We start from the raw sequence: 71,686 nt of genomic DNA on the forward strand, positions 1-71,686 counted from the left end.
CGTGAAAAGCAACCTTGGCAGGTGGCTAGAGCCGCCGGCGGGTGGCTGCACCCCCAGAACTCAGTGCCTAAGGACATGGGGCGGGGGTGGGCAGCGCAGGTCTGGAGCACGCGTGGAATGTCAAAGGCACCCATGCCCCGCGCCCCAGCTGCCCCGCTCCTGCACCCCCTGGCGGACGCGGGCGGCGGCGAGGGGGCAGGTGCTGGGTGGAGCCGAATGCGCGGGGCGGGACCAGGCGGGCGGAGGGAGGTGGCGCCCGCGGGGCCACAGAGGCCGCGCGCCCAGCCGGCCCGCACCGCGCCATGGCCCCGCGCGCCCGGCGGCGCCGCCCGCTGTCCGCGCTGCTGCTGGCGCTCTGCGTGCTGCTCGTCCCGCTGCAGGTAAGGACCGGCACCGCCATCGCCTGCGGTCCCCCAAGGTCCAGTCCTCCTGGAGCCGCCGCCCCACAGGCACCCGGAGGGTCGTGGGGGTGGGGTGGACAGGCGAGGAGACCTCCAGCTGGAGCGTGGGGTGAGGGAAAGACAACTGGAGGGAAGGAGGTGGCTTGCGGAACCCCGACACACGGACAGGGCATCTGCGGAACGCTTAGCCTTGGCGCACGTAGTAGGCACCTCCTGCCTGTAGCTAACGCTAGCCTCTGTGACACTCTTCGAAATAATATCCACAGACCTTGCTAGTGATCCCCTTTTAAAGACTGCTCCCCTGGGCGTCTGCTTTCAATCCGTGTAGGTCCCTGGGAGCTCGGAGTCCCTGACTTGGCCTTCACATCTTCCCCTCTCTTAGTTTCCCCTCCACCTCCCCTGGGAGGGTGGAGGGGTGCAGGAGGAGTACCCTGAGTGCGCAGAAAGGTGGAATTGGGAAGTTTCTTTGGCCAAGGTGACAAGCTTTTCTTTTCGTGGCTCCCTTTTCCTCCCTCCTCCTTACAAACAACTTGTGGACCAGCAGGAATTGCTTGTGCTTAAAACCCTTTGACCATGTTAGGATGAAATATGTCTTTGCAATGATTGAAACGAGGGTAGTGGTATTGATGCCAGGAACAAGCCTTGAAATCCTTGCCTCCTCCTGGGATGGGGTCTGGGGCCCGGTGGTGATGGAAATAAGAGGCCACAGGAGTATATAGTGTTCAGGGGGCTAGGATCTTTCTGGGGCTCTTCAGGCGCCGTCAGCAGCCTAGAGGAAGAGGGGAAAGTCAGTTGTGGAGAATACCCTCAGGCAGGCAAATCTCCATGCAGGAAGAGCTCCTAATTCCCTGAGCCCCCTCAGGGTCCATCCTCTTCCCCACACTTAAGGAGCCTCTGAGCTGGTGTGTGATAAAGAGCCTGGGCTGCTGGGTTCTACTGGGGAGTTCTACTGGGGTTCCCAGGAGTGATTTCTTTACCAGATCATTCAGTGCGGCAGCCATCCAAAGCGTGAAGCCCAATGTTCATTTCTGTCTTGGTGGACCAGCTGTGCAGTGCAGCGAAGCCTCTCTATGTAACGCTTCACTCGAAACAACGTCTTGTGCTCTTGGGAGTTCCTCCGAGGGAAGGGAAAATGTCAGCGAGGTTTCTTGGCTTAACAGTTTTAGATTCTCTTTCTTCTGTTATAACAGTATTAGGCTTCTGCCCTGGGAGACCTAGCTGTGTTTGGGGTGAGGAGAGAGGAGAAAGTCAGCTTAGCTGAAATCAGAACAGAAACGTGTTCCAGGTTGGAGAAGAACTTGATTCTAGTAAAGGTTCATTCTACTTTATTCCCAGCAGAATGCATCTCTTAGAGTGGCAGAGGGAAGGGAAGGCACAAGGATCTAATGGAATTGATTACTTTAAGCACTTCAAATGTTGCTTAATGAGGTGTTCAACAGGTCAGACAGGGACCTACCTTATTTGAACTAAAAAAACTGGGTCTCCACTGAAGAGCTAGCTGCCTAGAAAAAAATCCACCTGACCACACAGCGAAAAGGAAAACAGAAAAAAAAAAGTACACACGTTTGATTCCAGCAACAAAATAGCAGAGCATTTGAAGCTAGCCATCGCCTCTCATATTTTGCATGTATGTTTGTGTGAATGCATGTGGTGGATGTGTTCTTGACCATGCTAGGGATGGAACCCAGAGCCCACCACTGATCTGTATCCCAAACATCATACGCTTTTCTCATCTCCGGATGACAGTTGTGTATACTACCTGGGTCGCTTGCTATGCTGTCTTAGTTACTGAACAATAACTCAAAAGTTGCTACATAGTCAGCACAGTCACAGGTTTAAAATTGTGTCTTTGATCAGCAGTTGCTTGAGTTGTGTGCAGAATTTGTGAGCACAGTGAACTGAGCATATACGGTATAAGTTGATCTCCTTGATCATCCTGTCCCTAACTTCTATTTCCCTTCTGCTTTTCTTTAAGCCATGTTAGTTATACACAATTTTTATTTGTAACAAAAAATTTAAAAAACCCTCTATTTGTGAGAGGTGGGCTAGAGGTCAGACTTTCAGTGAGCAGTTCTCAACTTATGGGCCTCAACCCCTTTGGGGGTCAAATGACCCTTTCACGGGGTTGCATATCAGATGTCTTGCATATTAGATATCCTTCGTGCCAGATATTTACATTATGATTCATAAAAGTAGCAGAAGTATAGTTATGAAGTAGCAATGAAAATAACACTATAGTTGGAGGTCACCACAGCATGAGGAATTGTACAAAAGGATTGCAGAATTACGAAGGTTGACAACTGCTGGGCAGAGGAGAAACCATCTGGGAATCAGATCTGTCCTTCCACCTTGTGGGTCTGAGGAGGGAACTCAAATCAGATGCTTAGTGGCAGGTATGTTTGCCTGATGAGCTGTTTCACTGCCCCAAAGGATATTGTATTGTTTCCTAAAAAGTCTGTTGGCAATATGTACTACTAAAACGCAAGTCAAATGATACTACAACAATGAAGTTTCACACTGAGCTTTAATTGTATGCATTTGAATAATACACAGACTTCTGCATCAACCATTTATTTCCACTCAGGTGACCCTGGGTGCTCTCGGCGCCTCGTTTGTGTCCAGCCTCCCCAGTGGAGGTCCCTGCTGTCTTATGTCCGTCTGCCTTTATTTGCTGCTGAATTTGTTTTCAGAGCTAATGGCAATATGCCTTTAGAAAGTTTTACGTTCCTATGTTGGTAGCTTGGCTATTTATCTAGTTGCACAGTTGTCAGTGAGATAACTATGCATACATACACCGGGTTTCCTAAGGCTTCGGGACTGATGCCGTCAGTGGACATTTACAGAGTGTAAAGCATGCTGTTAAGAAACAGGACGGATGCATAACTGGATCTGTCCAGGTTAGAGCCTAACAGCCAAGACGAGGGGAGAAACTGTGAGGGCAATAAAGAAGTATGTGATAAGAAAAGCAAGGGGTAAGGGAGGCAGAGGAGGAGGGAGAAGGTGTGCTTTGGGAAGAAGAGTTTTCTCAGTAGTCCTGGAAGGAGGGAGAAATCAAGCTTCAGAGAAGAAATGATCCCAGAGGTGGGTCAGGAAGACAGCTTTCTAGGTCAAGGCGATGGTGCCTGTGGTTTAGACATAAAGGGATTCTGCCAATGAAAAACCACCAGTGTTTATGGCCTTATACATTAGCATAGGGCCCTGAATTCAGGAAATGTGCCAAACAGATGAGCTATTAAACCTTTATAATTCTGAGGTAAGTCAGACTTGGCCCCTATTGAGGTGGTAACGCAGACAGACCAATAAGTAAATAGGCCCTGGAAAAGCCTATGGAGGACCCCTCCAAGGAAATCCCCTAAGGTGTGGTTACGTTTGTGCTCTGTGCCACACCTTCCGAGTTCAGCCAGGAGACCCGGGTAAGGATTAGCTTTTTGTTTGAGAACATGGGCACACAGTTGTAAGCTTTCAGATCTCGGGTTGATAGGATTTAAGGTGCCTCTCCTCTCACTTCCTTTTGGTCTCCTAGACTGTAATAGGCCCATTCTCTGCTTCCATGGGGCCATGAGCTTGTCTTTTCGTTATCTACGGCAGTTGTTCCTATAGCAGGAAAAAAAAAACGATAACAATAAAGTCCTGTCTCTGTGGATCAATAAATCACTGTTTTATGAGGCCCTGGAAAGGGGAGTTCCAGACTCAGCTCTTGTAGAGACTGCTGTTTGAGAAGATGTTGAGCGAGCTTTATGTGCAGTGGAAGTATCAGAAAATAAGTCCCTTGTTGAATTTTCTTATTTTTGGAATGCACAAAGGGACAGTGAACAATTTTCCCACCTTAGATGTCTGTCTGATGGATTCTAGGGATGTCTATGGTTTTTGTGTTTGTTTGTTTGTTTTGGTTTTTGGCTTTTCGAGACAGGGTTTCTCTGTATTGTTTTGGAGGCTGTCCTGGAACTTGCTCTGTAGACCAGGCTGGCCTCGAACTCACAGAGATCCGCCTGCCTCTGCCTCCCGAGTGCTGCGATTAAAGGGGTGTGGTGCGCCACCAGCGCCCTGCCATGTCTGCGCTTTTTGTCCCCTGATGTGTGTCTGTGCCCTACCCTGATAGCCCTTGGCTGTCCAGCTATTTCATACTCTGGGCTTCTCCCCCTTCCCCCAAGAGTTGGTGGCCTCTCTCCTGCCTTCTGCAGCTTCCTGCCTTCACCTGCAAATGGCATCTGGCCACCTTTGAGCCACAGATCTGTAGCTCTACCACTGTGTATCCCTGACTGGGGGACAGGCTTCTGTTCAGGGCAGTTATTTTCTTCCTGTAGTCATATCCTTGCCCAAGTTTGCTGTAGGATTCCCTCTGGGCGCTTGGGTCTCTATCACTAGAAAGTTAAAAGACAGTTTAAGTTCTGCTCATATTGTCTGCCCACAAACACTGAGACCAGAGAAACCAGGAAGGAGCTGTGGGCTTCTGCCAGCAGGTTTGGTCCCTCCGAAGTTGGTCAGAGGCTTTGAAGCTGGAGGTCCCGTGGGTGTTTTTTGTCCTGATTCTGAGAGATGAAAGAAGTGTGTTTCCTGCCAGCGCTCCCTTCCAGGCCCTATCCTCACACCCCTACTCCTTCTCACCTCCACCCCTCCCCACTTCCCACTCCCAAAGATCCCAGCCTGCCTCTTGTCATCAGAGGGCTGGCTGACATTGCTGTTCCCACAGCAGCGTGTTCCCATTGTCTCCAACCAGCAGCCCAAAGACACAGCGGTCAGCAGGTGGAAACACATTCCTTTCGGCTGCATGATGATAACTTTATATCTGCTTGTGTTTTCTTGGCTGCCATCAACCTTCAGCACAGGGCATTCATCTGTGCATGGTGAGGGGTAAAAAAGTGTTAAATGCAAGTACTTATTATAGCAAGATCAACACCCCCTACCATTTTGACACTGTAGCAGACAAAAAGGAGACCGAACAAGGGCCAAAATCCCTAGCCTTTAGGAGACCCGAATTCCAGTCATGTGAAAACAGTGGAGCATTTTCAGCGTGGAGTGTCGCAACCCTAAGTGTCCAGGGGGGTCTCTTGTGGTGCCAGGGAAGTTGAGCCCGTCTTCTGGGGTGGCCAGGAACTGCAGGAGGACCATTGGCAGAGTGTTTTCTGAACTGTAGAAGACAGAATTCCTGGATTCAGGGGTGTGGGTAGGGAGAGAAGGCATGAGCCAGCACTCAAGGCTTTAAGTGCAAGCAGAAGAGTTCACACATAATCCTGCTGCACGTGATCTGGAGAGAGATGTGATCAGATTTGGGTGTCAAGGGGCGGAGTAGCTAGGGCTGGTGTGGGTCAGCAAAGAGGCCTGCCTCTGCCTTGGTTCAAGGAAGAGCTAGAAAAGGCTCAAATCAGGTCAGGGCCGTAGTGAGAGAGAAGCTGAGTGCAGGGCAATGTCAGGGCTGCTGGCCAGGCCTGTGGTGCAGATGGCAAAGGATGCATTAAAACAGCAAACCAGCAGCACCGAGGCCAGGGCAGCAGCTCGCCACTTAGATTGTATGCTTCACAATTTATTAAGGAAAGTGCTTGGTTCAAATCAAAGTCTTTTTCAAGGTCATGTGAAAACAGACCTGTCCTTTAAAAATGGTGGTGTGGGGGGTGAAGTTTAAAGTGTTGAATTATACTTTACTCAAAGTAGAACCAAGTTTCCCCAGTGTGGAGATAAAGGTCCAAGGGCTAGCCTGGGGCACGTGTATGTTCTGGAATTGACAGAGCCATTTCCTGCCCTAGAGGTGTTTTGTGATGAGGCAACCAGGAAGAAAGCTCTGCTCTGAAGCCCTGATGAGACAGAGATAGGCAGCCCATGATCTCAAGGGCACAGCATCCCAGCAGGTGTGACCTGACCCAGAGTCCCCCACACCGGCCTCAGAGGGATCGACTGCCTCCTAAAGAAGCGTGTTTATATTGGACCCGGACTTCTCGCTTGTGTAATCATTTTCCTGGCAGGTTGCTGTCGCTTTCCTCTCTGCCTAGCCCTTCCTACATTCCACCAAGAAAAAAAAAAAACATTCCCGAGCAGGCAGGTGACATGGAAGCCCTTGGCAAATACTGAGCCATCAGGTTTCCAAGCTTTAGGAAGAGCTGGCTACAAGACTTTGGGCTTACCAGAGGAGTGAAGCTTATCACATTTCCTGCTGAGAGTGGTGGGAGCCCAAGGGCCACTTCCTTGCACCAGCAGAAATCTGACGGCTTTCCATCAAAAATGAGGAAGAAAAACTAGCTTTTGGTGAATGCGCAGCCTAGACTGGGCAAGTGGGGAAATGGGGTGTGGCATTGCCTACACTCTGCAAGCCTGGCCGGCTTGGCTAGGCCAGGGTTTTCGTCCTGTGTTCCAAATGGGAACGGGAGCACTTTCCTATAGCTTTTAAAGTTTCCTTTCTTGTTTTACTTTATTTAGTTTTTCTTTTTTGTGTGAGTGTGATGTATATGTGTGTAGTGTACATACACACATATGTGCACATGAGAGAAGGGTGCTGGATGTCTCCGCCTTATTCCTTTGAAACAAGAGTTTCCCAGTTGATCTGGAGCAGGCCTGGCAGCCAGAAAGCCCAGGCAATCCTTCATCGCTTCAGCTTACACAGTGCTGAGAGCACGGGCAAATGAGGCCCCGCCTGGCTTTATTACCTGGTGATGCGCTCTGAACCCTGGTCCTCCTGTCGGTGCAGCAAGCACTGACCCACCGAGCCACCTTCTAGACCCTCCTTTACTCCTGTAATGCAGTCCGTACCCAACGTGAAAGGTCTGGCTTACAACGCATTCCCGGGACACTTGGGCAAGTTGTTTAAAGCTTGCTGAAGTTATTCACATCCGCCCTCACCAACCCGTGCCATTGTTTAAACATTCCCAATGCTGGGAACTTCCCTAAAGTGCATCTAGCTCTAACATGTCTCCATTTGACCCCATTTCCTTCCATTTGTTCTCTAGTGGATGCAAAGGCTGGGGGGGGTCAATGTCTTCTTTATTTTATTATTTTTTATTGTTCAGTGTTCATCCACAACTTTCCGACCCCCAGGTTGGCCATGCTGGTTATTTGAACCTTCTAGTAAGCTTTTTTTCCCCTTTCAAGGCAGTTGACACTCATTTTATATTTACTGGCTGGACAAAAGCTCCCCAGGGTATTGCAGAAAGGATGTGCAGAAAGGATTTGCAGAAAGGATGGGAGCAGCTATTTCTGACCTCCCAGAGCTCAGGACTACCCTCCCTACTCTTCTTCCCAATCTGAGAAACCCCAGGAGCACAGAGAAGGATGGCTTGAAGTGGAGACTTGGGATTTGGTGTTGTTCTCTCCTAATTTGACTTCTCTTGCTGTGATAAAATAGTTTGACCAAAAGCTTTTGGAGAAGAAAGGGTTTATTTGACTCATTCAACCCAGCTACCGTCATTGAGGGAAGAAGTCAAGGCAGGAACCATGGAGGATGCTGCTTACTGACTTACTAGCTGTGGCTTGCTCCACCTGCTTTCATATATAACCTAGGACCACCTACCCAGGGGCGGAACCATCCACAGAGAGCTGGGCCCTCCTGCATTCATCATTAATCAAGAAAACATCCCCACAGACATGCCCACAGACCAGTCTGATGAAGGCATGTCCTCACTGAGGTTTCTGCTTCCAGGGTGAATCTACTTTTGTCAAGTTGACAAAAACTAACCAGCCAGCACATTGAGTCAACCCAGCATTCAGGCATAGATTCTGAGGGGGAGAGGGAGAAAGGGTGGAAAGGATGGGGGTGGGACCCCTGGAGCATACATGAGAAACAGCTTGTCTAGTCTGGTATCTGACTGCCCGGCCAGAGAGAGGACTACATTTGGTAGGAGCTAGCCAGTGGAGGAAGGACTACAGGTCTGAGTTCTAGCATACTGTGCGCACCAGGCAATGGGATTTGGCCTGTACAAAAGGAATTCTCCGACCGTGGTCTTTGGGGCCAGTGCCATCCCCACTTGGAACCTCACACCTGACTCAGAAGCTGTAGGGTGGCTTCATCACCTTCTTCCAGCAGTTCTGATCAAAGTAGAGGCTGCTGTGCTAATGCATGGCTTTCATGGAAAGGTCTGTGCCAAGTGGCATCTTCAAAACATGGCTACTGAACTAACTGGAAGCACTTGCCACTTGCTGACCCTCTCCTATTTGCCACTCATGTGCTGGCTTTCTCTGTCTGCCACTCACTTGCCAGGAAGACAAGGAACCTGAGGTGTACACAGGTTAAGAAACTTGCCTGCGATTAAACAGCCGGTAAGGGGGCAAAGGCAGAGCTCCTTTCAGACAAGTGCTCTCTCTGGTGGCCATGAGCTTAAACCCCCAGGTGAGCACTCTGCACTGTCCTCTGCTACAGAGAGGCCTCCCGAGTGGTGCGAGCTCGCAGAGGATCTGAGTTCTAAACCCCGTGCCCAGATACAAGCAGGCTGCTGTGGTATGTGCCTGTAATCCAACTTCTGGGGAGGCATCGAGGGTCCCCGGGACCGAGCTTCAGGACTGTTGAGAGACTCTGCCTCTGACACTTAAGGTGGGGACTGAAATGATGACTTTATGGTTGACATCCTTTCTGAGCAATCCTGAGGACTGGCTTCCTCATAACAAGCCAGGCATCTCATGCACACTTCTGACCTCAACCACAGTGTGTCTGGCCTCGGATTGCTGGGACTTGCTGCCTTTAGTGTGGCTCAGAAAATGTGAGTCCCAAGTTCAGGGAAGGGCCTACCTCAAAGGAATAGGTGGAGAGTGAAGGAAGAGGACTTCGTGCACACAGTATGCCCACCTACATGCATACTCACACACATGTGTGATAACACATGGACATAAATAAATCTTTAATCAAAATTAAATACAAATGGAAAGTGATCAAGGAGGACATCCAATGTTGACCCCTAGCTTCCATGTGCACCTGCATATGTACACACACACACACACCTCTCTCCCGGAATGGCCAGACAGAATGGAGCTGTTCGTGTTCTGGAAGACACTGTAATCATTTGTAGGATCTGTGTTGTCTAGTAGAGAATGTGTTTATTGAAGGTTTTGTGGATGTGCTGATAAGCAGAAATGAAAATGCCCTCTTTTATGGCTACAAGAGACGGAAGGGCCACCGCGCGCCCTTAGCCCAGGCTCCATGTGCCAGTCGATCCCTGACTCAGAAGGAAAAGAAGTGTGACTCACCGAGTCCTCCCTGCTACTTCCTCAGGCACAGGGACCCCTGATTCCTCTCTGCCCCCAACACCAGAGGCAAACTGTGTTGAACTATGATGACTTGGCCCTGCTGCCACCACCAGCACAGGCCACATTCCCTGCACACCCACAGACCATGACACCTGTGGCGACACTGTATCAGCCCTGTCCCCCCCACAAGGCCCCCATCCCGCTCCATACACACACTTGCATTTACCCACTGCCTGCTAGGCCTGGGGTTGGATCTGGGAGCTCAACGCAGCCTTCTGTCAGAGGGTAAATGTTTGGGCTCCTGCGCTTTTGGAGGAAGTTAAATTACATTTTCCAAGGTCTTATAATTGCAATGAATTTGGGTACACCTCCTGGGATCATTGCTCTTCATTGACAGCCTGACTGGATTTAGAGTTTCTAGGCCTGTAGCTAGGCCAGAGAGAGAAGCAGAGGATAGCAGAGGAAGGGCACTCCCTGAATGTGACGGCACGTTCTACATTGGAGGCCACAGACCCTGGCTCTGCTTCCTGTCCTGCCACGAGATGACTGACAGCTGTGTTGCACAAAGCCTTCCCAGCCTCAAATGACCTCTGAACTCTGAGGGAAAGTGAATCTTTCCACACTTGAGTTGCTCTGTCCGGTGTTTTGTTCAAAACAAAGATTTAAAAAAATAACTGATGCATCTCCCTTGACCCAAACCTCTAGGCTCCTTGATGTCTGTACCGTGGGCACTGTCTTCCATCACTGACATTTTGTTTTAGTTCCTTGAAAGGCATTCTACAGGTAGTAGGAGTGTTTGTGTGTGTGTGTGTGTGTGTGTGTGTGTGTGTGTGTGTGAGAGAGAGAGAGAGAGAGAGAGAGAGAGAGAGAGAGAGAGAGAGAGAGAGAGAGAGAGAGAGACTAGACTGCAAAAACAGCCAGATTTTATCCGTGAATATCCTGATGACCAAGATATTGGGGCCAATCTATGTGTGAAAATTACCAGTGGCCAAAGTCCCAGAACACATAATCAGTGAGCTTAACTGTACAGAACTGTCCTTTTGGTGGTGTTGGGGGCAGAATTAGAGACCCTGCTACTCTGTGTTAAGGGTAAGTGTGTGGTACAGGTCATAGGCTGAGCCAGGTGCTGGATGTCTGTTCCTGGACCTTATAACAAGCTCAAAAGGGCCCAGAAGCTGTGCAGAGTGTTACACAGCTCTGTGTGCTATCCCATTACAGAACAGGCTGTAAACACCATTCTATGCCTTGAGTGTCTACCTTGGCTTCTTTTGATGATGAACTATGGCTTTGGAAATTATGAGCTGACATACACTCCCTTTTGGTCATGGTGTTTATCACAGCAACAGAAAGCAAACCAGAACAATGCATTTGGCTATTATAAAACGAAGCAGAAAAGAACAAATCATTGAAAATACGGGGAAACCGGAACTCTTGTGCCTTGCTGGTGTGACTTAAAGTGGGATAGTCCCTGTGGAAGCTCTTCAGAAATCTAGAATTACCACATGATTTCCAACTACACTCTCAAAAGATCTAAAACACACTGAACTGTACCTGTGTGCTATTGTTCTTCAAAGCTGACTGTAGCCAAGATGTAGAAACAGCCCAAATATCTACCAGCAGATGGGTGGCTAAACAGAATGGGGCATATCCATTTGATAGACTATTATTCACTCATGAAAATGAAGTAACACACATGATACAATGTAGACAAGCCTTGCAAATATCCTGGGTGGAACAAGCCAGACACAAAAGGACAAACATTGTGTTTCCACGTATATGGAAGTCAGCCAGATGTTTCAAGGCAGGTTGAAAAGGAATGAGGAAGTGTTATTACTTAATATAGTGGTTCTGTTTGGGAAGATGAAAATGTTCTGGGAAAACTCAAAAGTAATAGTTGGACACTGTTGGGATTATAATTAGTGACAATGACTGTGCACTTCAAATGGTAAAAAAATGACAATTTAAAAAATTTATTTCATCATAATAAACCTTTAAAAAACCCTTTGTTTGCATTAACTTTATGTTGACTTTATTCCCACGCAGTAGGTTTTTATTTTCCCCCTCAGTTTCTCAGTAATATATTTTTCTTCTGTGCAACTTCATCTCATGGCTTAGGAACATTTGTCCCTTTTCAGTAGGATCATATCATTGTGGCAGGGAGAGCGCATGTATGGGTCCATCCTGTCATGAGCCTGGAAGTTCTTCCGTGCATCGTAGGTGCATTGTTCATCTACATGATGACTTTGGACTCCACAGCTCACCCTTTCAGTGCACCATAATCCTCTGCATCCTTAAGCATGTGAAGCAAAAATTCAGCATGCTTTTTAGGCCAGCAGCCCTATGTCCAGCCCCTCTGTTTGGCATGGTCACATCTCCCACTCCACATGAAATGACACACATTACTTTTTTTTGTCAAGACAAGGTTTCTCTGTGTAACAGCCCTAGGTATCCTGAAACTAGCTCTGTTGATCAAGGTAGCCTTGAACTCAGAGAGCCACCTGCCTCTGGAGTGCTGGGATTAAAGACAATGTGCTACCATGATAGGCTACACAGCTTTTTTAAGGTCACATCTTACAGATTCTTGGTGGCTTTTCATATACCCATGCCCTCTGATCTGGGCAGTTTCGTGGGTGTTCTTAAAGTGAACATGAAGATTTGAACCTCTTGGCTTGCATGATTTTGTAGGGCTTTTGGTTAAGAGAGTAGTGAACCATCTTTACATGGCAGCTCAGGCCACTTTATCATATACACTTTACTGTAAATTACCCACAAGGTGTTTAGAATGCCCATGGATGGACAAACATAGAAGAGTCATTGCATGTCATAATGGGACACAACCATGACTGTTGGAATGTCTGCTCTGTCCAGCCTTTGCTTCCCAGTCCTCTCTGTTGGAGGTCAGGATCCTAGCTCCTCACTTCTCCAGGACTGGCCACCTTCTTACTGCCTGTTGGCTCTTAGCAGCCTTTATAATGTGATTCATGGAGTCGCTCAAGAGAAAAGACCCTCCTTCCCATATTGCCTTTGCTGCCACTCCCTGGAAGGCCAAATATGCTGTGTATTCTCCTCCCCGGGTGAGAGCTTTCTAGGTCCAGGCTAAGCTCTCCATCGGTCTCCACGAGCTGTCTTTTCTTCTGCTTCTCCACTCTGCCCCAGCCCGCCCTCCAGGGTGTAGGTGGCCTCCTCTGTGAGTCCTTCCCCATATCAGGTGCCTGGGCCATGCTCTCCCTCCTTCCCCTTGAACCCTTAGGAGGAACTGAACTTAGGGACCTTTCCAGTGCCTGGCTGCTGTGGGGCTCTACACTTGTTTTCTTTCCTGCCCTTGTGCTTGTGTCTGCCTGGTACTAAAAAGTTTGTGAGTGCAGAGGCAGGCCTGTCATTTAATCACAATTCTGGCCAACACTGGGAGCTCAGCACAGATGCCTTTGATGGTACGATGACACCAGATTTTAAAAGGGAGGTTAGACCCAGACTAGACCAATCTCAGACATAAAAAACAAAACTAAATTTAAAAAGCAACAATAGCAAAACGTGGCCTTTTCCTGTTACTTTAGGAAAAATTACCCGAACAGTGTCCCAAGCCCTCAACAGAATAGTGTGTATGGGGGGGGGGCTGCTTCATCTTTATAAGTGTCGGTGCCAACCACAGGAGCTGTCCAGCTTAGGTGGAACTCCTTCAAGCTGAAGCCTTGAAGGTCAGCCCTGGACACACATTCATCAAGGGCATTTCCAAGTGCCTGAGTCTTTTAGGATCAGGGTAATTACAGGGTTTGTGAGGGTCATGATCCTCTTCACAACCATCTCAAAGCAACTAAACGTATCTTTTCATGCTGTGCTTAAGACAAACACGTGAGTCACACTTGGGTAGGAGATTTTCGTCCAAGAGCTGTGTGGAGAAATGTATTTATTTGAAATGGATTGTATTTGCACACTCTGGGAGTGGTCTAATCGTGTATTGTTTTGATGCCTGTGGTCCTGTGGACAGAAGTCAGAGGTGTGCCGGGATAGGCTAGAGCACTGCCATCCCTGTGATCCCTGTGCCCACCTTTCTCAATCGTCTCCTGGGGTTTCTCCCCTGTACCAGCTGGTATAACTCAGGGCCCTGTGACTCAGTGGTCTCTCGGGTGGGGTGAACACTCACAGAGTGGTACATTGGGGGTACACTGTAATCTCCACATGCTTCTTAGTCCTCATTGCGTCTTGGGTTGATGTCTCTTCAGTGCCCTTTGGAAATGTGACATGCACTTCTGTTTGTACAAAAGAAAAGCGAGTCTTCTATTTTCTCCACATCTGTAAGACTGAAATGGACTTAAACGGCTTATTTAAAGTGAGAACATCTAGACGGGCATCTGGTCATCACTCAGTCCATGTCCTATTTAACAAGAGCAGAGGGCAGATAGGACCTAGCGGCAGCTTTATCAACAGATGTACTGGGTAAACTATCACCCACACTCAAGTACTCTCACACAACTCCCTGAACCCCAGGCACAAAGCTACAGAAGTGACTGAGGTCACTTGTGAGGACCTCAGGGAGGCACGTCACAGCCCAATGGTGCACCTGAAATCCTCTGTTCTGCAGCCCCTGTCTGCTGGGACCCTGCTAAAGGGACCAAGTGCACCTGGGGACAGGACTGTCAGGCCTTCGGTATTCTTTCCTATGCTTCCTCCTCCCGGGAGGGAGGAGTGGGTAGAGGTAATCTATACCTCCTAGTTCTGCTCAGGTGAGCACAGAAACACCCCTCTGTGGCCATGGGGCCCAACATGACAGCTGTGAAGCAGTCCTGTTCCCACCATGTGCTGTAGAGGATTTCAGTTTCTGGACTGTCGCCACTAGCTTGCTGGAGTCACTGTCATGGGTTATTAGATCTGACTCTCAGGGCAGCACGATGGGCAGAATCATCTAGACTCTTTTTAATTTGGGACTTTTTGATCCTCAAATTATAGAAATGTGACACTGGGTGTTGTTCTGTCCAGACCAAACTGAAAGCCCCATTCCAAGAGCCACCACACCTGTCCTTGGAGACCCTCTGACCAAGCCTCAGTCGCCGTGCCCCCTGCTCCACTGGGAGTTCTCCAGCCACAGTCTCTCCATTTCATCTGGTCAGATATGACGCCACTGGTATTTCATTTCCTTCCCCAGAAAAACTGATCCTATCTGACTTCTGGGCCACAGAGATCCCAGTGCCGTTTCCATTTCCTTTTAAGAACATTTAACCAGGAAACATGATGGTGGGATGCGATCCTTCCACCCACAGGCTTGTGATTCCTGATGGAGAACAAGAAGCCAGGGCCAACGTCGCCCACTGACGAGCACTTGCCTGGCCTTTCACAGGTGGGCTCCATCCTCAGCACTGAAAGGAACACAAACCATCTAGCACACACAACAACAAACCAGAAAGCTATGTAATATAGAGGAGGGCAGGGGAAGCTTCCGGAGGAAGCAGCTAAGGAGAAGGCAACCCTTAAACCCGAAAGGTCACCCCGAGCATCTTGTTTGGAGGGTCTGTGTTGGTTCATCAGTAGAACTGCTTATGAGGGAAAACACTTGGCCTTCCTGACTGTCTCGTCAGCTGGTGGAGGAAAAACAAAGAAATGAAATGAGAACAGCTTTTTTGTCCTTCATCCCAATACTTAGGGAGCAGAGGCAGGCAGAGCTCCATGGTTTCCAGGCCAGCCTGGTCTACATAGTGAGTTCCAGACCAGTCAGGGTGAAAAGGACCCTATCTCAAACACAGAGACAGCAACAGAGGAGAAAGAAGAAATGAAACATTTGTTGGTAGGTTGCTGGGATCTTCAGAGGCTGACTTGCATTGGTTTGTTTACTTCTAGGGACAGGTGGCTCAGGGAGAAGTGCTTTCTCAGAGGAAGCCATTCACAGTAGAGAAATTCTCATAGCATCTGGGGTGCAGCCAAGGATGCTGTGCTTGTATTCTATTCTCCGTAGGATCAGTCCCAAAGAAGATTTCTTAAACTTTCATTCATTAATTTTGTGTGGAGGGTGCATTGCTCGGGCATGGGATTCAGAGGATAATTTTGAGATGTCAGGTCTCTCCTGTCAACTTTGTGTTCATTCTGGGCATGGAATCTCACCAGCCTATGGAAGGGTTGTTCTCCAAGGCCAGAAGGACTATGAGGCACTGTGTTGCTTTCCCACTTAATAGTTCTTCTTTAAAAAAACCCACATGGGTTACTTCTACCATAGCACTTAGAAATTTGATGCCATCCTTTCTGAAATTATGACCAAACTCTCAAATATAGTCACAGACGGATGACATTTTATAAAATACAACCTATGGAAAGCCCCCATCAGCCCCGGGCGAGGTTCTTTTCCTCTGACTTGATGGAGAGGGCTCATGCATTGTTCTATGCCAGTGTTAATTTTCACTGGAGCAAGAAAGATGTTTTAGTGCACATCCTGGCTTTCCCTATGGCTGGGCTGATTAACAGCCTGAAACATAGATTTCAAAGACACTCTCCTTCAGGATAGACAAACAGGTCCTCCTGACTCTGGCTTTACTGCAGAGGAACATATCTACAGAACTTATAAAATGTTTACTGCACTTCTTTATTTAGTACATTGTGTATGTGGTGTGTGTGTGTGTGTGGTGTGCATGTATGTATATGGGGATATATGCATGTATGATGTATGTGTGTATGGGAGTGTATGTGGTGTGTGTATGTGTGTATGTGTGTGTGTGTGTGTGTATGTGTGTATGTGGTGTGTGTATGTTTTAGGAACAACTTGCAGGAGCTGGTTCTCTGAGACTTGGAACAAGCACCTTTGCACCTGTGGCCCCCAGAAACTTAATTATAATTTATTATTCCTTCCCAAGCCTTTTACAGACTGTGGACATATTTCTTCTAGAAGGTTCTGTCAGTCATTAAGCCAAACACCAGCCTGTCTGGTCTGAAACAAAACAAGAGCACACAAACCAAAAAAGTCGTGAGAATGTGACAGGAAAACCTAAGCATGGCACACTGTCTTGCCATGGGAGGAGATGTTTGCTATACACAGACGCTAATATTTCTTGTGGAGTCAGGGGAAGTATTTTTTTAAGGTTAGTAGATGTTTATTGTAGGGACCAAATAGAATTTCCTAGCTTATTGATTAAATTGTAGTAGGGCCTTCTCAATGCACTGCCTTGTGGGTTTGGTTTTTTTTTTAATTCTAAGAATGACAGGTCAGTTTGTATTCCCCCAAATACCCCCAATGCAACTCACTGCAAACAGACTTGGTCCCCAAGGCCGTGATTCTGATATGGTCTCTCAAATGGGTCACAGTTCTTCTTGAGTTCCAGAAGGATGTTCCTAAAACAAACAAGCAACTAAGGTAACCCTGGCTATCTGGGGAAGAGGGGGCAGTAACGCAGCACAAGTGGGAGGAGACTTCTACCCAAGCCTTCCGCTGTGTCTGTTCACTCTGTCACACACAGGACTGAATCCCTCCTCAAGAAACAAGCATTTCAAAATGAAGTTTGGCTTGATCTGCTTCATGAAGACAGCTGTGCTCCCAAAACTCTGGCTCTAGGGTCATCTGGAAAAAGTTACTTCCCAAGGCCTGCCATTTTTCCTTTCCGGGAAAGAGGAAGGCATAGTTGTGTCAGGCTGTTCTCATCCGTCTCCAGTTGCCTGTCATTCCATGGGGGCTTCCTCAAGTCGCTCTTCATCAGGAAGATGCTTTTATCAAGCTGCGACTTCAATAGCATCACAAGCAATAACAATAGCTGTCCCTTGGTTACCAGGAGTGCTTGAGTTCTGCTCTAGTTCTGAACAGCTGGAGGGAAGAGTAGAGTTGCTTCAGGGAGGAGTCCTTTGTGAGTGGGTGGGCAGCCAACGGTAAGATGGTGAGGTCAGAAATAGAGTCCTATAGGCAAAAGTAGGGGCCAGGGCCGGTAGAGTAGGGACCCAGGTGTTTAACTGGAAGATACCTGTATACACACACACACACACACACACACACACACACACACAAATAAAATAAAACTATCAGGGTTAGCTGGGTGTGACGTAGTGCATGCCTTTAACCCTAATACTCAGGAGAAAGAGGCAGGCAGATCTCTGTGAATTAAAGGCCAGCCTGCTAGCAAGTTCCAGACTAACCTGGCCTACATAGAAAAAAAATGTGTTCTAGGATTAGACCACAGTGATGCCTATATGCCTGCGTGGAAATACGAAAACCATGGCTGGTAATATTTAAAAGGTTACATTTATGATGTATGGATTATATAACACCTCGTTTTGGAGACAAAATGTGTGTGGACATAGAGCAAACGCTTGAGGGGAGAAATGGGTTTGAAGGAGTAACTTGTAGTAAAGATCTGTTTTGGAGTTGTGTCAGGGAGTAGCTTTGGAGTGGTGATTTTGTGTGTGTGTGAGGGAGGGAGGCTGGAGCCTGAGCTAGCCCTGGACCTGGCTGCAGAGGTAATCAGCTACACCCTGGGTGTGGAATCAAGTCTCCACGTACTCAGCTGGATGATGCTCGATGGTCCAAGCACAGGCTGGACCATCTCAGAGCTTCCTAGCAGTTGCTTCAGCTCTTCTGTCAAATTCCCCTAAAAAGTACCTTGCTGTGAGTGTCACCCAGGCAGAGTGTGTGCTTATCTCACAGACACCGTCGCTGCTTTCTTAATGGGTCAGAAGCAATTGATAACATTTGTTGTCTGAAGTGCAGCCCGCCCACACATCTGTCTTTGTCATCAGCGCAGCCGAGTGCTCACATCCTTAGGCCCTGACAAATCCTGTAAGACCAAGTCTGCATCAGCCACATCCAGTTTTGCTATTTGCCTCTGCTTGTCCCCCTCATGAGGGCCACTGAGACCAGAAAAGAGCCGCAGCTCCATCCAGGGAAATGGAATCCTGTAAGAGAAGAGAGACCTAGAGGTCCCAAGGAAGATCTGTGGAGATCTCTTCTCTGTTTTTCCTGCTGAACTCTGCTGGACTTGCTGTGGTTGTCTCCAGGCCCCATCACCAGGAGAATGTATGGGAAGCACCCGGCTCATGGACCCTTACGTCTAGGAGAGTGACAGCCAGGTCCAAGAAGCAAGTCCATGTACAGCTGTCCTCTCACCAGTCCTTCCAGTAACTGAATGGGACTTCCTCATGGACCCCAGTCACTGTGTTCCCTGATCTCATACGACTGCTCTCATACTTGAGGCATTAAGATAACTGGCTTCTCCCAAGCCCTGTTGCCTCCACATTCTTCTTCTAAGCTGGCTAATAGGCAGATAAACTCTCTTTGATTTTGATCTTGACCAAGGATAACTGTCTTTGTTCTTATCTCCCATTCCTCTTTTTAAAATTCTTTGATCATTTCATTCATATATAATTATGATTTCAGTCATTTTTACCCCCTCAATATCCTTTCATCCACCCTCCCTACAACACAGAACACTTGATTTTTTTCCTAACAAGTACCCACCCTCCTTTCATGTGTTTCTTTGTGTATGTGACCCAGTAAATTTCATTACAGTTGCTTGAATGGACATCGGCAGGAAGTTACTGAAACATGGGCAACTTATCGGTGGCTACTCCCTTAAAGAAAGAGTCTCCTCTTCTTTAGCTACCATTAATTCTCAGGAAGAGATGGGCCTCGCAAGCCCTTCCCCTTTCCTTGATGAATGTTTGTTAGGCCTGGTCTTGTGCAGGTCTTGTGTGGGTAACCACAGCTAAGTGAGTTCATGAATGAGATGGCCATGTCATATCCAGAAGGCATCTTTTGCAATATACCTCCTTATTATCTGGCTCTTTCATGTCCCTCCTCTCCTATAACCTTCTATGATGTCCCCTGATCCTCAGAAGGGGTGACAAGGATGTCCCATTTAGAGCTGAGCATTTTCCACCACCCATTAGTCTTGGTACTGCAAACAGCTATGAGTCTCTTCATTAGCTGTTGTCTTTTGTAATAGGATGCTTCTCTGAGGAAGGATGAGAGCAGTGCTAATCTAAGGGTGTAAAACATGAATGTTTAGGCTGGGTGGTGGCACATGCTTTTAGTCCCAACACTTGGGAGACAGAGGCAGGCAGGGCTCTGAGTTCAAGGCCTGCCTGGTCTACACAATGAGTTACAGGATAACCACAGCTACCCAAAGAAACTCTGTCTTGAAAAGAAACAAAACAGCACAAAAAGTGAATGTTTGGAAGGCAGTTTAAACATGAGTCCATTTAAAGAAACAAAATGATAGGTTTCCCCTAAGGCCTATGATCTCTCTAGTTACCAACTCTTGGCCAAATTTACCATACTAAACATGAGTGTCTCCGTATTCAGCAGGCCTCAAATCCAATCAGACAGTTGGTTACCTCCATAGCAGATATGCCACTATTACACCAGTGGGCATCTCTTGCCAATTTTATTGCCCCCTTTTCCAACACTGAGCTCCATTCATACTAAGGGTTTCATTTTCCTCTCCCTCTCCATGTCTTTTTAGACTTTCCTGTGTCTACTTAAACTGATCACCTTGTTTACAAAGTTGTCCTCACCCGTCTGCCTACCTCCCTCCAGTTTCTATTATCTATGTCCTTATCTGGCTGATGTCCATGTGCTGAGTTCACTGCCAGGTCTCTGAGAACTTCCTTGGCCTTCCTCTTCTAAGGCCAGTCTCATCTGCTTCCATAGCACCTGCCCAAGTATGTGTTTAACATTTAACTCTAAACACCATGGGGAGTCTGTAACTTGTTGTCTGGAGCAGGTAGGAAGTTTCACAAGTGGTGTGCATGTAATGTGGGAAACTGTTCAATTATGTCAGGCTATTCAGTTTTCTGTCTAACTGCTTGTCCCTGTGTTTGTTGTTGCCTCCTCACACTGAGGAAGTTAGAAGAGACAGCTCTAAGACTGTGGTCATCATAGGGGACATGGCTGTTTTTTGTTGTATTCGAATCATACTGACTTGGAGCATGTATCATTCATTTTTTTTTATGAACATGCTACCTGGCAGAAACAACCTAGAGGAAGAAAGAGTCATTTTAGCTCATGGGTTCAGAGGGATCACTCCATCATGGCAGGGAGGGCAATTCATGGAGGCAGAAGTGGGTGACAAGATGTTTACATCACAGCAAACCAGGAAACGGACCAAAAGTGAAGGCAGAACCTCCAGAGACCTGTGCTGATGACAGACTTCTGCCAACTGGGCCCTGACTTCTCAAGGCCCTACAAATTCCCAAAACAGAGCCACCATCTGGGGAGTAAGTTCAAACCCTGAGCATGAAGGGCGCATTTCAGTTTCAAATCATTAAGCCTGGAAAAGAGACACAGTCTCTGAGTGTGCAAACACCTTGGCTGGATTCCCAGGCAACAGCCACTGGGGCTTAACCCTCAAAGTGCCTCCAAGTCTTTGCTGTTTCAACTTTTTAAATGTTTTGGCATTCTGGAAGATAAGCAGTGTTAAATATCCTCTAATGGACATGGGAAGCTTGTAACAGTGAACCCTCTGGTTTAATCATATGATTGACTAATTACATTCCTTGTACGAGTTCACGGAGCAGATCCCCACTGACACAGGAGAAGTGAGGCCAACTTCTTTTTTAGTTAATTAAATTTATTCACTCATTTTATGTCCTGACTTCAGTTTCTCCTCCAATCTTCTCCCCCACCTCCCCTCTACCCTCTCACTCCTCCTCTGTTTCTGTTTCAGAAAGGGGCAGGCTTCCCGTGGGTATCAACAAAGCATGGCGTATTAAGTTGCAGTAGGACTAAGCTCTACCCCTTGTTTTAAGGCTGTTGCAACCCAGTATGAGGAATAGGTTGCTAAAAGTCAGCCAAAGCATTAGGGACAACCCCTGCTCTCACTGCTAGGAGTCCTACAAGTAGACTAAGCCACACAACTGTCACACATACGTACAGGGCCTAGGTCAGTCCCATGAAGGCTTCCTGGCTGTCAACCCAGTCTCTGTGAGTTCCTATGATCCCAGGTTAGTTGTTTTCTGTGAGTTCCCTTGTGATGCCCTTGATCCCTCTGGTTTGTACAATCCTTCCTCCCTCTCTTTAGCAGGATTCCCTGAGCTCAGCCTGTTTGATTGTGGGTGGGTCTCTGCATCTATTTCCATTAATTGCTGGATGAAGCCTCTCTGATGACAATTGGGGTTGTCACCAACTTATGAGTATAGCAGAACGTTATTACGTTGACTTTTTTTTCTCCAATCATGTTTAGTTCTATCTTAGGTTCCTGGGTCATCCAGACTCTAGGTCCTGGTGCTCCAGACAGTGTCAGGGGTGGGCTCACTCTCCTGGTACGGATCTGAGGCTGGATTAGTCATTGGTTGGCTACTCCCACAATCTCCATACCACCAGTGCTCTGCACTGCCCCCCATCCCACACATCCCAGGCAGGACAGACTACAGGTCAAAGGTCGAATGGCTGGGCCGGCTGGCATCCCAATCTCTATACAGGAAGTCCCACCCAGTCCCAGGAGATGGCTAGTTCAGGCTACCCATTCACCATTGCATAGCTGGGATCATCGTTTATATTCCTGGGAGCTTCCCTTGCACCAGGTTTCTACCTGAGGTCGAAATATTCCCCCTTTCCAGTCATTTCTTTCAGTACTCTCCCCATCCATATACCCCACCAACTGGACCTCTTATCCCCATCTTCACCTGCTCCCTGTCCACCCATAAGATCTCTTCTATTTCCCCTTGATGTAACTTTGGTATATGATACCTATCAAGAAATTTGTGATTTTTTTTTAGGTTTTCCAATTATGTGGAGTACAGGCTTTTTTGGTGGTGAGCTTAGGCTTTAAAGGCTGAGACATCTCTCCAGCCCAAAGAGTACAGGTTTTTGAAGTATGACTGATGATGATTCTCTGGATTTCCTCAGTGTCTGTTGTTATCTCCCCCATTTTGTTTCTGATTTTATTAATTTGGATATTCTCTCTGTTTTTTAGTTAGTTTGGATAGGACTTGCCTATCTTGTTGATTTTCTCTCTCTCTCTTTTTTTTCTAAGGCAGGGTTTCTCTTTATTGTTTTGGAAGCTGTCCTGGAACTTGCTCTGTAGACCAAGCTGGCCTTGAACTCACAGAGATCCGCCTGCCTCTGCCTCTCAAGTGCTGGAATTAAAGGCATGCACCACCAATGCCTGGCTGATTTTCTCAAAGAAGCAACTCTTCCTTTCATTGATTTTTTGTATTATTATCTTTGTTTCTATTTTATTTCTTTCAGCTCTCAGTTTGATTATTTCCTGCTGTCTATTCCTCTTGAGTGTTTGCTTCTTTTTGTTCTAGAGCTTTCAGGTGTGCTGTTAAGTCAATAGTGTGAGGTTTCTCCAAATACTTTATCTAGGCATTTAGTTCTGTGAACTTTCCTCTTGGCATTGTTTTCTTTGTGCCCTATAAGTTTGGGTATATTCTATGTTCATTTTCATTGAATTCTAGAAAGTCTTTAATTTCTTTTTTATTTCTTCCTTGGCCCATTGGTAATTCAGTTGAAAGTTATTCAGTTTCCATGAATTTGTAGGTTTTTTGTAGTTTGTGTTGTTGTTGAACTCCATCCAACTTTAATCCATGGGATCTGATAAGATACAGGGGATTATCCCAATTTGTTTTGTATTTATTGGGACTTGCTTTGTGACTGAGTATGTGGTCAATTTTGGAAAAGGTTCCATGTGATACTGAGAAGAAGGTATATTCTTTGGTGTTTGAGTGAAATGTTCTGTAGATATTTGTTATACTTATTTGAGTCATAATATCTGTTACATTAAGTCTTTGTTTTGATTATGAAAACATGTCCATTTCTGAGAGCCAGGTATTTAAATCTTCCATAATTAATGTATGGAATTTGATGTGTGATTAAAACTTTTCAGTAATGTTTCTTTTATAAGAGTGGGTGCCCTTGTATTTGGGTCATAGATGTTCAGAATTTAGACATCCTCTTGATGTATTTTACTTTGGATGAATATGAAATGCCCTTCTCCATCTCTTTGATTAATTTTAGTTTGATGTCTATCTTGTCAGATATTAGAATAGCTACACCAGTTCGCTTCTTAGGTCTGTCTGATTGGAAAATCTTTTTCCAACCTTTTAGTCTGAGGTAATGTCTATCTTTGACATTGAGGTGTGTTTCTTGTATGCAGCAGAAAGATGGATCCTGTTTTAGTATACATTCTGTTAGTCTGTGTCTTTTCATTGGTGAATGAGTCCATTGATATTGAGAGATATTAGTGACCAGTGATCTTTAATTCCTGTTATTTTTGTAATTGTTGTTCTGATGGTGATGGGTATGTGTTTGTGTGTGTGTGTGTGTGTGTGTGTGTGTGTTGTGTCATTTGGGTTTCTTTTATATTTGTGTCCTTTGGGTTTTGCTGGTGTGAGATTATCTATTGCCTGTGTTTTCAAGGGTGTAGCTAACTTTCTTGGGTTTGAGTTTTTATCTAGTACCTCTAGTAACTTCCATAGGGTTGAATTTGTGGACAGATATTATTTAAATTTGACTTTGTCATGAAATAACTTGTTTTAATCATCTATGATGATAAAGAAGTAGTCTGGGTTGGCATTTGTGGTCTTTTATTGTCCACAAGACATTTGTAAAGGTCCTTCCTTCTGGCTTTTAGAGTCTCCATTGAGAAGTCAGGTGAAATTCTGATAGATCTGTCTGTATATGTTACTTGACCTTTTTCCTATGCAGCTTTCAATATTCTTTCTTTATTCTGTGTATTTAGTGTTTTGATTATTATGTGTCCAGGGGACTGTTTTTTTTCCCATCCAAACCATTTGGTGTTCTTTAAGCGTCATCTACCTTTACAGGTATGTCTTTGTTTATGTTGGGAAATTTTTCTTCTATAATTTTGCTGAATATATTTTCTGGGCCTTTGAGTTGTGAGTCTTCTCCATCTTCTATTCCTATTATTCTTAGATTTTGTCTTTTCATGGTGCCCCAGATTTTCTGGATGTTTTTTGTTAGAATTTTTTAATTTAACATTTTCTTTGATGAACCTATTGTCTCTATATTGTATTGTATCTTTGTATATTCAATGCCTGAGATTCTCTTTTCTATCTCTTGTATTCTGTTGATGATGCTTGCATCTGTGGTTCCTGTTTGCCTACCCAGATTTTCCATTTCCAGAATTCCCTCCATTTGTGTTTTCTCTATTGCTTCTATTTCCATTTTCAGGTCTTGAACCATTTCCTTCACTTGTTTGGGTTTTTTCTTTTTCTTGGATTTCTTAGCTTTCTTTAAGGCATTTATTGATTTCTTCCAATATTTCTATTTGTGTTTCCTCAATTTCTTTAAGGGATTTTTAAAATTTCCTCTATAAGAACCTCTATCATCTTCATAAAGTTGTTTTCCTGTGCTTCAGCTGCATTGGAATGCTCAGGTCCTCCTGTCATAGGATCAGCAGCCTCTAGTAGTGTAACATTGCCCTTTCTGATGTTGTCTTCTTACAGTGGTGTTTAGGAATCTGGATTTGGGATGATTGTATGTCTAGGTGTTGACTCCTGTGTTTGTCTTTGATGGATGGGTGTTTAGTACCTTTGTTTTCTGTTTCTTCTCCGGTGTTTTGGCGTAAGTGGTGACTAACAAGTTTTCAGGTCCAGTAGGGTGTCTCTACTGAGGTTCTGGGTGCTTTGGGTCCCTAGATCCAGTAAAGCCAAAGTCTTCTTCCAAAAAGTTGTAGACTAGAATACAGAGCCCAGGAGAGAGGGTACTGTTCATTTTTCTGACCAGTGGGGACTACATCTGGGTCTATGGAGTCTGCCAGAGTTGGGGGATAAGGGTTGATAACAGGAATGATGATGAGGTGGGAGGGGTTGGGGCCAACTTCTTTTTTTTTTAATTTATTTTTCAGTTTAAATTTAGATAAGAAACAAGGTTGCTTCACAAATCAGTTCCAGGTCCCTCTCCCTTTCCCTCCCCTCCTCCAATGCCCTCCCCCTAACCCCCCCATTATCCCCTCATTTCCCCCAGGGAGGGTGAGGCCCTCCATGGGGGTGTCCATAGTCTGTTATTTCATATAGGGCAGGACCTAGACCCTTCCCCAAGAGTTCAGGGTGAGAGTGCACCTCACATTGTTTTGTGGGAGTCCAAAGTCTGTGTGTATACACGGGATGAGTACTGATCTGCTGCCCAAGGCTCAATAGATTCCCTAGGCCTCCTCACTGACACCCAGATTCAGGGGGTCGTGATCAGTCCCATGCTGGATTCCCAGGCTGATGCCTGGGATTCAAGAGTTAACCTTTGTCAGGTCAGCTGTTTCTGGGGGTTAAACCAGCCCAGTCTTAATCCCTTTGGTCATCAGTCCTCCCTCTCTGTTACTGGCTTTCTTGAGTTCAGCTCAGTACTTAACCAAGGGAGTCTGCCTCTTCTTCGATCAGCCACTAAATGAAGTTTCTGTTTCCCAGACTCTCTGGCCATGGGATTGTAGGCTGGGGCCAACTTAAGTGTCTCTCATGAAGTAGTTTTCACCTTCTCTCACACATGGAAATTCCCTTTAATTCTCCCTACTACTCTGTGTTCCCCAAGAGTTTTAGCTGTCTAAGAAGGTCAAGCCCTGTGCTAAAAGGATGGTTTTATATGTCCTTAGGTAAAATGGACTAGCCTAAGAAAGTGAAAATGTTGAAGCTGGTAGCATGAGAAGCTTATAGTATTTTCATATGCTTTGTAGAAATACAACTTGACAGTTCATTTTCCTTTCCTTGTTTTGTGTGTTTGGGAACTCACAAGAGCCCAGAGGACAGACTTTTGGGAGTTGGTTCTCTACTTTTCCGTATGTTATCGGCCTTGGCAGCAAAGCCCTAACCAATGAGCTGTCTCTCCAGCCCAGCCATTCACTGTTCATGCTGTCCAGGAATAAGTTGTGTGAAATGTCTTCCTGATGTCACTTTTCTTTTCAGGTGACCCTCCTGGTCGCACCTCCATGCACCCGGGAGAGGCATTATGAGCACCTTGGACGGTGTTGCAGCAAATGCGAACCAGGTACTCCTGCCCCTCAGGGCTCTCTAGCTTCTCTCTCTCTCTCTCTCTCTCTCTCTCTCTCTCTCTCTCTCTCTCTCTCTCTCTCTCTCTCTCTCCTTCCCTCCCTCCCTCCCTTCCTTTCTCTCTCTTTTTTGTCCTAAGAGGTGAAGGAAGAAATTCATAGACTTTTCATGAGAGTTGTAGATAGTGATATTTGTTACCCAGAAGACAGAATGCTTTCCCTCAATAGATCACATCACCTATACATCAAAGGCAGTTTCAGAAACTGATCCTCTAGTGTTCCTGAGACAGAAGGATTGCCTAAAATCATGTCCTCGTAAAACATGTAGTACAACTGACACTTTTGTGCACAAAAGTCTTATTTTGGAATAACCAAACCAGAATTTCTTAACCCTTGACAGATCTTCTCCCATATACCAGCCAAAGGATCCAAAGGGGGCTGGCCAACACCTTCCACAAGTGTGGCTGGTGTTTGTATGCACCTGTGGAGTCCCAATCTGCTAGGTCCTTACTCTCTCTTGTTCAGCAGAATCTGGGTTATTTTGTAACTAAGATCTTTTTGGGTGTTTCAACTGCAAATATCTCTTGAATGTACAGGACACAGAGGCAATACTTTTGTCACATACACACATGCATGTAAACGTGTGCCAGTGTATGAGTCTTGGTCAGAGTAAACTAGCCATTAGCTGGTAGTGTATATAGAGCATGGGGATCCATTTGTTCATGTTGAAGGTAGAGGAGAGTTGGAAGATGGGAGGGGAAGACCAATCCTCTACCTAGCCCTCTCTGTCTCTTGGTCCATTCCTGCAAACCCCTCAAGTTCTTCAGAGCATAGCTTCATTTCTGAGTTCTGCTTCTCAGTCAGGAGTTTGGAAGTGTAAAAGAGGGTTGGTTGGTTGGTTATTTAGACAAACTAAGAGAGCACTGTAATCAGAGCAAATCTAGGAGGGAGCAACAGTAGGTGCAGGAAACCTGGGGCAGGATGTTTGAGGCAGCAGAGACCTGAGGAGCCCAGGTACTGTGTGTTCACTTCCTGGAGTGTGCTCACCTCACGTATTTAGGCTGTCTTAAAGGCTTCATGGATCAATTGCTCTGTAAACTAGACCAGCAGATTGCTGTTTCTGTATACTGTAGATTTAACCTGGAGCCTCACACATGCTCAGCATCAGCTCTTGTGGGTTAGTTTTCTTTTCTTTGTTTGGTTGGTTGGTTTTTTGTAACTCTGGCTGCCCTGGAACTTGCTCCTTAGACCAGGCTAGCCAGGATCTCAGAAACCTTCCTGCCTCTGCCTAACTCTGAGTGCTGGAGTTAAAGGTGTGCGCCAGCATGCCCAGTTTGTTGTTTAGTTTTGATCAGCACATTTATTGCCATTGGTACGTTTTTGATTGGTACATTGTCTTCTCCATTTAAGGAAGATACCTGTCTTCTAAATGCACTCCTACCTCTGACAGTGTGTGTCTGCCCTGTGGCCTAGATGAGTACCTGGACACCTGGAATGAAGAAGATAAATGCTTGCTGCACAAAGTCTGTGATGCAGGTGGGTCGGTCAAACTGGGGGGTGGAGATACACCATCATCTTTTGTTCCTTAAACCTGTTCTGCAGAAGCGTGTTAAGTAAGCCTGCTGCTTTTCCTTTGAACGCTTGTAGGAAAAGGTTCTGCTCCTGGTTTTATGGCCACAGTGCGCAGTTTCAAATTTTCATCTTTCTGCGCCAGAATATACTCTTCACCTTAATTGTGAACACATCCTACCATTAACAAAATGTTGCCACAGCGTTTGGTGTGTCTGTGTCATTTAATCCTGCACTTGACCCATTTTAAAGATAGAGAAATTGAAACGTTAGATTAATTTATCCAGGATTAACATATGAGAAGCAGGACTCAAACTGATCTTCTAACTCATAAATCTTCCCCCAAACAGTAAATGAAAACATTGTTACAGTTAATTGCTTTACCAGGCTGTCGCAATTTTGGGAAGGGAAGCTGGATTACATATGTATGTATGTATGTATATGGGTTTGAGACAGGATCTCACTCTATAGTTCAGGAATACATTTCCATGCTCAGCTCCATTTAAAAAATATAGCTTATGTTTAGGAATCAGGATATAAATATGTCTCATAGATGCCCTAAGAGGTTCTTTTCTCTCTTTTCCATTTTTTATTCTAACTACTAAAGCATCCACCATGTTCCCCTAGAGGAGATTCTGCTGTGCTTTTGATGATTGCACCCCTGGGTGTCATTTATCATATTCTTTCCTTGATATTTCTTGTATTGTACATTAAATTTAGAAGGCTGATAGAATACTGGTTCATTTCGGCTAAGGTCTGGGGAAACCCCTTCATGTGTAGTATAGTTCAGATGAATAAGAGTGGGAACGTTATTTTTGTAATATTCACTACAGTTAGTATGAGTTGGATATTATTCCCCAGTCCTGGGGATCAACTTCAAGGCCTACACATGCCAGCCAGATGATCTATCTCTAAGTGATATCACCAACTCTTGATTTTTTTTAGATATAGTGGCTTCCAACATGGCCTGGCCTCCATCTTCCTGCCTTTGCCCCCTGCTGACCTACCCCTGTTTCTCTACCTCTGCCTCTGCCTCTGCTTCTGCCCCTCTGCCTCAGAAGTGCTAGGATTACAGGTGTGTGCGTAAGTTTAATTAGATCTGTCTTCATGAGGGAACCCATACATCCCAGACATTGGTGTTAGATTCTGTCTCTTTTCTTTATTAGTCAGATGCTTCATAGAAACTCTCCCTTTCTTTCTTTCTTTCTTTCTTTCTTTCTTTCTTTCTTTCTTTCTTTCTTTCTCTCTCTCTCTCTCTCTCTCTCTCTCTCTTTCTCTTTCTGTCTCTCTCGTCCTTCCTTTCTTTTCTTCTTTCTTTCTTTCTTTCTTTTTTTTGTTTTTGGGTTTTTGGTTTGAGACAGGTTTTCTCTGTGTGATAGCCCTGGCTATCCTGTGGGTGGTCAGATTATCACACCACTCTAAGGTGAGCCCAGGCTTTCATCAGTTCTTACACACACACACACACACACACACACACACACACACACACACACTGCTCAAGGTGATCAGAAGAGGGCAACAGATCCCTCTGATGTGGGCAGTAAGAACTGAACTTGGGTCCTCTGTAAGAGCAGCAAGTGCTCTTAACCTCTGAGCCCTCTCTCTGTCTCCTAGTGGGGCATATTATTTAGGGCTGGTGCTAAGAGAGACTGGTTATTAGTGACTTGATCTTTACAGCTAGGAAATAAGCATCTCTGAACACTCTCATTCTCCTAGTGTGTTTGAGACTACTGGCAGATTTTAGGCTGGAGAAAGTACTGTGGAAACCCCACAGGCACAAGCATCTGATTAAGCCCTTTTTATTTCCTTTGATGACCTTGACTCATTGCTGTCTGTTGGAAATAAGGATTCATTCTGTCTGCTGCCAAAGTGAATGAAAGCTGAGCACTGAGAACATCAGATTGTTCTGAAACGCTTGCCACCCCCAATCGCTGACACTTGCCCGGGGTCCTGTAGTACTTTGCAGAGAAACGATGTGTGCTCCCGTATGCTTATATGTACTATGTACATGTTTCCCCCAAAATTGCCCTTTGTCCTGTGAGGGTTTGGGCAGCGGGTACAAGGGCAAATGGGGCTCATGCTTGGGTCTGAAAAGCCCCTTCTTAATTAGCTGTAACTTGAGGCAATGAAGGAAGAAGCAGGTTTTGATTTTCCCCTTCTCTTTTCCCTCTGGAAGTTAAGGTACAAGAGCCCCATAGAAAATCCAGATGAGATGGGGCCTTTCAGCATTTTTTGTTTGTTTCTTTTTTAATTTAATTTCATTTCATTTCATTTAAAATTTCATTTTTAATTATGAGTATGTGTGTAGAGGGTGTTATGTTCATGTGTGAAGGTGCCCAAGGAGGCAAAAAAAAAAAGGTCAAATCCCCTGGAGGACGTGGGCGTCTGGAGTAGAGCTCAGATGCTCTGCAAGAACAGTGTGTGCTCCTAACCAGTGAGCCACCATTCCAGCCACCTGGGAGGTTTAAACAGTGTTATGACTTCATGTCGTGTGCGTGTGCACACCTGTACAATTAAGTTCTCTTATCCACAGTAACTGTATACTATGAAGTCACCACAATCAATGAGTTAGTGAGTTCCAAGTCAGTCATAGCGCCTAAGAGAATTCAGGCCCGGATTCCTACAAGCCCCTGATCAGAGAGAGGCCTTTATCACAGGTGCAAACCCCCTTGTCCTGTGTGTGTCACTGTTTACTAGGTAGGTTTTGTTGACTCAGTACACAACTCCAACGTATACAAACGTTATACCACATGTTTTCTGAGCAGGGCATATCACCGTCTTCCTGTATGTACTTACTACATGGGACCATTTAAAATAAGCACATTGCCAAATAAAGGTCCAAGGATAGGAAAGGGCACTGCATAGACTGCAGTAGGGATGCTCATTTCAGCTAGGAACCTCGCTAGCTGGTAGAAAGCTTTACTGGAGTGCATGAGGTTGTGGTTTCAATCCCCAGCACTCTCCTGGAAGGCAGAGGCAGAGAGGAGAAAGAAAATCTTCCACAGGCCCCTGTGTAGAGTGATTCCAAACCCATGTCCAGGAATGACTGCAAACACACTTCAAGTGTCAATAGAAATTATAGAGAACAAGGGAATTCATGTCAACCTGAGCAACAATGATTTGTGTGTGTTGGGTACTTAGCTTACTATATAATTAAATTCCCATATATCATATTCCAGAGAATTAGAACAAGAAGGCAAGCACTTTCCATCTACTGGGAAGAGGTGTGTGTGTTTGGGGGTTATGACCCCTGGCCCATAGGACAGACAGACTGCTGCCTGCTTCTCTGCTTTGAGCTCTTGCGTGAGTGCCGCAGAGCCTTTGAGGACCGCAGTATGAACTCACATTCCCCAGAAACTCCGTTGGGTCTATCTAAACTTTGCTTAACAGTTGTATGACATCTGTATTTACAAAAACAATTTAATTTAATTTAAAAATCTTTTGAAAAAATTAAAAAAAAATCAAGCAGCTGTGAACTGCTGTGCATTTCCAAAAGCAATTAAACCCACGAACACAAAACTCTAGAGCACACAACTCCTAATTACTAGGAAGAAAGGGGTATGCTGGATGGTTTCCTACCAACAAGGAAGTGCAGGAAGGAACTCTGGAGTTCCTCAAACCCAGTGAGTCACTCTGTTGGCGGCCAGATGCAGCTGTTTGGAGCTGGGTGGGGACGGTGCACCGGGTGGTCAGTGCATCTGCATCTCCTGTTCCTTGCTGGTGGCTGATCATCCCATGTCTCCCGCAGGCAAGGCACTGGTGGCAGTGGACCCTGGCAACCACACAGCCCCACGGCGCTGCGCCTGCACGGCTGGCTACCACTGGAACCCAGACTGCGAGTGCTGCCGACGCAACATGGAGTGCGCACCGGGCTTCGGAGCCCAGCATCCCTGTAAGGCTCCCTTCAGTGTATATGCTTGCGCGTGTATGTGCGCGCAGGCGCACGTGTGACTACTAGCCTACAGAACCCTACTGTTAACCTCTGCCCAGAGGCTTCCAGGGATTTATCATGGCTCTGTCAAGGACCCGGCTGCCTCTGAGCAACCTCAGAGTGGGCTAAAAACCAGTCTAGCCCAGCTTTGAACAGCACGCGGGCAGTCAGCCCAAATTCCCCTACCCTCCCTCCTCTTTGTGGCAATGGGCCTCAGTCTGTAAGACTAAGCAACTAATAGTATAGTGCAGGGATTCTCCAAGGCACTAATATGCATGCAGCATCTTAGAAGGGGGTGCGCACCTCGGGACACTTGTAAATTAACATAGATATTAATTTCAGATTTAAAGAGTTCCTAAAGACTTAGCTGTTGGGAAATTCTAGCTGCAATAGCACTTTGAAAGCAGGCAGTAGAGGGCTGGGGAGACGTTTCTGCCTATAATGTGCTTCACAGGCATGAGAGCCTGAGCCGGACCAAGAACTCCCATTCAAAACTAACCCCAGCTCCAGCACAAGGTGGAAGCTGGGACACCGGCTCCCTGGAGCAGGGTGGTCAGCTAGCCTCTGCAAAGTTCCAGGCCAGTGAGAAACTTTGCCTAACACAGATGTGGAAGCCTGTGAAGACAGACACCGGAGGTCTTCTGACCTATACCCACGCACACCAGCCGCAGGACTGTAAAAGTCCTTCTCTCCTGACCGCTGCTTAGCTTGACTCACACAGTTCCTTTTCTTTGTTGGCGCTCACGCACCTTGCACTCAGAATTGCCTCCTTCCCTTAGTTTGGAAGGCCTTTCCCAGGCACCTCTTCGTATTCCTTCTTATAAGAATAAGGACTAATTTGAAATCTGCTTAAAAGAAAAAACACCTTAACTTGACAGGTTCACAGGGTAAAAATGAGGGTTTTTTTTTCTGGGCTGAGCTGTCACCGTGCTCATTACTATGTAATTGGCCAAGAGCACGTACTCACTCACAGCTTTTGAACTGTGAGAGGGAGATTGTCCCCCATGTTTGTGTTCAGCTGGGTGCATCATCAGTGTTACACGTTAGCACGCAGAGCTCGCTTTCTGAGAAACACAGCTCCCCCAGAACCTTCCCAGTGACATCCTTGCTCACAAAGTGACCTGAGGTTGGGGCTATTTTTACTGATCTGCCATCTGAGAACTCCATTGTGTCCTTCTGCTTTGTTGAAAGCAAAGAAGCAGAAACAACCCCTCTGACTTGCGGAAGTGCTTCTGAGAGCCCTTCGCTCTCCCAGCTTCTAGGAAGCGTTACAAAGCAGGTTTTCAGGGCACAACAAACGATTGCTTATGCTTGCCAGTCTTTCACTTACAGCCAGCATACTTGGGCAGGGCTGGGAAAACTGAAATATTATTCATTTGAACCCACATGGAAGAATGTATCTAGCTAGTGTGGCGGCAGGCCTCTCTGCATCAGCGGCTGACTCACCTGCACATGCTGTCTCGGAAAAGTCAACTTGAGTTTTTAACCAGTAAAGACAAACCTCCCTACCACAGCCAGCTCCCTCCAAATTCTGCTCCCAGAGTAGACACTGCCTTTGGCCTTGCCACAGATTTACCGCCTTTCCGAACTAGGGTGCTGCCCACCGTCTTTATGATTTCTGGAAGATGTTCTTGAATGAATAAAAGAAATAAAAAGGAGGGCATGACAGTTCCTAGGTGTGGTGGGGGAGAAGGTTTATTGTAGGTATGAGGGAGAGGGAGTACAGAGTGAACATGGCCCTGAACATGTAAGGAGAGGTTGGAGGGGAGAGCCAGGAAACCTAGAGGCCAGGACATAAGGTAAAAAGGACTGATGTAACCAAAATGTCTGGATTATATACCAGAAGAGCCTCTGGGGGAAGGGCAGCCCAGGAGAGTTCAGGGTGGGGGTGGGGTATGCCAGCCTGGAGGACCCTGTAACCCATAGGGACTGAGGATGCTGGGAGAAACTGCTGGTGGCCAGCATCGGCTTTGACCCGCTAATAGGCAGCTCAGTCAGCTTTTGTCCAGGGTTTTAGACCTGACAGTTCCCTCTACCTTGAACCCTTGGAAATGGTACATTTTGGCAGTAGGTGAATATGAGGTGGATGAATTCACTCAAGGCTGGAGATGTCTTTGTCAGTTGGTACAATGCTCACCTAACATGCACAGAGCCCTGGCTTTGATCCCCAGTACCGAATAAAACCTGGTATGGTGGTACACACTTGTAATCCTAGAGGATCAGGATCGGAAGGAAGTTCAAGGTCATCCTTAGCTACACAGTGAGTTTGAGACTTGTCTGGGTTATAGGAGACCCTGGGAAAAAAAGTCACTTATGCCCAAACTAAAGAGCTGACCTGGTCCCAAATGCTATCCTGTGAAGACCACAAGTTTGCTGTGGGTCGGTATGGAAAGAGAAGCAGGCCCAGGCTGCTCAGAGTGTAGCTGTGTGGTCACCAGTATTTCAACTCCTGGCTCAGTTTAGCACAGTCAAGATTCAGGTTCCCAGTGGGGTTTGGGCAGACTGAAGTGTAAGTTCTTGTGCTAGTGTAAGAAGTCTGGCTGTAAAAGGGGAAATAGGGCCTTCCAGGTACCACTCGTGGGTCAAATGTATGGAAAACAATGTCCCTGAACCCTTCTCAGAAACTTCTAGATTGCATTACTCTTTTAATTTGTAACTTTACTTTGTGTGTGTGTGTGTGTACACCAAAACCCATTTGTGGAGGTTGTTCTGGGAGCTGGTTTTCTCTCTTTATCATGGGGATCCCAGGAACTAAACTCAGGTCATCAGACTTGGGGTCAAACCCCTTTATCTCATCCACCCTTTGTTCGTCCTAAAAAAACAAAACAAAGCAAGACTGTGTGTGTGTGTGTGTGTGTAGTGTGCGCGTGCACACATGCACACGCACGCACGCACACGAATGCCATTGCTAGAGGAGGCCAGAGGCCTTGGTTGGATTCCTGGAGCTGGCATCACAGGCAGCTGGTAGCTGACTGATGTGGGATGCTAGCCCCCTTGTTCATCCTTTAAAATGCTGTTTCAATCAATGTTAGTTAGGCAATGGTCCTGCATTGTTACAATTGTTTCACAGCCAGTCACACTGCCAGATCAGTGTGACAATGCATCTTATTTATTGCCAAATTACAGAAATCAAACATATACATTCTATGAGGCATGCACCAAGAATTTTAATTTCTTATTTTAGGTTTGTATTCATAAAAACAAATCATAGAAGTGCTACTAATTTCAAAAGTCATTTGTGGGTTTGGCACCAGCCAATGGCCTGATGTTGGTTTCACATTGTAGTCAGCATTGTTCATTTGTGCCTACCAAATCGTCGTGTGTCAATTGCAAGAAAGATAGAAGGCACAGAAAGCTTGAGGCATCTCTTACGTTGCTAGTTTAGCTTAGGAGAAATATGAGAGCAGAATCAAGCTTACTAGCCAGGCTCGGCCCTCTGCTCTGAGTACTGTGCATGAAGGCAAGATCATACTATCGCATCATTTACATTTATGTTTTCTTGGGGCACAGTCCAATCCGTTTGCTTCCACATTAGCTATAGTTACTTCTGTGCTTCGGGCAACCAATCACAGCAGAGGTCACAGGCCTAAAAGGTAGTTATATCAGGACTGGTAGAAAAACTTGACACCAGTCATTGGTCAAGGAGGAAAAGACTTATGAAGTTCCTCTGAGGGGACAAAAAGTGTAGTAACCATTCTAACTCCTTAGCCTGGTGAAATGAAGCTGATCATTTCCCTGTGGCAAGGCATCGCCATGTATTTAATAAGTCAACAGTGGACACACATTTCAGTTATTCTGGGTTTTGAAATAATAACTTTTGGAGTGCATAGTATCATATAGCTTAAAATGCTTGGGACCAGAAATGTTTCAACTATCAACCACCCTGCTCCCCCAGATTTTAGAGTAATGAGATATCTTGGTTTTGGAGGAACACATTTCCCTTAAAGGCAGGGATGGCACCACCTTTGTCTGCAGATGAAAGCTGGTGCAGCCATGAAGGCTGGAAATAGCCAGACAACAAAAAACGCAGCCACGTAACACCGATGGGAAAAATGTACAAGCCTAAGACCGTGCTTCTGAACAGTAGAAGATCTGGTCAGGGAAAGTTGGACTTAGCCGGACATCAGATGTAGTTTCAGGGGCTTGACATGAAGCCAGTTTCTGAACACAATTCTGTAAGCACTTCCTCCACGCAGGCCTGGAGGAGCTGAAGGCAGGCGATACAGGTGGCCAGGCAGACACAGATGGGGTTGTGCTTCGGTTCGGGGGCGCCATTCTGACCGATCTCTAAGTGTCTCCTTGCTTTATCTGTTGGCTTTTGTGTATGTGACAGTGCAGCTCAACATGGACACGGTGTGCACGCCCTGCCTCCTAGGCTTCTTCTCAGATGTCTTTTCATCCACCGACAAATGCAGACCCTGGACCAAGTAAGTGACCATGCAGAAACCCGAGGGCCTGCTCACATTTGGACCTGTCAGGCTCAGCAGCTCTGGGTGAGAGGCCGGTTTAGACTGGTCAGGCTCAGCAGCTCTGGGTGAGAGGCCGGTTTAGACTGGTCAGGCTCAGCAGCTCTGGGTGGAAGGCCGGTTTAGACTGGTCAGGCTCAGCAGCTCTGGGTGGGAGGCCGGTTTAGACTGGTCAGTCTCAGCAGCTCTGGGTGGGAGGCAGGCTTAGACTGGTCAGGCTCAGCAGCTCTGGGTGGAAGGCCGGCTTAGACTGGTCAGGCTCAGCAGCTCTGGGTGGACGGAGGTTGAGTGTGTTAGGTTAGCTTCCTCTTGGAAAAAGTCTGTCCGCCACAGTGGGGAACGAGCCTGGCAAGCTGGCTGTTGGACCCAGTGTGTGCCAGAGCTTTGTGCCACTTCTTAGATTCAGAAATATAGGACCTGAGTTCCAGCTTCTTTTTCCTTCACCTAACTTGATTTAGTTGAAATTGTTTACGACTTCTTAGTCTGGGCAGCGGTGGGGTGGGCTACTGCAGGTAGAATGTACAGCCTCCAGACATGCTAGGCATATCCTGTATGACTGGGCTATGTCCCCAGCTTGAGTTAAGCCATTTATTGTCTGTCACTCACCACTCCTACACCCCGTCATCACTGGTCTGCTCATCTGGAAGTGTGGAAGGGTGTCTACACTGTAAATGCTTTGGGTGTTCTTGGATAATCTTGAAGCTCTTTATAACCCACGTAACACTGGTCCATCTGTGCCTTTGATTTGGTCTCATCTATGATCATCGTGATATTTCATTTTCTCTGATATTTCAATTTCAGGTTTATTTATTATTTTTGTTGCTGAGGATGAGCCCAGGGCTTTGAACATAAGAAATTACCTGATGATTTTTTTCTACACTGAATTGGGAAACTGTGGCTTCTTAAAGCTGCCGTGTACTTCACTGGGGAAACACAGCACCATTTCCATACTGAGTTCCTACTGGCAGCCCTTTAAGCGGTTCTGAGTTCTCTGCAGGGATAAGTTTTGTAGAGATAGTGTGGGATACAGACTGAGCATCCCTTATCCGATGCTTGGGAAGTGTTTCAGGTTCTGGGAGTCTTTTACATGTATACTGAGAACTTTTGGGGAAGGGTGCCAGGTCTAAACACAGAACTGGACTGTCTCTCATGTACACGGTATTCATAGTCTAAAGGCAATTATGTACTCTAGATTGTTTTTGTGAGTGAAACAAAGTTTCATGGTGTCTAATTTCCTTACTGAGATTTCATGTCAGTGTTCTAAAACTCTCACATTGTGACTGTTAGATTTGGGGTTAGGGATGCTCAACTAACGTACAGTATGGCACTTCTCATGAGTTATATGGAACAGACTCCTGGGATCTTTTCATCCCGTTGTTTAATACTAGTGATAAATACAATGAGTCTTCAGTTCCAAATATATTCTTTTTATTTTATTTTATTTTGGTTTTTTGAGACAGGGTTTCTCTGTGGCTTTGGAGGCTGTCCTGGAACTAACTCTTGTAGATCAGGTTGGTCTCAAACTCCCAGAGATCCGCCTGCCTCTGCCTCCCGAGTGCTGGGATTAAATGTTTGTGCCGCCACCGCCCAGCTGTATTCTTTATTTTTAAAAGGCTCACATCAGCCATCCCACAAGCTGCAGCTGTTGCGTCTGCTTCTCCTTTTCCCGTCATTCACTGTTTTCAGACAGGGTCTCACCAGGCTGCCCAGCAGCCCCACTGTCAGGATCACAGTTACCTCACCACATGTGGCTCAGTAGTTCTTACTAAGTGCTGTGTCCCAATGCATTTTACTCAGGATTTATGTTGAGGAGATTGTGTTTTCCACTCATCAAAACCCTCTCAGTGCTTCCCGGAAGTCCCGTCTTCACTCTTGTCCACTGTGTTCTCAGTACTTCTTAAGGGTGTTCCCCACCCTTAAGAAGTACTGTTCGTACGTGTGTGGGTTAATACCCGGATTTTCAATTCGATTCCATTGGTCTACCTGTCGATTTTTGTGCCAATACCAAGCTGTTTTCAGGACTATAGCTCTATAATAGAGCTTGAAGTCAGGGATGGTGATGCCTCCTGACGTTGCCTTGTTGAACAGGGTTGTTTTGGCTATCCTGGGTCTTTTGTTTTTCCATGCAAAATTGATTGTTGTTCTTTCAAGGTATGTGAAGAATTGTGCTGGGATTTTAATGGGGATTGCATTGAATCTGTAGATTGCTTTTGGCAAGATTGCCATTTTGAGCATGGGAGATCTTTCCATTTTCTGAGGACTTCTTTAATTTCTTTCTTTAAAGATTCAAAGTTTTTGTGATACAGGTCTTTCACTTGTTTGGTTAGCATTACCCCAAGGTATTTTATGTTGTTTGTGGCAATTGTAAAGGGTGATGTTTCTCTGATTTCTTTCTCAGCCTTTTTATCATCTGTATATAGTAGGGCTACTGATTTTCTTGAGTTGATCTTGTAGCCTGCCCCTTTGCTGATGGTGTTAATCAGCTGTAAGAGTTCCCTGGTAGAGTTCTTTGGGTCATTTATGTAAACTATCATATCATCTGCAAATAGTGAAAGTTTAACCTCTTCCTTCCCAATTTGTATCCCCTTGATCCCCTTTTGTTGTCATATGGCTCTGGCTAGAACTTCAAGTACAACGTTGAAAAGGTGTGGAGAGAGTATACAGCCTTGTCTTGTTCCTGATTTTAGAGGAATTGCATTGAGTTTCTGTCCATTTAGTTTGATGTTGGCTGTTGGTTTACTTTATATAGCTTTTATTATGTTTAAGTATGTTCCTGTTATCCCAGATCTCTCTGTTTGTTTGTTTTTTTAATTAAAAGTGTCCACCCACAGCCGTTCATTGCCTGCTTTTCCTCACAGCTGTACCCTCCTTGGAAGGATGGAAGCACACCCAGGGACGAAGAAATCAGATGTGGTCTGCAGCTCTTCTCTGAGAAAACCACCCAAGGGTACGTCGAGCAGAGCCTGTGGGGTGGTCTCCCTAGAATGACAAGCTGTAGCCACAGGGGTTCATTCATGGCTCATTCTGTCCATGACTGACTTGGCATTCTTTGCATTTTTCATCAACATCTTATTTGCTTAAGAGATGTAGTCTTTTTTTATTGTATGTGTTTGTGTACCGCCTATGTGTGTTGCTTGAGGTGGCCAGAAGAGGGCAAAGGACCCTCTGGCACCGGGGCTGCAGAGGTTGTGACTGCCAGGTGGGTGCTAGGAATCAAGTCAGGGCCTCTGCAAGGGCAGCCAGTGCGCTCTTAACAGCCGAGCTGTTTCTCCAGCCCCATTATTTTGTTTTGTCCTGTTTCAAACAGAATGTGTTTCTTCTTTCCTCTTCCAAAAATGTATTTATTTTATGTAGTTATGCCTGTGAATAACATGCATGCTCAGAGCCCAAGAAGGCCTGAAGAGGGTGTTGGACCCCCAGGACAGGAGTTACAGATAGTCATGTGAGCCACCATGTAGGTGCTGGGCCTTGAACCTGGGTCCTCTGGAAGAGCAAAGCACTTTGCCATCTCTCCAGCACCTTCCCCAATTCCAAATTTTCTTCTCTCTCTCTCTCTCTCTCTCTCTCTCTCTCTCTCTCTCTCTCTCTCTCTCTCTCTCTCTCTTCACCTCCCCCCCCGCTGGAGATTTTACTCAGTGCTTTTCTACATGCTAGGCTACTCGATAATATTTTTTACACTGACTTAGGGGTAAGCTATAAACATAAATGTCGATGCCGATTCCCAGGTGTGGTAGGGGGTGATAGTCAGAGTGAGGGCGTCTTTGTGGAGATTTTCACCAAGCCAAAGAAAGCCACTTGTTAGATCTCGCTGTGATTATCTGTGAGTATTTTTGGATCAAGCTAATCTAAATACAGTTTTGAAAGCTTGACAGAAAATCTCTGGCCAACAGAGGCTTCTTCATGGGAGTGTGGCTGCTCTATGGGAGTGGCTGTGTAGTGAGCTGCACCTCAGAAGCAGCATGGGAAAGACCTTCCTAACATGCAGAGAACCAGGCCACGGAACAACAATAAGGCTGTGAGCAAGAAAAGCAGGCGTGGAATGACAAACTCAGAGAAATGAACCAGTACACATGGTGGATGGCATCCAACTTACTCTCAAGCAGAGACAGGACGGTGGGCCTGGGCTGGCCTCTCCTGGAGTGGAGGCCCCTGAGCAGGGTGGGTTAAGCTATGGAGTATGTCCTCTCACAGGTGAGGGGCTCTCCACTCTGGTTACCTGGACATCTGCATCGTTGATTCTTGGGTTGGATTTATAGGACTTTATCATCTTTTAACCTGGTAAAATGAAATAACCTTTGACCCTGTGCTTTCTTCCGCCACAGAAGCCCAGATTTACCTGCCCAGTCTCATCATTCTGCTCCTCTTCATCTCTGTGGTGTTAGTTGCTGCCATCGTCTTTGGCATTTACTACAGGAAGGGAGGGAAAGCACTGACAGGTACGGTGTCCGCGGTGGCATCTGAAAAGTGGCCTTGAAGAATATGGGTACTTTCCAGGAAAGCATCATGGGAGATGAGCATATTGTCCCTGGCTGTCATGGAATCTGCTTTTTAAAGTGTTTACTTATGGGGCTGGAGTGATAGCTCAGCCATTAAGAGCACTAGCTGCTCTTCTTGAGGACCTTGGTTCAATTCCCAGCACACACACATTAGCTCACAACTGTCTTAACTCCAGTTCCAGGGAACCTGACACCCTCACACAGACATAAATGAAGGCAAAACACCAATGCACATAAAAATTAAGTGTTTTGTTTATTGTGTGTACCCACGATGTATGTGTGGGTGTATCTGCCACATTACACATGTGGAGGTCCAAGGATAACTTTGGAATTTATGGGACTTCTTTTTAAAATAGAGAAACTAATATTGCTTTGTTTCTTGGAGGCATCTACACAATGGTGGGTAGTATTTTTAAACATCACATCATGTTTCATATGACACTGATAAAATTTTTTAATAATGAAGGAATGCCAGGCTTCTTTAGTTTTTTTCATATATATGTATATATCATATTTTTCAGATATATAATCATTCTTTAAAACTTTTACCTATTGTGTGTTCATGATGTATGTATGGGTCTATGTGCCATGACATACATATGGGAGTCAACAAGCAATGTTGTGGAGTTGGCTCTGTCTTTTTGGGGGCCAAACTGAGGTTCAACAAGTAAAGCACCCCTTGTTGAGCCATACACTTGTAATCTTGGTTCTCAGAGGGCTGAGGTAGGAGGAGTTTGAGGCTAGTCTGGGAAACATAGGAAGAGCCTGTCTTTGAAACTAAAAGTCCAAGGCCTGAGGCTATGGTCCGTGGTAAAGTGCTTGCCTAGCATAAGGAGTGCCTTAGGTTTGATCCTCAGCCTTGGTTTATGGGGGTGAGGAGAAGAAAGATAGGAGGGGAAAGGGAATGGGAGTGTGTGTGTGTGTGTGTGTGTGTGTGTGTGTGTGTGTGACTCACAAAAATGCCTGGTGCCAAACACACACACATGAACAGGCACACACACATATGAACATTCATATACACATGCATGCACAGCACACATACATGCAAACCTACCTACATACATATACATCATATATTCAAGCAAAAACCCAGGTCTTTGCTTTTGTTAAGCAAGTGCTGTGCCACTGAGCCACACACCAGTCCTGTTGTTGCTGAGGCTTGATCTCAGAGCTTTGTGCATGCCAGACATGCTTTCTGCCATGGAGCTTCACCCCCAGCCCTGGTGAATTATAATCACATACTTTCATTCAGGAATGCTGATACCTCACTGTGGGTATGTTTATGTTGAATTATTTAAAATGGGAAATGCCAATACACAGAGGAAGAGAATGAAACAGTGATGAGCAGGGACAGGAGGAAGGAAATGGGGAGATGTAGGTCAAAGGCTACAGTAGCAGATGTGTAGCATAAACATTCCCAGAGAAGAATATTGAACTGTATGAGAATTTCTGCTGATTGAGTTGATCTTAACTCTTCTCAACACATGCAAATCACCATTTGACAAGATGGATAAGTTAGTCCACTTTATTACAGTGACCACTTTGCCAACTATATTTATCCTATAACATCATGCTATGTAAGTTAAATATATAAATAAAATTTATATTAAAAATGAGGAGAAATTTATAACATGATGTTCTTTTCTTTGCATTTTTCCCAGCTAATTTGTGGAATTGGGTCAATGACACTTGCAGCAGCCTAAATGGAAATAAGGTAAAAGTGTTTTCTGCCTTCTTTAAGTCCTGCTGCAGTGTCTAGAGCTGTACCTGGATGGCTGTGGAGCACAACACTTACCAGGCAGTGAAACCTCCAACCAAGAACTGATCCCTGTTGAATAAGTCAGTGCCCAATGTCTTCATCATGCCCCATTCCCACCCCTTCCCTGATTCCAGGCTGGACACTGAATGGGCTTTACTCATGCTAGGAAAGGACACTACCTGAGACACACAACGGTCTTTATTCCAATTCTGTTGTCTCTGTGTATGTTTTTTTAGAACTGACCTTGGTCACCTAATGCAGATTCCTAGGAGGAACCATCTACGATTTTCCTTTACTCTGTAGTTAGTTAATAAATCTCTTCCTTTGTCATAATTTCAAAAAACATTGAAAAACACTGAGACTATTGCAATGAAAGGCCTCGTGCCTGATGCCCAATTCACCGGTAGCTTACACTTTATCACACCAATTTGTTCCTTGCTCTTTATGCGAATCAAGTGAGTCTGCAATCACTTTAGAGTGGATGGAGATGGTGTATTCCTCTGTTCTTAAATACCTAAATGGACATTCCCTAAGAATAAATAGTCTTTGTCAAACAGCAATTTACCAAAAATGAAAAGCTAAGCTAGCCACATCTGAAACTGGAGCAATAGCTCAGTGGTTTACAGCAAGCGCTTCTCTTCCAGAGGGCCTAGATTCAGTTCTCAGCACTCACGTTGGGCAGCTCGCAACCACAGGTGGTTACAACCTGCAGCTGCAGTGCAAGGGGATCTGTGCCCTCTTCTGGCCTGCTAGGACACCTAGACTCAGATGCACAAGCTCACACTCATGCTTGCGTGCATGCACGCACACACACACACACACACACACAAATTAAAATTAGAACTCTTTTTATTATTTATTTATTTATTTATTTATTTATTTTTGGTTTTACAAGACATGGTTTCTCTGTATTGTTTTGGAGGCTGTCGGTCCAGCCTGGCCTTGAACTCACAGAGATCCGCCTGCCTCTGTCTCCCGAGTGCTGGGATTAAAGGTGTGCGCCACCACCGCCCTGTCTCAAAAATCCAAAATTAATCAACAAAAATTTAACAGTAACTTAACTATTTTCCAATCATATTTGATATTAATACGTTGATTATTCTCGTTTGTCCTTTTTATCTGTTGTAAGTGTAAAATATATCAACTGCAGACATTAGACTGGTTTCTATAATTCAGCTCCATCACCACAGGGGGGTCCATCTCTCCCTTTTCCTGCTTGGATCCTCCCTTCCCAGGATTACACCTGAGTCCTTTCATTGTCAATATGCCTGCTCCCTTGCTGAATTATATACAGAACACACAGAAGTAAACCACGCCACAAACAGAGCTATTGCCTGGAATTCAGCACTTGTCCATGTGGCCGTTGGTTTGGCACAGGCAGATGTGTTCCAGTGCTACTTGGATTATCTCTTCACTTGTGCAGATGCTATTCATTGCTGTAAAGATCCAGTCATTTCTGTTTGTGTCCCTTTCGAGACTTCTCCCATACTCTACTCTGTAACTGTAAACAGCATAAATAAAGCCATAGAGTGTGGGCCATCTGTCCTTGTCAAGGTGGACAGTTTGCACCAACATTTCTCAGCAGTGGGTAGGCCAGCATGTTGTAATAACTCAGGGTATTCTTAATTCACATCTCCAGGAGTCCTCAGGTGACTGTTGTATCGGTGCCCACTCAACAACGTCCAGTCAACGAGAAGTGTGTGAAGGTGTCTTCCTAATGACTCTGGAGGAGAAGATGCTTCCAGAAGACATGTGCTATCCAGAAGATGGTACTGGCGCCTGTGGGCCTGTGTGTGCAGCAGGCAGGCCCCATGCAGGGAGTGGAGATGCCGTGATGTTCACATTGGTCAGTGAAGTTGAGACCCAGGGGGACCTCTCAAGGAAGATTCCCACAGAGGATGAGTATACAGGCCGGCCCTCACAGCCCCCTGATGGGTCTCTGTTCCTGATCCAGCCTGGAAGCAAATCCACACCGCCTTTCCAGGAGCCTCTGGAGGTCGGGGAAAACGACAGTTTGAGCCAGTGTTTCACAGGGACCGAGAGCACCATTGATTCTGAAGGCTGTAACTTCATTGAGCCTCCATGCAGGACTGACTGTACTCCTTTGTCCCCTGAAAAGTACTTGAAAAAAGAAATAGAGGGTAGCAGTTGTCCGCCCTGGGTGGCCAGCTCCACCTCACCAGATGGCTACACAGGCTGTGGGAACACTCCTAGGGAGGACCATGAACCCCTTATGGGTTCTCTGAAGTGCGGACCATTACCCCAGTGTGCCTACAGCATGGGCCTTCCCAGTGAAGCAGCAGCCAGTATGGCAGAGGCGGGAGAGCAGCCCCAGGCAAGGGTTGATGAAAAGCCTCCAAACTCGGAGAGGGGAGCCTCGGGGTCTGGGAATTCCCCCAGTGACCAGCCACCTGCATCTGGTAAGTAGCTTTCCTGGGCTCCTGCTTTTAAGCAGTAAGGCCCATCCTGGGTAAAGGTTTCAGAAGTGTGTTTCACAATCCTCCAGAGAAAAGAAAGCCAGCATGAGAGACACACAGCCCAACTCCACTCTCTGCTGATTGACACAGGGTCTCTTGTAGCCCAGGCTGCCCCCAAACTCACTATGCATGGCTAGGATGCCTTTGAGCTCCTCCTCTTTCTGACTCCATCTCTCCAGTACTGGACTTACAAGTGTAGGACATCACACCTGGTTTTCTGGGGCTTCATGTGTGTTGGTCAAGCATCCTGCCGGCTGAGCAAGTGTCCGGCTCTTTGCTGAGCATCTTTACAGAGGCTTTCGGTTCACCCTATGCATTGCACTGTGGACTGTGCTGACCGTTGTCATGACATCATCCACTAGGCAGGCTGCTACTGCCTTAGGCTTGCCTGAGCCCTCTGCCTTCAGACTTCTCATGGTTGGGTTTGTGGTTAGTGCTCCAACGCAGGACCTAACCCTGAAAGACAAAGTCAACAGTAATTTTAGGAGTGACTGAATCATGGTGCTCTCTCATATTTGGGGAGGGGTGGGTAAAAGAGACTTGGGTTTCTAAATGTCAGAACAAATTATTTGTTTAATTATTTATTTAAGCAGCAAGTTAATGATACAGTGAAAGTGTCCTTTGCTACTTTATAAGAAAACCCCTTTTATAACACCACATTTAATATGTTTATAAAGCCCAGATGATAATTTACAGTTTAGCATCATTATAGAGATATATTGCTGCAACATTGCTGGAACACAAACAACCCACCAATGATAATATTATGACTTTTTTTGTTTTGCTTGAGGGTAGAACACCATCTGTTAAAAACTTATGTAGTACAGGGGACTTCGCAACTGATGATGAGGGTGTACTCTGGGTATTACTAGCCTGGTCAGAGGCAGGGAGTTCATTGAGAATCTTTTGGATGCCTCGCCCATGTGGTGTACCCCTCAGCAGAGGTGCCTTCCTTTCCTGGATCTTAGTTGGGACTGAAAGTGGTGCCAGCACCTGCATTTTACAAGCTGGAGGTGGCCAGAGTGAACCCTGGAGCTCAAGGCTGCTGTTGCCACAAGGTGATCTAGGTTCCTGGCATGACTGGTAGAACAGTGTGCATTCCTGTCTCTGAGGAGGTGTTCCACTGTAAACACACAAATACACCGTCCCAATCTCAGTTGTCAGATTGAAGGAGAGGAGACATTCTGAGTACCGAGAGAACAGATCTGGTTTCAAGACTCTAGAACTTTAAAGAAAATACATGCATGGTTTGGGACACGGAGGGGAAAAGAATCATGAAGCCCAAAGGCAAACTTTGCCCTCCTATCCAGGGCAAAAACAATAGTCTCGTTATCTTTCATACTCCTTGAGTACTGAACAGCTAGGCGTAGAGGAAAAGAATATCACGTGTCTTCAACAGTGTTAATTTGCAATAAATTGACATTGCTTTTTCTATGTCTGATGCTTAGCCATGCAGAACACCAGCAGAGCCATCCCACTCGTCACTGCTAGTAGGCCAAATTAATTCTCAAGCGAGGAGAAGCAGCAGCCAGATTGATTTTTAAGGCCATCCCATTCTCTCCATAATTATTTCCACATGAACAGTCCTTATGGCCAAAGTAATATATTCTTAGCTTTTTCAAACTGTCATAATTCATACTCTAAATGTGTGTGAAGCAGGTGATTCCTGGGGAAAGAGAAGGACCTGCCTCAATCCTCCTACACAGCATGCGCTTTCACACCTAAAAGGAGAGAGCCTCCTTTCCTAGATTTGAGATTTTACCTAATCTTACAGCCAAATCAAGGGGTTTCTTGAAATGACAGTAACTGGGGACTTCACCATGCCATCTTTTTTAAAACTACGTTTTATTTAGTGTGTGTGTGTGTGTGTGTGTGTGTGTGTACGTACATGCACCGTGACTTGTATGGAAGTCAGCTTTTGGCAATCTGTTCTCTCCTTCCACCATGTGAGACTGGAGGATCAACCTCCGGCCGCCAGCAAGTGACTACCTGCTGAGCTGTATCTCAAGGCACATGCTGTCAGCTTTTGACAAAACATAAGTAGCTGTTCAAACAGTTCCACAAGTAGGGACAACTTAAGAAAATACTGGGGGTTGTTGTCTAGTCTAGTGATGTTCTGACTCTTAATGGACAGTAAGAATTAGTGGCAGAGACCAGCAGAGGGGAAAGTACGCTTTAGGTTGTGTCTTAAACAGCTAGGCCTTAATTCTTTTTTTTTAAACTATATATATATATATATATATATTAAATTAGAAACAAGGTTGCTTCCCATGTCAATTCCTAGGCCTTTATTCTTAAGTGATGCTTAATTCTGGGATCATGATGGTTACCTTGGTTATAATCCCATTGGTAGCCATTTTAATTTCTATTGCATTGCTCTGAAGAGACACCACGACCAAGGCAATTTATAAAAGGAAGCATTTGGTTGTGGGCTTGCTACAGTTTCAGAGTCTCCGTGATTATGGTGGGAAGCATGGTGGCAGACAGCCAGACATGGGGACTGGAGCAGCAGCTGAGAGCAGAGAGACAGAGACAGAGAGAGAGAGAGAGAGAGAGAGAGAGAGAGAGAGAGAGAGAGAGAGAGAGAGAGAGATACAGACAGAGACAGACAGAGAGACAGAGACAGACAGACAGAGACAGACAGAGAGACAGACAGCAAGAGACAGACAGACAGACAGACACTGGGCCTGGCATGGAAATCCTTCTCTGACAGGGTAGCATCTAATAATTCTTCCTAAACAATCCACCAAATGGGAACCAGACATTCTAATTTGTGAGCTTCTGGGGGCTATTATTCAAACCACCACATTCCACTCCCTGGTTCCCATAGCTTGTATCCATATCACAATGCAAAGTGCATTAAGTCCCACTTCAAAGTCCCTGAGGTCTTTCACAGTCTCAAAACTGTTTAAAGGTCCAAAATCTTACTCGGTGGTGGTGGTGCACGTGTTTAATCCAAGCACTTAGAAGGCAGAGGCAGGCAGAGGCAGGCAGACAGAGAAACTCTGTCTCAGGAAAAAAAAAAGTCCAAAGTATCTTCTGAGACTCAAGATGATCTCTTTGTAATCCCCTGTAAAAGCAAAAGCAAAAAGAAGTTACATACTTCCAATACACAGTGGCACAGATGATACCTTACCATTCCAAAAAGGATTGCTATGATACACAGTGTGAGGGGGACCTTGGTGGATCCCATGGCGAGTAAGAGACAAACATGCCAGGCAGGCAGAATTTACATGGGAAGTTTTATTGGGAGAAGGGAAAGGAGTAGGGAAAGGGAAGGGAGAGAGGGGGGAGAAAAGAGAGAGAGACAGAGAGACAGAGACAGAGAGACAGAGACCTGCCTGTCTCTTCAGAGGAACATAGGAAAGAAAGAGCAGGAGTGGGCAGAGCTTGTCTCTGAAAGAGATCTTCTGCGCCTGTGTACAGAGACAGGATACTGCCTGCCATGCACACAGGGGTGACGCCCTTTGCCAGGTCCCCAAAGGCTAGGGCCAAGGTGTGTCTGGATGCTAACAGGGAAAAGAAGTCATAGTGAGGGCATACTGGATCAAAGCAAGACTGAAGTCCAGCTCCGAATCCTGGGGCTCCATGTCTGATGTCAAAGAGCTTGATAGCTCTTTGGTTCTCCCGTCTTTCCAGCATTGCTGACTGTAATACCTTTTTTTCTTGGGCTGGTTCAACACCCTATATGCAGCTCGCCTTGGCATATATCCCATAGGTCTCCAACACCTTGGGGTCTCCAGTGAAATCCAGAGTTCACCTACACAGCTTCACACAGTGACCTCTTTGGTCCCCATGCAGGGACTTCCCTGCCACAATACCTATTTCACCACAGAGGAAGATTCCATAGCCCCTTTACACCGGCACTCTTAAATCCAGAGCCACATGTGTGCCAAGTTTAGCTATCTGCTGTCGCTGGAAACTGCCCTATCCTTAAATTATATTTGCGCAGAATCTTCTTTCTTGTAGCTTTTTAGGAGTAAATAACTCCTTAGATCTGTTCTTTTCACGAGGGCACCTCTCATTCCTAAGCACTGGACCTTTTTTTTAAACCTCTCATTTCCTGCAGCACAGAGACTTGGATCCAGCATTACATTTCCTGGTTCTCCTTTTCTCCTCAAACTGCATGTTTTGTGTTTCTTCTTGCCTTGCCTGCTCTTCTTCATTATAGATATGCATTAGAAGAGTGATCATTCACTGCTAATGACATTAGTACAAAGGTCTTCCATTTTGCCTCCAGCAGAGTTTTAGGACAAGGGCACAAAGTAGCCACGTTCCTTTCCACAATATTACAATAGTCTGCACCCTAGCCACTAATATCATTATCCTCTGAAACCTCTTGAGCTGGGTGGCCATAGTCCACATTGCTCTCAGCACTACCGTCTTCCAACTAGGATGGCCCATTAAGCCCCAGTCACAGCATTCAATTGCATTTCTAGTTCAAAGTTCCAAGTCTTCCTAGTCCTCCAAGTAGCATGGTCAGGCCCATCATGGTAATGCTTCTTCTGTCTTAGTCACTGCTCTAGTACCGCGAAGAGACACTGTGACCAGGGCAACTGACACAAAGAAGCGTTTAACTGGGGCCTTGCTTTCAGTCTCAGAGGGTGAGTCCATGATCAGCACGGTGGGAAGCATGGTGGCAGGCAGGCAGGCAGAGCATTGGAGCAGAAGCTGAGAGCTTACACTCTGATCTGCAAGCAAGAGAGAGGCTGGGCCTGGCTTAGGTTTTTGAAACCTCAAAGCCCACTCACTCCCAGTGACACACCTCCTCCAACAAAGCCACACTTTCCAACTCTTCCTAAATAGTTCCACTAACGGGGGAGCAAGCATTCGAACGTATAACCCTACGGGGGACCATCTTGTCCAGATACCACACCCTCTTACAGGGTATTGGGAGAATTTTCACTGTCCCCACAGAGAGTTGGTATTCTAGAGGAAAGAATAACAGCCGCTTGTATTTGCTATGTCTCCTGCTGACCTGTCACTCTGCTTCAGCTTCCAAAATCATCCATTCCGTTCAACCATTTCTGAGCTGGAAAGAGTTGCTCATTTACAGGACACCGGCCCTCCTTGAGGAACCTCAGCTCCATGTTCTTTCCTACCAAACCCTTACGGATCATCTGGAGCCTTGAAAATAAGAATCGACTGATGATAAGGAATGTTTGCAGAACCTATCATTTCAGAAGTGAAGTCCTCCTGCAGCCCAGCTGCCGAATCTGTGGCTTGTTTGTCAGGATGCTGGCTTTTCTCACCAAGCCTAGATAATTATCACAGCCTTTATCAGCAGCCCTGCAGCCGATGCATTGGTTAGTTTTCATGCTACTATGCAAATGTCTGACAGAAGAAACTCAGAGTAGGAAAGGTTCAGGGCTCGTGGCTCAGCCTAACATGTTGGAAGGCGTGGCAGAGCGGAGCAGTTTGCGTCACATGACCAGGGATTGGTTCTCTGCTTTCCCCTTTTCTATTCCATCTGCCCCGCCCACGGCTGCTGTGAGTTGGTGCTGCCTGCATGCAGGATCTTTCACTCGCAGTTAATGCACTCTGGAGATACTTCCACCAACACATCCAGAGATGCGTCTGAGTCTCCTAGGTAATTCCAAACCCAATCAAGATGACAGTGAAGGTTAACCATTGCCAGCAGCCTCAGTAGTCACTAGGAATTTTCATAAGCTTCTCGTCCCTCTTCTTTTGGGTATCTCTAAAGGTGGCTTGGTCTCTGTGTAGCCATCAGCATCTATTTATGTGCTCATTCATTTAAACTGAATAAAAACGCATGGACAGGAAATTATCATGTCTGTATTCACCAATGTTCTCTCAACTACCCATGTCTGTGGTCTGCTCTTGGAAGCTTGGGGGCCAGGGGACTGAAGAACTGACCCTGACTGTCCTGAACACATTTACCTACACCAGGTAGAAGAGGCAGAAACAGCAAAGCCAACTGCCTTAACCTACTGGTCCATACTCTCCCTAGCGGAGTCCTGGGAGCCCAGGGCACGGGAGGAGGAAGATACCTGCTTGCCTTTCTCATCTTCATCCTCATCCCCGAGCCACTTTAGGAAAGACGTTTCCATCCTGCAAGCTTGAGAGAAAGGTTTTCCTATGCAAATTTGCTCTTTTCCCTGTCCCTCACTAGCAAGCCTTCTGTGTCTCACATTGCTTACCGTCAGAAGACATGTCAGCTACCAACTTGAGTTCCCCTTTGATCTACGTTTCATAAAGTGGATAATAAGTGGTCATTGGGCCCTGAAGCTCCAAGTTAAAATGGGCGTTTTATAGTTTACTTGTCAATAATATTTGGCATTCACTAATATTAGGATTCAACAAGTTATTTCAGAATATGTGAAGCAGTTGGTCTAGTTAGATGGCTCAGTGGTTAAAACACTTCAACACAGGTGTGAGGACCAGAGTTCAGATCCCCAGAACCCACATAAATGCCAGGTTTGTGTGGAAGTCTGCTTGTAATTCCAGGCCCAGAAGGCAAAGGCCTCCTTTGGGCAGGGCTTGCTTCATGAGATCTACAAATAATTCTCTGCATGATTCAGAATGGAACTGTTATACATTCCTTCCTTCCCTGTGTCACATGCTCAGCGTCTCCCAAGTGCTTGGAACAGAACTCGCATTGCCATAAAAAGGAAAGCCGAATGAAAAGCATATGGACAAGATATAAAATGTTTGAGTGTATTTGTATTTATTTTTAGTTCTCATCATGGATAAATCTCCATGACAATTTGGTAGTCTTATCTGGCTGCTTCCTCATGATTTAATATTCAAACGGTGTGCATCTTAAACTGCATAATATGCTTTTGAGAAGAAAAGAGTGCATTCCCTTGCTTAAGAATGCAAATTCTGTCAGGAAGTGTTTTCTCAAAACCAAACCCGTTCTCTCTGCCTGAGAAAAGCATTTTCTATAAGGAAATATAGAAAGAGCCTTCTGTATAAATCATGGATTTAGTACAGTGTAAACATCTTTCTGATGATACTGAAGCAGATCATTTTTTTTCATTATCCCCATTATCTTAGGTGCTATTTTTAACACTGTCATGTTATCTGAACATTTATCTAGCTAAGTCACATTAAATATTAGTGTTAAGTAAAGTAACTATCTTAAATGTGATAAAAAAAAAACTCCCCACACCATTCTGGCTTTGAAGTCCTATTTTTGAGTAGCTTTCAAACACCGTTCTACCAGCTCCACCACATTCAGAGAGCAGTGAGAACTTACAGTCCTGTCAGTGGCATACAGGGACTGAAGAGATGGCTCAGAGTGACGTGCTGACTGAGCAAACCCAAGGATCTGAGTTTGAATCCCAGGACCCATTTTAAAAGTCATGTATGGTGGTGCATGCCTGTAGTCCTCATGCTGGGAACTGAGGACAGGTGGACTCTAGGTTCCCCCGTCCAGCCAGTCCAGTTAGTGAACTCCAGGTTCAGTGATAGATACCGTCTCATAAAATCAAGTGGCATGCGAAGAAGCTTGACTTTGGTCTCTGTATATACACCATTTTTTTACCTGTGCATATATACAGTGCACACATGGGGAGATATTCATTGCCATGCATTAAGAACTTTGCATGAATTATCTTAATTACTTACAGAAACCTTGGGGGAGTAAGTTCCTCATCCAGGATAACAAAGCTAGTTATCAATGCAACATAATTCAATGGTGAAAGCTCATGCTTTGAAGCACCATGCCATTGCCTCTGAAATTGGTACCAGTGGCATGGATTTTACTTGGTTACTCAGTCTTGGAAAGGGCTTGTTGCTCCAGAGAATAAGAGGAAACACAAGCCTAGGGTGAATGGCTACTCTGACTCAGTGATGGGTACTGAGTGTCCAGGCAGAGCCAGGTCCAGAAGTTTCCACAGGAGGAATAGGATGTGCAGTAAGTGATGGGTACCTGACTTGTAACATTTTTCTCCTGCCGGTTGTCTCTCAAGTTTCTGTTTTCCCTGATGTTGACTCTTTCTCCTACATGCTCCCAACCATCTTTCATTATAAGTACAATCAGCTTACAGATGAGTAGGAAACCCTGGAGGAGAAAAGCAAGCCTGGCGAGGGACAGGCCTCACTTGGTTCATATCCCTGGGGGTTTCATGATTCTTCCATGACAGGCTTTAGAGGCCGGGGAGGTAGCTCAGTTGGTAAAGCACTTGTTGCTCAGGCAGGAGGACCTGAGCCCGGAAACCCAGCACACGTGTGTAAAAGCAGAGTGCAGCAGCTCACGTCTGTAACCCTAGCAATGGTCAGAAGAGGAGAGAGACAAGAGGATGCCCGGAGCTCCTCTGTAAGCCAGCCTAGCCAAACTGACGAGATCCACATTCAGTGAGATAACTCACTTCAAAAACAATGTGGAAAGTAAGACAGTCAGACACCCAGCATCAGCCTCTGCTGTGTATGTACACACACACACACACACACACACACACACACACAGTCATGTGTACACACTGTGCACAGTCACAGTGTAAACCCACACCACACCTGCTCCCATGCATGTTCCCAGGGCTGTGAGTGTGAGCTGATCTCATTGTACTTTAGGACCTAACTGTTATATTTGCTTTAAAAAATAGTAAGTTTGATAGGCAAGAAGATTCTTTCTTTAAAAAACTATTGAAAGCTTTGGAACTATTCAAAGAATGAGTTGCTAAAAATATCTTGCCATTGGATTTGAGTAGATGAGAGGGCTGTGCAAGAACGGGGGAGCAAATGCTAGGTGTCTGCACTCAGGTCTTCGGAAGTAATCTTTCATTCTCACAGTGCTTTAGAGAAACTGAACCAAGCATTATGTCAAAACATTGAAGGTCTGATTGACGCATTGCGTAGACCCATTCTCAGAGGTGCAGACTCTGTTCTCCATCATTGGCAAGTTATTGAGAGTTTTCCAGCAAGTGGCAAGAGGTTTAAACACCAGGAAAAGATATTTAAGGGCAATCAGATGGCAGAGTGCTTGCCTGGCATTGTGCAAAGCCCCAGCATGAATGCGTAGCCCTGTAAAAATCAGGCATAGTGGTGCATGCCTGTGGCCACAGCAGCCTGTAACCTCAGCACACAGGAGATAGAGGCAAGGAGATCGGAAGTTCAAGGACATCTTCAGCTGTGCAAAGGGACTAGCCTAGGGAAAGACACAGAGAGAGAATAAGAGAGAGGGGTTACCAGCAGATATCTACAATTCACTCTCTTATTGAGTATCTCATTCATTGATAAAGAAATTAGAGTGGCAAGCACTACTGAAATACAGCCATCTTATCAGATGACTCCTAAAGCAGTGACACTAAATCGGAGGTCTGTGGTCTTACCACACAGCTCCTCGGGGCCACTGACGCAATTTGCTGAGCCTATCGAGGAAGGAAAATGCAATGCACCTTATGTAAAAATTAATAGGGTGAAGATGATAGCAAAGCCTCTGTGCACGTGGTCCCGGGCAGGCATGTGGGTGGCACGTCAGTGATGACCGTTCTTCTACCTTTTACGTACTGGCAAATCAGTAGGATGTGTTTCAGGTTCCTTCCTCTTCTATTTTTATTTTATGTTCCCCGATGTTTTTTACATGTGTGTGTGTGTGTCTGTGCAAGAGTGTGTTAGAGGCCTTGGAACTAGAGTTACAGACAGGTATGAACCGCCGTGTGGGTGCTGGGAACCAAACCTGGATCCTCTGGAAGAGCAGCCAGTGCTCTTAACTGCTGAGCCATGTCTCCAGCCCTCAGATGTTTTTTTTTTAAAGTTTAATCTGCACTAATTGACTTTTTCCATGAATGTTAGCCTGGTGAACTTGATCAAAGATTTTTTTTGTCATAAGTCATCCCTTTACATTTTTATTTTATGTATTGTGTCTGTGTGTGTGTTATGATTGGTGGGAGCACACATGTCACAGTGCACATGTGGTAGTCAGAGGACAATTTTCAGGGCAGCGTGGATCTCTCCTTGCATCGTGGGATTGGAGGGTTGGGCTCAGATCGTCAGGCTTATTGGAAGAGTGCTTTTACCCTGAGTCATCGTGCTGGCCCATAGCTCAAACCTTTGATTAAAACACCCCCCCCAAAACCCTGACAAATAACATTGATAATCTCTTTCTAGGTAACTCTTTTTTTTTTTAAACTTGCTGCCAGCAATTTAAAAAGATCTTTGCTTGGTACTTCTACCTGACCCATGCCTCCCCAAAATGACATTTATTATTCTATGATTCAAAGGATTATGGATTGTTTAATTATGTCCTGTAAGATAAAGGAGTTGAATTCCACACTGAAAATAAAAATGGAAAAGAAGAATGTAGTTGGAGGTTTCTCATCCCTCCTGCCAGTTTCCAAATGACTACTCTAAGGCGTAATCTTAATTACAATTATTTGACCAATAGTTCATAGCTTGTTGACCAATGGATCAGGCATTACTGACTAGCTCTCACAATTAAATTAACCCATTTCTGTTATTTTATATTTTACCACAAAGCTCGTGGCTTGTTACCTAACATCTTGTTTCCCCAGTGGCTACCTTCTGTCCCCCCCCTACTCTGCCTTCAAGTCTGTTTGGATTTCCCACCTAGCTATATTCTGCCTGACCATTGGTCAAAACAGCTTTATTCATCAACCAATAAAAGCAACACATATTCACAACATGCAGAAAGACATCCCACATCACAAAAATATATCTTAGGATTTTTAGTATACTACTACCAGGATAAATTTGTTAAGGGGAAATGGCTTGGAGTTAAATGCTCAAGATGCAAGATTCTCTCTCTCTCTCTCTCTCTCTCTCTCTCTCTCTCTCTCTCTCTCTCTCTCTCTCTCTCTCTGTGTGTGTGTGTGTGTGTGTGTAGAATGACACAAAAAAAGCTCAGAGTTTTTACTGGGCTCAGATTAACTGAGATCCTAAAAAAGGAGAATTAAACAACAGTGGGCTCATTGTAATGATTTGTTGGCAGATAAAAGTATAAATGGTAAATAAATCCCATGTACCATGACACTACCAGATAAATCTAAGTATGAGGAGGAGAAAGAGGAGATGAGATTAAATCCAGACTTGTAAATCAATCCTGCACTAGCTAGAGAGGCCCTCTATGGTTTAATATATTGAAGAACAAAAGCAGTAAATGATGTCATAATAAAACTGTAGAATGACTGTATGGAGGAAAATCGTACTACTTCTAAGCAACTCACAATTACCGATTTCATTAAATACATATGGCATATCTTTAGTTAGAATGTAACATTTATGGCATGTATGTGTTACCTTGGTTTCTTGTTTTGACTTTCCTCTAATGACTTTATCTGGTAAAGTGGAAGAGAAAGTCATAGATGACGTCTGTCTGTTTAGTGCACAACGTAGGTTACAAGCTCTTGTGGGCACACTTCGGAGTGAGCAAGGAGGCAGGAACACTAGCAGGCTCCCTGATGTGTGTTGGGGGCGGGGTAGGGGTAAGTTTCTGATGCTAAGCACCCTGTGGGGGAGGGGACAGCAGGAATCACAGGCTTCTGTGTCTGGATTTATTGCTCACATTTAAAATCTTGTCCTCCCATGGGGTTTTCACTGTACCTCCGTTCGGGGTTCTCAGGAGTTACCCCACCAGCAGGAGGAAGGCTACACCAAAGGAATTTCCTGAATGCCCATAACACATTAGTCGCTGTCTAAAAATGCCCTTCCAAATTTGAGGCAACTTCATTCAGAGAGGGTAATGCAAACTTCATCGTGCTTGCATAAATTAACGTTGAGCTGAGTCACGATAGAAGAGAGGCTTGAATGTAGCCCCTGATACAGTTTCTCTATGCTCTCTCTGTTCCTTGCAGGAAACGTGACGGGAAACAGCAATTCCACGTTTATCTCCAGCGGGCAGGTGATGAACTTCAAGGGCGACATCATCGTAGTGTACGTCAGCCAGACCTCGCAGGAGGGCCCGGGCCCTGCAGAGCCAGAGCAGGAGCCGGTGGGCCGCCCGGTGCAGGAGGAGACGCTGGCACGCAGAGACTCCTTCGCAGGCACGGCTCCGTGCTTCCCCAACACGCACACCACCGGGGCGGGCAAGCAGGAGAAGGGCGCATCCCGGACAGAGGATGGAACAACTCGGCCTGTGCAGGAGCAGGGCGCGGCGCAGGATTCCCCCTGTACCCAGGGGTCCGGACAATGTGTAAAATGATCCTGCATTCTCTGCTTGCCCTGAGCGCAGGGCACCACTGACTTTCCCTAAACAGACTTGTGGCTAGCCACTAAGCAACTCCCCCAGGGGTAGGCTGGGGGGGGCATGGTGGTGGAACCCACCCTGTCACTTCCTCCTGTGCTGTCTCCTCTGCCTACCACCACCAGGTGTCATTAAGGTTTGGCCTTTTTGCAACGTTGGTGTCCTGCCTTTTTGAGGTCTGTACCCCAAACCCCACTCCCCATATTTATATTTCACTTGCTTTTTTCCTGTGCTTCTTGATACTGTCTCTTTCTTTCTGTCTTGACTAAGGGTTTTCATGACAATTCTGAAGGTGCTATCTCCTTTACACTATTTTGCACTCCGTCCTACAGTGGTCTGGTGATGGCTTTTGCTAGTGTCCTCCAAGCACTTTCAGGAAAAGGCCAGATGTGCAGGGCTGGGCAGCAAAGTGCGTGAACCGAGTAGAGGGTTTTTTATTTTGTGGAAATATCCTGTGCCTCATTTTTGTCTAAAGAAGGGAGACCCTGCTCCCCAACCAAGGTTGTCAGGTTGCGTAGATCCTTGAGAACTAAGTTCAGGGTGTGGCCTGTCTCCTACCTGTTTTGTTTTGTTTGTTCTTGTTTTGTTTTTGCTTTTGTTTTGCCAGAATGACAGGTACTTGGCCACTAATCTAAAAAAAATCCTAGCTTTTGTGGTGTGGCATTCTTATTTTTAAACGATTAGCTGTCTAGAAAAGATGGAGAAAGTGAATAGGACATGGGGCCAAAGAAAAAAAGAATGTGCCAGGGAAATTTAAAAAAGGATGAGTAAAGTTGACATGCCACCTTGCGGATTCTCTTTCCACATAACAGTGTCGGAAATGTGCTTAGGCAGTATGCCCTCTTTCCTTCCAAAGCATTTGTGCATGAGTAATTCAGCCTTAAGGAAGTAAAAACAGTGTGTGTGTGTGTGTGTGTGATGCATTTACATTACAAATCAGGAGATCGAGAGAGGTGATTTTCAGTTGATAAGACTAAGAGTTTGAGTTCAATACCCAGCACCCTTCTGGTAGCTCACAACAGCTTGTAACTCCAGTTCCATGCCCCCCTCTGGCCTCCACAGGCAACTGCACCCATTTTGTATATGCACAAAAAATAAATTACAAATTAAATTTTCTATGACATGGATGCAGAAAATTAATTACAGATTTTTTTTCTTTTTTGGGGCAGTTAAAGACTGAAAGTGGCCACTGGGGTGGGTTTATCATGGGCACTGGTTCTCAGATACTGGAGAAAAGCTAAAGCATGCAAGCAAATGGCAAGTAGTTTTGTAATCTGGTAGGTTATACGCGTGTTAGCAGTGGTCACTGCACTGCCATGAGTATCCAGCTGGAAAGAAGGCCTGTCTGTCACTGGTTTCTTCCTTCTGATTGCAGTTCCTCTGGGGTCATAGCAGATGACTGTGACTTTTAATGTAGAGAATGGCTCTGTAATGGATGGGGCTCTTGCACTAACATAAAGAGCTGCAGGAAATAACCACAAAGAGAGATGGTACCAAATCCAGCAAAACCATTCAACCTTTCGGCATGGAATGTATTAACTAAACTCCACAAAGCAGGATGTAGAGCTAAAAACCCACATCCACCATGACCGTCATCATTTCTCTGCACCCACTTCACCTCTGTACTTCCATTGTTCCTCTTACAAATCCAATAATGATAACCTAACATCATTTTTCCTACCCAGAGATATCAAAAAGGTTCTTGAAGGCCACCCTCATGGGCAGAGGAGTGACACGGATTCATTTTTACTGTTTTTTTGGGGTCTATTTCAATGACTGAAGAGTTGTGAAAAAATATATTTAAGGCTTTTCTTTACTACATCTGTGGAAAATAAACATTTTTACCATCAACTCCATAGAGTCTGTTATATGGAAATGAAGCTCACCCTTTATAGAGTTTTGTGAGCTCTGACAAAATGTATTGTGTGACTGGCAGCATCACAAACAAGACCCAGGATGTTTTCAGTGCCCATGCACCCCATTTCCCGTGAGAGAGACCCCACACCTGCCCCAGGCCACTGACAACCCTCTGCTCTCTGCTCCTGCACTTTTGCTGTAGTCCATTCCTCTTCACTGATGACAAAAAGCTTTTGTATGGCTAGACATTTTACTCACTGGCATTTAAAGTTCTTTTCTGATGGAGACAATTACCAATAATTGTCTATCTCTAAAAGCTGTTGTGGACATGGGATGGGATTCCATTACTCTTAGGTAAGCACCAGGAGTGAGATGGTAAGATCACATGGCAAATTATTTTCTACTTTCTATAAGAGACCTCAAAGAGTCTGTAGAACTTGGTATTCTCATCAGCAATGATGGGAGGCTGGGTCGCTACACATTCTCCTTAGACTTACATTGTCATCCCTTTGGGTGTTTGCTTTATATTAGCCACTCTAATCAACACATAGTGTCTGAGCATGCTCTAACTTGGAGGCTGGGACTTAGTGTGTTTTCATGTGCTTGCCTGGCCATCTTTATCCCTAAACCGGTTAAAGCATGTTCAGATCTTTAAGCTGTGCTAACTTGTTTTCCTGCTGACTTTGTGTGTATTCATGCATCATGCCATCCCAGCTATCTGTCCAGCCCTTCTTGGTGACCTTTCAAAGTCCTCTTTTTCACTGAATACAAAAGCACACAGGTTTATAAAACTTGTCTATTTTTTTAATTGAAAAAATTCAATCATTCTTTTTTCTCCACCAGTTCTCCTCAAATCCTACCAAACCAAATTTATGTTCTCCAAAAAAAGTCAAACAAGAGGTTAGAGAGAAGGCTCAGTGCTTGAAAGTATTGGCTGCTCTACCAGAGGTCTTGTGCTCAATTCCGAGCCACCACATGGTGGCTCACAACATCTATAGTGGAATCTGATGCCCTCTTCTAACATGCATACATGCAGATAGAATGAACACTCATATACATAAACAAATACATCTTTAAAAAAGAATAAAAAAATTCCTTTCTGGACCAAAATATTCCTTTGGGGCTAGAGTGATAGCTTAGCAATCAAGAAACAATGCTCTTTCAGATATACATGGATCCAATTCCCAGCACCCACCGCTTGTAACTCCATTTCTAGGAGACCCAACACCCATGCCAAAACATCAATGCACATAAAATAAAAATAAATAGGATTTTTAAAAAATTAAAATTCAAAATAAGCAAAGGCCAATAAGACAAAAAAAAGTTCAAACAAAGCAAAATGAGACAAAAAGCTCACAAAAATACCACTGAGTTTGTCTTTGGTTTTGTGTTTGTGTATTTGGGTGGGGGGCAATTGCTCCTGGGCATGGGCCTGTCCTGGAGTGTGGTTGATGTACCTTTTATGCCCGGTTCATAAAACCCCAAACAGACCTCCACAAGGAGCAGACTCACCAACGCAGAAGCAAAATTTCTTTATTTTCAAGCTGGCCAGCCAGGATCTCAGTCCATCAGGAGGAAGTGAGATCCTAACCAGCAATTAAGAGAAGCTTTTAAAGGGAAAGACCATAAGGCTGATGGCCACAAATTACAAAGTTTCCATGGTTACTCACGGTCATGACAAAGTACAAAGTAAAGCAAAATCTATGTATTTTAGCAAGATTCATTTGAGCAAGATAGGGCAGGGGCATGGGGTCACCAGCTTTCCAATTATCTCCTGGGCCAGGGGATTTTTACAACCAACAGTTAGTGGTTATCTGGTTTTCTCTAGGACAAGGAATGCAAGCTAACTCCCTTTCTCTGAGATCTGGGCTTGGGCTCCTTGTCACATACTCCCGGTTAGAGGGCCAAATTGTTTTTATTATTATTAGAAGTTTCTTTTCTCTCTGCAAAGGTCTTTAAACTTTTATTCATTTTAATTTTTGATCTCTCAATACCCAGTGAGACTCCATTGGAGAAAACCGGTTTTCCCTTTGCCAGTGGGTATCAGTTTCAAACAGTTTCCTGTTATGGGTGGTACCCGCCTTTCCATTTTCCCCTCTCATTGCTGGGACCCCTGTGCAGCTTCAACCCATGCAGGTCCTGTACATGCTTCCACAGTTGCTGTGACTTCATACATGTTCAGTCCTGTTGTGTCTGGAAGACAATGTTGCCTTGGAGTCATGCATCAACGTTGGTTTTCACAATCTACATCTTCTTCCACATAGTTCCTTGAGCCCAGAAGGGAGGAATTTGAGGAAAATATCACATTCAGGACAAAGCATTCCAAAGCCTTTCACTCTGGCACACTGTCCAGTTGTGAGTCTCAGTGCTGGTTTAGCAGTCGTTGGTTGCTCCCATAAAATTTGTGCCACCTGTACCAGTGTATCTTGCAGGCGGGTCACTGTTACAGGTCACAGGGCTAGTAGCTGGGCAACACTGATGATGACTGGCTTTCTTCTCCAGTAGCCTGCAGAGTATCTTCCAATACCATGAAGGCTAGTCAGTAGCCTTCATGCTAACTTATAGTTAGGCAAAGCTCAACTTCTCTGTGTTTAATGACACATGTTAAGTGTTGTCTTCACCAATAGCGCCTTACCATCAGGTTGTAGAGAACAACTAATAGCCTTGGCGATAGCCTGTGATGGTTTTATTTTATATGTTACTTGGTCTTTATCCCTTGTAGCTTTTAATATTCTTTCTTTGTTCCATGATTTAGTGTTTCGATTGTTAAGTGTTATGAGCAGGTTCTTTTCTGGTCCTGACTACTTGGTGATCTGTATGCTTTCTGTATCTTGATGGACACCTTCTTCTTTAGAGTGGAAAATTTTTTCTTCTATTATTTTGGTGAAAATATTCCCCATTCTTTTGACCTGGGTTTCTTCTCCTTCTCCTATCCCTATTATTCATAGATTTGGTATTTTCATAGTGTCCTAGATTTTCTGGATGTTTTTGCCTGGATTTTTTTCTTTTTAGATTTACCATTTTCTTTGACAGTGCTATCCATGCCTGAGATTCTCTTTTCCTTGTCTTGTACTCTGTTAGTGAAACTTACCTCTGAGGTTTTGTTTGATGTTGTTTCTATTTCCAGTTTTATTTCAGTTTGGGTTTTCTTTAGTGATTCTATCTCTACTTTAATGTCTTAAATTTTTTCATTATTTCTACTGTTTGTTTAGTCTCCACTGAGGGAATTATTCATATCCTTAAGGTCCTTGAACATATTCATAATTGCTTTTTTGAAGTCCTTATCTCGTGGTTTAGCTAAATTGCAGTGATTAGGGTCTATAGCAATAGGGTTGCTGGCTTCTAGAGAGGGATATTGTCTTGACTGTTCACATTTGTGTTATTATGCTGGCATCTCAGCATCTGGAATTACAATATTTTAAGTGTTTCTTGCTGTACATATCTAGTTTTGCCTTTGTTGGGGGGGTGCTCTGTTCTTTGGCTTCTGTTGCCTACTTTGGATTCTGTGTAAGTGTGGTGGCAGCAGAGTCCCTTGTAGAGAGTGCTACCAGGTCTGCGGGGGTGGGGTCAGTGGAAGTTATAGAGGGATTGAGATGGGCTAGAAAGTCTGGAAAGGCCGCAGGAAAGAGCTAGGGGGACCAGGGTCTGCACCCACAGACAGAGTCTTCAGGGAATCAAAGACAAAGAAACCATGGGAAAAGCCAATTCAAAAGTTCCAGTACATTCTGTCAACATTCACTATTAGGAAAAAATGAAACCTTACAATGTTTCTTTCTTTAGAAATGTATGTTCCAGGATGTACTCTTTTTAGCGTAAACATTTCCACAATTAAACCTCATAGCCTAGGAGCCTTGCTTGCTCTGTGGAATTACACAGTCTATAACCATCTCTCAGAGATGGCAGTCATCCTTCTCAGAGACCCATCTGTGTGTGGTGACCTGTGAGTTTGTAATGAACATGTTGATTTAAAAGCTTTTCGTTGGTTGACAAAGCATGACATTTACTTTTATTATTTTCTTATCTCACTGTTCTATATATTGAGAGAAATGTAACAATCAGATGGTAATAGATGAAAAAAAATTAAATCCGAATGGTAGCATCCTCTAAACCTGGAAATGGACAACATGAGCAGCTTCGGTGTCGGTTTTGCCATAAGGAGAAAGCGTGTTTGGTTAGATAGATCTGAAGGTCGTTGTTTCTCATAGGCCTGAGATATAATGGGAGATTTTGTATCCTGGCAAAACCCCTCAGTAGTTGTTACCTTGATCTACAGTAATAGCTGGGGGCATGGTGATGTGGAGAGCAGACTGTATGCAAGGCCAGGAGTCCCCACTCAAGAGGGTCCCTAGACCAGGCTTGGTTGTGCATGACTTTAATACCAGCACTCAGGAGACAGAGTTAGGTGAATGAATCTCCATGAGTTTGAAGTCAGCATGATCTACATAGGGAATTCCGGGACAACCAGGATTACATAGGGAAACCTCGTCTCAAAAATAAAATAAAATAAAATGGGTCCCTAAACAGACCCTTCTAAATGAGCGTTCCCACGCAGGGAAGGACACTAACATTCCCCAAGATGACACCTACACTGTTGGCCTGATATAAAGGCAGGAGGTGAAGAGTCAAGTCAGGCCACCACTGACTCAGCTTGGCAGACCACGGCAGATTAGCGAGGCCAGTAGGGTTTTATCTCTGGAGGCAAAGCCTGCCCTTTGCAGCAGATAAGGGTCCATGGGGTGGGTAAGCGGGGGCTTAGCAGAGACCAGAAGCCACAGCTGGAGGGCAGCAGGTCACTGCTGAGGTCATCAGGCTTTCTTTGCCTTCTGGGCATTTAGAAGGAGAAATTGTGCCCTGTGGACTTAGTAAGGGTTCTGATGCCTGGAAACAGAAGCACTAGATATGAGTCATGCCACCTGCAGGCTCCCCCGTGCCCAACAGGGAGACTGAAGAAGTGAGACCTTACTTAGAAGCTGGTGAAGTAGATGGGAGGAAAACAAGGATGAGGACACCGCATACGGCCACAGCCACCACTCCCAAGAGCGTGTATTCGTTTTCTTGTGGTTCAAGAGAAGGGTTTTATTGTAGATGTGAGGGAGAGAACACCCAGGGGCATCTGGAAGTGTCCACAGCAGGGAGAGAAAGGAGTAGACTGAACACGACCAGCAGACTGAGCAGGGTCATGAGAGGAGGGAGGAGAGGGGGAGGGAAAGAGAAGAGTGGCAAGGAAGGAGAGCAAAAAATAACCAGAAGTATGTATTCTTGGAACTAAACGGCAAGAATGAAACACACTACTGCCCCCCCACTGCCATTGCTCCCCCGTGCCTTAGGAACACGGACCAAACTGTGCGGTATGCATATAACCCTTAACCCATGGCAACATCTCACAGAACTCCCCTTACCTTCCATGGCATGGTCTTCTCTCCCACCTCCAGGAGAAATGCCGTTTTCTCTGATTGCAGTCTTTTTCACCAGTTAAATCCAAAGTGTGCCTCAGTTCAAACACTTCCCAGGGCAGCCACTTTCTCTCCCACAGACCAGGTCAGGCCCACTTCAGCAACAGGTTAAGCCACTTTGAGTTCATAGCTGAATGGATTATTGGGAGGATGTGAGCACTGAGGGCATGCTGTGACAGGGCCAGTTTTGTCTCCACCCTCTCCTCCATCTCCGCTTCCCAGCGATCACGATGTTCACCTACCACCATCATAATATGCTTTGCTTCAGGTCTAAATCAATGAAGCCAACTAACTGTGGCCTAAAATCTCTGAAGCTACAAGAATCCTCAGTAAGCTGTTTATCCAGGTGTTTTGCCATAGTCATGAAAACTGACAGTCTCGGTGACTGGCTAATATCCCCAGCACGTGGTTTCCTCACACTGACAAAAGTCCACACAGCCACAATGGTGTTAAGGAAAGACTTGAGAGCTGAGTGACCAGGTAAGCTGATGAAAACAAAACTAAAGAGGTCCCATGCAGGTGAGGCCTCTCATGCAGGTGAGGCCAAGGCCGTAATGTATGAAGAGGACAACACAGGGCAGACTAAAACGTACCGTTATTGCAAGATCCTTTAGGGAACAAAACCAGTAGTGAGCTGACAGAGCTGAGGGAGTCCCACCCCACCCCGTCGCTGCCACTCCTGTCTGAGTTCCCACATGGAGTCATTTTAGGTCAGAAGGTCCAAGAGTTTGATCATTCTAGAAAACTGTTTGTGGAAACAGTCTTATATCAGGAGGTCTCCAAGAGCCCAAGAAGGGAAACAAGAACACGAGATGCTTCAAGCAGACAGGAAATGCCAACATGAGATGAGCTAAAGTCACCTGAAAGGAGGGAACCTCAACTGAGAAGAAAAAAAAAACTCTCCATAAAGTCGGGTTGCAGGCAGGTCTCTAAGGCATTTTCTTAATTGGTGACTAATAGGCGGGAAACCCATTGTGGATGGTGCTACTCCTGGGCTGGATGTTCTGGTTTCTATAAGAAAGCAGGCCGAGCAAGTCATGGGGAGCAAGCCAGTAAGTAGTACCCCTCCATGGCCTCTGCATCAGCTCCTGCCTCCAGGTTCCTGCCCTGACTTCCTTCAATGATGAGCAGTAATATGAAAGTGTAAGCCAAATAAACCCTTTCTTCCCTAAACCCTTGATTTGGTTATGGTATTTCATCACAACAGAAGAAACCCTATCTAAGACAGGGAATAAGAGAAAACCAACAACAGCAGCAAATAACAATCTTGGGCTACAGACAAGAACTCCTGATGATTGCTCCCAAAGTTCATTTCTATAAAAAGATGATACATATATGTCCCCTTTCAGCACCTAGGTCAGGTGTAGGACCATGAGCAATGACAAAAAGGGGGAGTAGCCTCACTCATAGTAGCTAGAGGTATTTTACTATGACCGCAAGTTGCTGGCCATGTGCTTCAGGGCCTTGTAGACTTTATAAGAGCTATCATATGTGAAGAACAGCCACAAGAAGAAAGCTCTTAATTTTAGGGTTTTTTTTTTTGTTGTTGTTGTTGTTTGAGACAAGATCTCACTATGTAGCCTTGGCTGGCCTGGTGCTCAGCCTCAAACTCATAAAGATCTGCCTGTTTCTGTCTCCTGAGTTCTGGGACTGAAGGTCTATGCCACCACATCTGGCTATAGGAGGCATTTTAGCCACAGGTTACTTAGCATTGCAGTAACAGCCATGAGGTCTCAAAATGACTCATTTTTAAAAATCACTTTTACTGAGTCAGTATCATTTACATATAGTAAAATTTGCCTTTTTAAGGTCTGTACTTCTGTGGTTTCTGACTAATACATGGAGTCGTAGCACCACCAAGACAAGACAGGACATTCCACCACGGCAGAATGCTCCTTCCTGCTCCTTGGTAGTCAGCTGCCATGTCTGCATCCGCACCTGGCAGTAGTGATCCGTTCTCTGTTTCTGTGGCTTGGCTTTGCTCGTGCTATACAGGTAGAGTGTGGTCACGCCTGGGTCTGGCTCCTTTCACTTAATGCAGTGTGTGTGTGTGTGTGTGTGTGTGTGTGTGTGTGTGTGTGTGTGTGTGTGTTTGCATGTTATCTCTTCTTTGTTTCAGTCTTATTACATAGTAGTATGTTTGGGGTCTCTTTGCTCCCCCCACCTTGGCCTCATTGTGTGATTTGTTTAGCTGTGAATGAGTTGGGCTGTGTTAGGGTTACCTAACTTTAAGGTATTTATGAACAAGACAGTTTTCAACATTCCTTTAGGCTTCTGTGCAGGTGCAAGTGTGCCCAGGAGTGGGAGCTATGCGTCGTTGGCTCCGTGTGTTGTGGTCCTTGAGCTACCAGACAACATGTCACAGCTTGGGCATATAGTATTGTTTGCTCGTTTCATAAAACTGGAGTTTAGAAACCTGTTTAATGAAAGTTAAATTTTCTACTAAATACTCCTGAAATTTAAATTTCTGTACTCAAACTTGACTCAGTGGTTTATAAGCAATAAAGATGTATTTCTCACAATTCTGGAGTCTGGGAATTCGTCTTAGTTAGGGTTTTATTGCTGTGAAGAGACACCATGACACAGCAACTCTTTTTTTCCATTATTTTTTTTTATTTCATTTTACATTCCAACCACAGTTCTCCCTCCCACTTCTCCTCCCATCCCCCCACCCCATCTCCCCGCTAGCCCATCCCTGGTCCACTCCTCCTCATGGGTAAGGGCTCCCATGAGGAGTTTATAAGTTTTTCTTATAAAGGAAAACATTTAATTGGGGCTGACTCAAAGTTCAAAGTTTAAGTCCATTATTGTCTCTATGGGAAGCATGACAGCATGCTGGCAGACAAGGTGTTGGAGATGTAGCTGAGAGTTCTACATCCAGATCAGCAGGCAGCAGGAAGAGAGAGTATACTGGCCCTGGTTAGGGCTTCTGAAACCCCAAAGCCCACCCCCAGTGTGGTGGTTTGAAAAAAAAAGTGGCCCCAAAGGGAGTGGCACTATTAGGAGGTGTGGCCTTGTTGGAGGAAGTGTATCTCTGTTGGGGTAGGCTTTGAGTTCTCCTATGCCCAACCTTCTTCTAGGGTCACACTCTACTTCCTGCTGCCTTCTGATCAAGATGTAGCCAGCACCATGTCTGCCTGAACTTCTCCATGTCCCACCATGATGGTAAGGGATGGAATTTCTGAAACTATAAGCAAGCCCCAGTTAAATGCTTTCTTTTATAAGAGGTGCTGTGGTCATGGTGTTTCTCCACAGCAATGGAAACCTAACTAAGGCACCCAGTGACACATTTCCTCCAACAAGACCACACATCCCAATAGTGCCACTCCCTATGAACCTATGTGGGCCATTTTGATTCAGACCACCACAGATATCCAAGACAGGCTACACAGGATTGGGTGGGTTTGGGTGGTTGGTTGGTTGGGTTAGGTAGGTTGGGTGGGTTGAATGGGTTGGTTGGGTGGGTTGTTTGGGTTGGGAGGGTTGTTTGGGTGGGTTGGGTTGAGTTGGGAGCAGAGGGGCACTCCTGTGGGTCACAGACTATGCAGCTCTTGTGTCCTCACACAATGAAAAGAGCCAGGTTATCCCATCAGGCCTGCTTCATCGGGTACCAATTCCACTCACAATCCAATCACCTCATAATCCAGTCATTTCCCCAAGGCCACACTTTCTGATACCATTACCCACCTTGGGGTGAGGTTTCAACTGGAAATTTGTGGGGGTTCAGACATCCAGCAAGGTTTACAATAGCCATGCAGGAGAGATCAGATTGCTCCATATCCTTGCCAACAACTGGAAATTTCTATGAAGGACTGAAAACAGCTTTTGAAATTGCTAATGATGGGTGGAGTTGGTTTTGTTTTGTTTCCTAGAAGTGAGGAAGCATAGAAATGGGCTTTAGAAATCAGTAAAGAGATAAAGTATTCTTTTGCGTAATTCAGAGAATTGTGCTTTTAATTGATATCGCTTTCCTTCTTGTTAGTCTTCCAGACAATATCCTTGTTACCCTACTAGTAGAGGATAGTAACTGGTCCAAAGTATTTTTAAACATTTAAATGAGGCTTTTTTTCTTTTCTTTCTTTTCTTTCTTTTCTTTTTTTCATTAACAGGAAGTGTCCCACTTCCTTAATACTGCTTTGAAAAAACTAAATGAAGATTCCTGTGCTCTGGGGAAAAACAAAGTCATAATTAGAACAATGGCAAACTTGGGCTGGTCTCATTTCTCTTCTAGGAAATGGCTTGTTTTGTTTTAAGTTATCTGTCTATATGATACATTATCTGCTTTAAAAATGACGTATGGACAGTTAAGCACAATGAATTGCCTCAAATTTCCCTCCAGTTCCCTCAGAGCCCAAATAAACCTATTTTGTGTTTCAGTCAGTACAGGAATATTACAAAGTAATTTTAAATAATTAGCATTACCCCAGAATGTATCATAATTAGAGAGTTATTTAGATAACTAGCAAAAATAATTCTGTAAACCAGCCTGAAGAAGACTAATGCTTACAGCTTGAAGCATGGCTGGCCTCTTTGGACATCATACCACAGTCTTCCTTAGGCTGGGAAATTGAAAAATAAAATGAAAACATATACAGCAACAGTGTGATTCAGAGGAGGTCAGCTGCCCTGGGTAGGTCTCTTCCACCCTCCAAGACCTGATGTCCAGCAGCAGCTCACAAACCAAGTGAATAAAGTACTGTAAAATCACCACTTTACAATCACCACTGAAAAACTTCTCTCCACTTAACCAGGTCCCCACAGCCACTACAACATAACCACTCAGAGACTTAATATATGTGTATAATTGTTTGGCCATTGGCTTAGGTTTCTTACTAGCTAGCTCACTCTTAATTATCAGCCCATTTCTATTAATCTATGTATCTCCATGTGACCTTGGCTTACTGGTGATGGCCAGGTCGCTTGCTTCCCTGGCAGATACATGGCATCTGTTCTCTGTCTTTCTTTTCCCTCCTCTTTTTTTTCCAGAATTCCCACCTAGCTAAATCCTGCCTGTCCATTGGCTGAAACAATTTTATTCATCAACCAACAAAAGAAACACACAGTCACAGCATACAGAAGACAGGGCCCCATCACAGCCCTACAAGATCTGCTTAACTCCAACTTCTCTTCCTTTATTCTCTTCCCATCACTGCACAGTTGCCTCCTCAACCTTCAGAAAGAGCCCTCCAAAAGGCTTCCCTCACTGGAGTTCACAGGAAAGTTCAAGATGCCCCAGTGAATTTTCAGATGAACAATCGCTACATGTTTAGTATTTTTATGTTGCAAATATTTTAGAATCGAACAGTTTCTTACTCATCTGAGAGCTATATTGAACTGGTCATTATACTTTGATTTACTAAGCCTAGCCCTTAGCCCTCTGATGCACTCTGGCCACATGGTGGAGATGTCCATATTCTAAGCATGTTCTCCCTTGTGTGGTTATTAGCAATTAAATCTCGCCATGGCATTTTCTTGGGTGGTGGTGGCGAGGAAGGGTTCTAAGGGAAGGGTCCATTTGAGCACAGTCAGGAAAATACCGAGCATACCAAGCACTTCCTTTTTTGGGATCGTTAACTATAGTGGAACTGGAAACACTGGGCTGGCCAGGTATATTTCCACACAGTTGTATGTATTTAGCTCAGAACTTTTCCAGGGAGTTGGGGAGATTGCTCAGTGAGTCAAGTGCTTGCTATGCAGGCACAATGACCTAAGTTCTGATTCCCAGCTCCCATGTAAAATGTAGGCATTGCTGCAGGCTCCTGTAATCCCAGCACTCCTGGGGCAGAGACAAACAGACCCCAGGGGATCCTGGCCAGATAGTTGTGGGCAAAACGCCAGATTCAGTAAAGAGATTATGCCTCAAAAACTAGGGTGGAACATGATCGAGGAAGACGACATGTTGACCTTTGGTCTCCACATGTGCGTACATATGCGTATGAGAGAAAGAGAGACAGACAGACAGACAGACAGACAGAGACAGGGAGAGGGAGGGAAAGACACACAGAGAGAGACAGGGAGAGAGAGCAGAGAGAGAGAGAGAGACAGAGAGAAACAGAGACAGAGACAGACAGAGGCAGAGAGAGGGAGGGAAATATAACACAGAGAAAGACAGGGAGAGAGGGAGGGGAAGACGGGAAGGGAGGGAGGGAGAGAGATAGAGAGAGAAGGAGGAGGAGGAGGAGGAAGAGGAGGAGGAGAGGAGGAGAAGAGGAGGAGGAGGAGTCATCAAATTACCAGCATTTGTTTTGTGTAGTCATCGCCTGTGATCTATTTACTTTATAAATAAGTTTGGGCCCAGTCCCCAGGTTCCTTCTTTGGGACAGTTGAGTATTGTTTTTACTTGAGGAGGACTGTGGTATAGAGTTGAGTCAGTGTGGACTCAGCTGTCAGCACAGTGCTGACTTTGGTGTGTGCATTGTGGAGCTTGGACAGGACAGTCTCCATCTTTCCCCTCCTTGAGAACTCTTTTCTCAGCTGCCACCTCTTCTATATTGATTGTAGAGGTCAGAGAACAACTTGGAGGGGTCGCTTTTCTCCCTCTGTCACGTGGTCATCAGGCCTGGCGGCAGATGCACTTTACTGCTGAGCCAGGAAATTTGTCAGGGATTTGAACACAGTCTCATCTGGCTCATAGCCAGCTTGTTCCTTTCCCTTGGCTTCTGTAACAAATGACCAGACTTAGTGGCCTAAAATAGCACAACAGTTATTATTTTATAGTTCTAGAGGTTAGAAATCTACAACGTGTCTGCTGAAATTTAGGGGAAGAACTTGCTTGTCAAGCCTGAGGGTCCAGCAGGCCCTGTTTTTCCCACACATCTTTATGAGCTTCTAGAGGCTATCTGCCTCCCTTGGCTTGGCACGTCCTCCGTCTTCAAAGCTAACCTTACACCACTTCAACCTCTGCTTCTGCTGTCTTCTCCTCTAAGTCTCCCACTCCTCGCTACCTTCACTGCAGAGAGCATTAACAATTACACCAAGGCTCCCCAGTTCAGGCAGGACCACATGTCCACCCCAAGAGTCCTAGTTTAATCTTCTTAGAATCCTTTCC

The 71,686-nt window shown here is 45.3% G+C and overlaps 1 protein-coding gene across 1 annotated transcript; it reads left to right on the top strand.

Moving 5' to 3' along the window:
- The first annotated feature begins 302 nt into the window (after window positions 1-302).
- Tnfrsf11a (TNF receptor superfamily member 11a) lies at window positions 303-59,179 on the top strand. Its single transcript, XM_005081463.4, has 10 exons — window positions 303-380; window positions 26,382-26,463; window positions 27,875-28,000; window positions 31,782-31,925; window positions 36,298-36,391; window positions 39,289-39,377; window positions 40,753-40,866; window positions 42,588-42,640; window positions 44,325-45,105; window positions 56,940-59,179. The coding sequence occupies exons 1-10, from the start codon at window positions 303-305 to the stop codon at window positions 57,284-57,286; spliced, it is 1,908 nt and encodes a 635-aa protein (XP_005081520.2). The 3' UTR covers window positions 57,287-59,179.
- Window positions 59,180-71,686: the final 12,507 nt, after the last annotated feature.

This window comes from Mesocricetus auratus, unplaced genomic scaffold (genome assembly GCF_017639785.1).
Source record: "Mesocricetus auratus isolate SY011 unplaced genomic scaffold, BCM_Maur_2.0 Super-Scaffold_100676, whole genome shotgun sequence".
Classification (NCBI taxonomy): domain Eukaryota; kingdom Metazoa; phylum Chordata; class Mammalia; order Rodentia; family Cricetidae; genus Mesocricetus; species Mesocricetus auratus.

Excerpts from the sequence above, each read along its gene's own strand:
- Tnfrsf11a (XM_005081463.4), top strand. The coding sequence starts at position 303 with ATGGCCCCGCGCGCCCGGCGGCGCCGCCCGCTGTCCGCGCTGCTGCTG. Across the intron at positions 381-26,381 it reads TGCTGCTCGTCCCGCTGCAG|GTGACCCTCCTGGTCGCACC; the intron begins GTAAGGACCGGC and ends TTTTCTTTTCAG. Across the intron at positions 31,926-36,297 it reads CTTCGGAGCCCAGCATCCCT|TGCAGCTCAACATGGACACG; the intron begins GTAAGGCTCCCT and ends TGTATGTGACAG.